Source organism: Anomaloglossus baeobatrachus, chromosome 2 (assembly GCF_048569485.1).
Source record: "Anomaloglossus baeobatrachus isolate aAnoBae1 chromosome 2, aAnoBae1.hap1, whole genome shotgun sequence".
Lineage (NCBI taxonomy): Eukaryota > Metazoa > Chordata > Amphibia > Anura > Aromobatidae > Anomaloglossus > Anomaloglossus baeobatrachus.
This window is the reverse complement of record NC_134354.1, coordinates 571437876-571509964: the sequence shown is the minus strand read 5'-3', so window position 1 is coordinate 571509964 and position 72089 is coordinate 571437876.

Here is a 72089-nt window from a genome sequence, read left to right as displayed (position 1 = left end):
GAGTGCAGCCAGACCAGGGCTGTAGGGCCGAACCTCTCCTGGAGGAGACACAGACCCGGTGGTCTGAAGAGGGCCCTGGGGCCGAGAAGGAACCTCAGCTAGAGGTGTCTGCTACCAGGTGCCAGAGAGTGGGGAAAGTGGTTAAACTTCCACTATGAACTTGTAATAGATTCTGCTCTGTAAGCTGCAGAGCAGGAAGCCTGGAAAAGCTCCAGGCCTGCGTGGAGCGATTATAAGTCTGTGGACCCTCCTGGAACAGCCGAGCGGGGCATCGTAAGACCGTCTCCTACGGCAAAGGGTGCCTGTGTGACGGGGACCCGTATGGACGGTGCATAATCCGGCTGTGTTCCGGGTGACTTTACCTGTACAGCGAGGACAATAAAGCTGTTTGGATCTGACTATTTGGGTCACTGCGTCTTTGTAGTTCTGGGGGACCCCCACCCCGCTACACATCTCTTCCAATTAATGCTCCTCCACTGATTCTGGATAACAGTTTTTGTTAATTTTCTATATCCCTCCATTCCAAAGTTATGCCTCTCTGAAATAAAGGCGCAAATTTTCCATCAACCAACTGGGTGTATACCACAGAACTTCTTTGTGAGCATTTGTTTTTTTCCCCACTGATGCCGGCCAATCAGAACTCGGCTGCACCAAGAGAGAATACTTGTGGTGTGCTCATAGTTGGTTGAAGGGAAAATTTGCACCACTACCTTGGGCCATTACTTTAGAACAGAGGGTTACAGAAAAATAAATACGATTCCAGAATCATTGAAATAGCACCAACTGAAGGAGGGACTCTGTTAAAATAAAAAAAAAAAAAATCCAGTGAAAGTTACTTTTTATAAGGCTGTCTGTAGTGATACGCGAGTGTGCTTGGCACTACTCATTACTTAAAGTGACATGTCAGGTGCAGTATGCACCCAGAATCACAAGCAGTTCTGGGTGTATATTGCTAATCCCTGCCTAACTATACACTAGCATAGATAAAGAGATCTTTAGAAAAAGTGTATCTAAAGATCTTTTATTTTATGCTAATGAGCAAGGGGACTTTTTTATATCCCCTGACTAGCCTGTCCTCTTAGCATGTTAGCTCACCCACAGGGGCGTACTAAGATGCTATTCAATGCAGCATCACCAGCGATGACGCACGTATCTGTGTCTGCTGTCCCCGCTGATCAGAAGTCCTGGCACTTCCAGTCATGCGTATTAGACCTCTCTGAAGCCGGGACATGTACACCTGGCTTCATACTGCGCATGACCGGAAGTGCCCGGCACAGGTACGCGTGTCACTGCTGGTGATGCTGAATTGAACAGCATACTGTGGTGGTAACAAGCTAAGAATGCGGACTAATTGAGGGACATAATGCCCTTGGGACTAGTCCCCTCGCTCATTAGCATAAGATTAAAGATCTTTAGAAATACTTTTTCTAAAGATCCATTTATCAATGCCACTGTAAAGAGGGACAGTTAGGCAAGGATTAGAAATAAGCACCCAGAACTGCTCATGGTTCTGGGTGTGTATTGCACCTGACAGGATCCCTTTAATCAAGCATCAGGGTGCTGGAGTATACAAGCAGTGCCAAGTATTGGATGGACTCCTCGCTCAGCTGGACTCTTTTAAAGCTGAAGAGCTGGAGAAATCTGGGTTAGTTCTCTCTCTTTTACACCTGGCTTCCTTTGCTACATTTGACTGTCTCAGCTCTGCTACATCTGAGTAAGACGGTCAGAAGTAGCAGAGCAAAGACGGATGTAACGTCTCTGACTATCTCTGATCTCCTACATCTGACCATCTCTGGTTTACTACATATGAGAGACTGTCAGATGTAGCAGAGCAGAGACAGATGTAGCCTCTCTGAGCGTCTCGGCTCTTCTACACCTGACCATCTCAGTTCTGCTACATCTGAATGAGCTGGTCAGATGTAGCAGAACAGAGACAGATGTTGTAACGCCAGCATTCTAGTTCCCTACTTATGCCGGCGTTCCAACGCCAGTCTCCATGCATTCTTCTCCCCCCTCCCCGACTTGGATACCATTGCCGTTTCCTTTTGGTTGCTTGCGCGGTTCCCTGCTCTGCTGCACTGACACTCACGTGTTGTTTGGTCCTCTGATATCCTGTACGACCATCCACGTGTGTTCGGTCCCTAGGCCTCAGGCCCTGAGCTTGTCCTGCTAGGTTCTTTGGTAATGCCTAGGGTGCGCGTGTGTAGCACCCACGTGGCAAGGAGTTAAATACTCGTCGCCGAGCCTGGTGATGTCGGGTCCGGGGATGTCACGGGTGGCCCTTTTGCCCGGTTTCGTGGCCCTGAGCTGTACAATAAAGAAGGGGGAAGGGTGATGATAGTTTTGTGACGCCACCTGCGGTACGCAGCCAGGGAATAGCCGCTGCTGCTGTCACTGTCCTCCGTGGCAGATGATAGTAGCAGCTAAGATGTTTCTGCTCCCCACATGTGGAGCAGGCCTCGGGGAGGATGATGAGTGGAGTAGTAATGGCGGACGCCAAAGCGCTGGGCACCAGCGACGGCAAGGATAGGCGGACACAGTCTCTGCGGGTTCAAAGGTTTTCTTTACTCACAGTCCTGGTGTACCCGGGAGATGCCGGTCACCGCTGTGATGGGCCCCAGTTGATCCTGAATCCGTTGGAGGTCCGAACCGGTACAGTGGACGGTGGGCCCTTCCTCCTTGCACTTCTTGATGTGGATCCCTGTGGCTTGAAGCTCTTGGGGACCCTGGTTCTTGAAAATTTTTTCACTCCCGTCCTGTATGCAGGTGCCGCGGGTCCATTGTGGGGCCTGCCTTTGAACACGACCTCCGTCCCTATGCAGCACTGTGCTCCGGGAACTGTGTGGGCCGGAGGGACATGCAATCCCTCTGGCCTGCAGATTTTGGGGTAGAACCTGAAGTATAATCCACCCTAGGATTCTGCACCCTGCACTGCGCCGGTCCCAAGGGAGCAGTGAAGCTCTCCTCTTGGCGACCGCAAAGACTCCTGCGTCCCACCACAGCCACTGATAAAACCCGACTGCTCTCTTCCTCTTCTGCTGGAGAACTCCTAACTGATGTGTTGCTCCTAACCCCCCCTGGTGGCTGTTCCTCCCCCGGTTCACTGTCACTAGTAAGTGTCAGCCCCCCATGTTTGGTGACTGCCTTAAGACCCAACCCTAGCCGATCCCCAGTGGGGAGGCTAACCTGGTTGTGGGTATGAGTTGGTGTGTTGTGGCACTGTACTGTGTGCCCGTGCCAGTCCTGTCTGATCCTGCCTGTCTCCCTGTCCTGCTGTTACTTAGCTCCAGCTCAGCTGCCACAATCCCTGGACACTGCCCTTCCCTTGCCTGAGTGGGTCCGGGTCCCCCCTGTGGTCCAGTCGATCCACCTCACCCTTGCGATGTGCTTTCCCCTGCGCTCACCGCCTCATTATCTGGTGGTCAGAGCATGACAGATGAGTCTATACAGTGTAATGTCATGTGATTACTATATAGCAGTATGGTGCTGTGTTTATACAATGCAATCTAATGTGTTTACTATATTTTGGTATGATGCTGTGTCTATACAACGCAATCTTGTTACTATATACTGTTTTATGCTGGGTCTATACAATGGAGAGAATAAAGTGGGGTTTCCCGGCAGCACAGAGCATTTCATGAGAGGAGTGTAGTGACTTTTGTATAGGTCACAGACTGAGAGTTTCATAGTTGAAGTAGAAGGGTCTTCCAGTAGCAGAGTAATTCAGCAGTGGAACTTCACAGTCTTATAGGAGGTGTAAACGTTGCTTACCGCAACCCGGGGGTTTCACTCGCTTGCAGCGGTGCTAGGTAGCTTAGACAACATAGGTATCACGTTCTCCTATAAAACCCAACAGTTTATTTATTAGACTCAACAGAAACTGCTAAACAAAATGTAACAAAGCCTCTCCTGGCTTAAAGGAAAATATAACATCCACATACCATGGGCTTCCAGTCCAATTAAATGTCCATAGTGGAGTCTACACACTCGGGCTCCAGCCAACGAACACCACTCACTGTGGTTGCAACCTGCAGCCTCCAGCCCTCTCCAGCCAGGCTGCAGTATTTTCCCCAGTCCTCACCTGGACTTATTTCCAGGAGTCTCTCTTCAGTCTTCACACAGACTGAGACCTCCAGCACACATCCTCCATGTGCAGTACACTCTCAGGCTTCTGTCTGTTTCTAAAACTAACAGTCTCTTAAACCCAACCGGATACACCCACAGGAGGAGGTATGTGATTCTCCAGCTCTATCCATCACACCAGTCACAGTTTAAAGGGAACCTAACCATTAATTACAACCCAAGTTCTGTGGAACTACAGGTCCCACAGTCACACCTTCAGTTCAATATCGCAGGGGATCCTTCTCCACCGCGACACACAGCGACCATCGACAACATTGGTGGTCTCTACCTCGCATATCCCCCCCCTCTGTTCAAACTTGTAGGGTTGAACATTTGATAACCTACAGGGGCCCTGAGACAGGGCATTAGTGTCACCTTGCCCTACAAGTCGAGAGGGCCCTCTCTGATAAATTTGAACTTTAGCTCCTGACATAAAGTCGGTCATTGTCACCAGACTCGTCTCAGTCAACCCCCTTCTCAAATACGCCCCCTGGTCAGACCTATCTCTCCATGACTGTCTTCAACGGTAGTGTAGTAGCGAAACTCTCTTCCAGTCGAAACTACTATCTGGTCTGACTCCGAGCTATCTAATCCACTAGAGGGGCTACTGTCTGGGCACCTCAGCACCGAGCTGATAGACGATCTGCTATATCTAGACAGTCTGCATTCTCTTTTTGAAGATTTACTATGGCTTGTTCTTCCATGGCGTCTTTGGTTGTCATCGCTCTGTTGGTGTGTTTTCTCAAGACCATCCTTCGCTGTAGATATATCACTCCCTTCATCCATTCCTTTGGAGTTTAGAGTAGAGGGCTTGGACCATTCAGAGTCTATGCTATAGCCCAAAGTGTAGTTAGGTCTTCCATGACCTTGGTTCCTTTCTTTATAGGACCTACCGTATTTTTCGCTTTATAAGACGCACCTGATTATAAGACGCACCCCCAAATTTGGTGAAGGAATAGAGAATTTTTTAATAAATGGGGTCCGTCTTATAATGCCAGTGTCCGTCTAACAAATAATATAGGGTATATGTCCCTCATAGCCCCCTCATCCTAAAATTAGCCCCCTTAATCTGGATATGGCCACCTTATATTGAACACGTCCCCCAGTGATGCCACATTTCCCCTATGCGCTGGCACACATCCTCTATGGCAGGCAGACAGGGCCACTGTGGCAGGCAGACAGGGCCACTGTGGCAGGCAGACAGGCCCACTGTGGCAGGCAGACAGGCCCACTGTGGCAGGCAGACAGGGCCACTGTGGCAGGCAGACAGGCCCACTGTGGCAGGCAGACAGGCCCACTGTGGCAGGCAGACAGGCCCACTGTGGCATGCAGACAGGGCCACTGTGGCAGGCAGACAGGGCCACTGTGGCAGGCAGACAGGGCCACTGTGGCAGGCAGGCACACATCACCCACTGTGGCAGGCAGGCACACATCACCCTCTGTGGCAGGCAGGCACACATCACCCTCTGTGGCAGGCAGGCACACATCACCCTCTGTGGCAGGCAGGCACACATCACCCTCTGTGGCAGGCAGGCACACATCACCCTCTGTGGCAGGCAGGCACACATCACCCTCTGTGGCAGGCAGGCACACATCACCCTCTGTGGCAGGCAGGCACACATCACCCTCTGTGGCAGGCAGGCACACATCACCCTCTGTGGCAGGCAGGCACACATCACCCTCTGTGGCAGGCAGGCACACATCACCCTCTGTGGCAGGCAGGCACACATCACCCTCTGTGGCAGGCAGGCAGGCACACGTCACCCTCTGTTACATATCGCCCCCATGTTGCTGCTTTTAGTAAAATAAACTCTTTCCTTACCTTCTGCAGCACAGTCCTGTCTCGTGTCTCCCTCCTCGGGGTTGAACTCCTCCTGTCTCCTGCACTTCCTACTTCCTAGTTCTAGTGGAGGTCATGTGATTGGCACGGCAGAGTGAAATCTCTGTGTACCTAATCACAGCCAGCAGGAGGGAGACCGCCAGATGCTGGAGGAGGTGAGTAAAGAGTTTATTATTTTACTATGGGCAGCAGCACGGGAGGCTATATCTAACACAGGGGGAGGGGAGATCCTGTGCAATCAAAGGTAAGCACAGGCAGATAATATGCACAGCTCCCTCAGCCCATCAGCGCGATGCAGTTTCAGCACCACGCTTCTGATGGACAGCGGCTGTGCATATTATATGAGCGGGAGAGCAGGAGATCAAACGCTGCCGCTCCCAGCCCCAAGCAGTCCCCAGCACCGCTCCAGAGCTGCCCGCACCTCCACTGGACTCTGTGTATATATATATATATACACCTCCCCCCCGTATATTCGGATTATAAGACGCACCCCCTACTTTCCCCCAAAATTTGGGGGAACAAAAGTGCGTCTTATAAAGCGAAAAATACGGTACTTTCTGTGCCAACTGAAGCAACACCTTTATCAGGTGGGCAACCCTTCTCCTGGCCCCAGCCTGAAAGCGGTCTCCACCTCATACCAACTTGATGGAGTTGTTCTGCAATATTCTGCCTTTTTAGGTTCAACTGCCTTAGTTCTTCCAGGTAACGCACGCGGTACTCTAGGAGGACTCGTACATTTTCAACACACTCCTTTGTTCCCACAATGACACATGGAACCATACCGACTTCACAGAGTATCTTGGCTTCATTATGAATATTAATTCTTACTCTCGTCACACCGGACATGTCAACCATCTCCTGCATGACTCTTCCATTTCTTCCAATCAGCTTCTTAACCAGTTCTCTGGGCACTTGTGTGACCTCTTCCACAAACTCCAACAACCTTCGAGCTGTCTTGACTGCTTCTGCAGTTTTCCCATAGATTTGGAATGTTCTACTGTTTTTTCCCACTTGAATAGCTGTAATACCTAAAACCTTCCTGGCTTGCTGAATGTTACTTCTCAGCGCTCTTATAGCAAGCCCAATTAATGGTTTCTTCACAACCACCACTTCCTGAAACGCTGTGGTGAGCTGCTTCATATGCTCCAATCGTCTGATGTCTTCTTCCATCTTTGTAGAGATGAGCCACTTCGTGAGAAGACACTGTAGGTGCATGCCACTCAGGATAGCCACCCGCTTCTTTGTGACATCACTTACAGAGCACACCACCAACCGACAAGACTCTGGGGCAAAGTACACTTTATAGGCTCCTATGGCCGTCTTGAATTTTTCATGTACCGCCTCACTGGCACAGGCTTTTCTCAAGTCTACAGGGACTCCTACCATGCACGTACAAACTGGCCGAATTTCTTTACCTGTAAGGCCATCGGACCGTTCCTTGGGTCTTCCACATCCATCCTCTTTTCTTATCACAGGCTCCACCTTTGGAGTTGCATTCTCCTCAGGTTTTTCCATAGCCTCAGAGCCTTTGAATTTTTCCTCATCTTTGACCTCAAGATTCTCAATCTTCTGAACCAAGTCCATCTTTATGGCCTCCATCTTGGTCTTACCAGTAAGTTCAGTTAAGCTCTCAGCTGCTGATGAGACTTCTGGGCTAGATTTGCCTACTTTAAGGGTTCTCTCAACTTCTGCAGCTTCATCCATCTCTTGGGACTCTGCAGCATCTCCCTCAATTTCCTCCTGATTCTCTGTAACTTCAGAGGCTTTCTTGCACTCCATACCTTCAACCTCAGATTCTCTGGAGTCTACAACAGCTTTTGTGCCGTTTGCACTATTATTCACCCCAGCACTGGGTGGATCACTGGTCTGCTCACCATGACCTTTGTGGATTTTTCCTCCACCAACAGCCTCCAGGATTTTTTCTCCTATAGTGTTCTCACTCAACAGACCATCAGCTTCACACCAGGAAATCATAGGGGACATCACCACTACTGTTTTGGTCAGCTCATTTTCTGCATTTTCACCCTGTTGATTTCTGTCGTTACAATGTGTCAGTTCCAGCTCACACTCATCTTTCTTTTGCATGATTTTGCTGTCCAACTCTACATTAGCGGTTGCTATTGGCAACGTGCCTTTCTCAACCTTCTCTGCACACTCAGATTCTGGAAGGGAATCCATCCTTTTGGCAGAAATACATGACACTGTCTCTACCTGGACCATATTTTCAGGGGTTGTAGCTTGCTCTGCCTCTCTACGCCTGTTGCGCCTTCGGCGACGGCAGGAGGTTTTCCCCTGTTCGCTCATCAGTACATCACTGTACTTATTTGTCACTTTAGTAGAGTCAGTGTATTTACTGGAATCATCGTCACTCGCTCTGGTGTCCTGCACTAACATGTTCCCACCTAACCAGGTGTTGGCTCCCTTTTCTGGAGCTCCCCCGTCACTAATGGTCATATTGTCATTTATTTTCTTACCCATCATGTCACTAAGTTGGGCATGTCCACCATTTTCTTTGCTCCCCACTAACTTAGGACAGTCAACTTTAGGGGGTGCTATCTTCACCTTACCACACATAACCACCCCACAAGGACTCTTTTTAACCTCCTGCTGTGGTGGAGCTTCCTTTGGACCGTTCCGGCTCTTACACAAGCACCCGGACACTTCCCCCTGCTTCCACAAGTCCACAAATAATTTAGAGTCCCAACCTATAATAATTGGGTGCTGTAAATCTGAAACTACACGAACATCATGAGAACCAATGTCCCTGTCTGTCTTAATGACCACGGTGGACATTGGGTATTCTTTATCATTATTGTGGGTGCAGTTGGCATGGAACTTCTTTCCAGGAATCAGGTAGACATCAGATGTGGCCCTCACCAGGGTCACAAAACTCCTTGAGTCTACGAGTCCAGACACAGATTCTCCATCCACTTCCACGGTACACAGACGTGGCTTCTCGTCAGATGGGTGGTCTACACTGCAGACAGGACACCTGCAGCATGAACACCCTTGTGCTTGATTACATCTGCGCCACTGCGCCCTTGTCTATGGGATGCTCCACCCCCTTTTAGGCAACCACCCCTTCATGGGATTCCACCCCCTTTTGGGCAACCCTTTCCACAGAGGGTACATTCCATGGCCTTTCCATGGAAAAAGCATGTCCCAAACCACACAGTACCTCGGTGCCCCAGGTATCCTTCTGGGCACCCTGTGTGTGCACTGGCCCCACAAGGGACTGTACCCACTTGTCCAGCGCCACCAAGTTCAGATGCTCTGCCAGCGACTCCTGTCGCCGCTGCAGCTCATGCTGCTTTACCTCTTGGCGGCCAGTCTCCTGCAGTCGCTGCTCACCGACCTGCACCAGGTACTTCAAAAGTATCTCATCCGCACAAGCTGCTCCAGTCATGGTGGCTCAGCTCCCACGGACCTTGGTGGACCTGCCGATCCACCACAAGCCGCTTGAATGCGCCGTCAACTTTCGTGGACCCGCCGATCCACTGCAAACCGCTTCAAAAATTGTTTTCGTGGACCCGCCGATCCACCGGCAACACTTCCTTGCAGTGTGTAGACAGCAGAGAAAAAAACCCCCTCATGGACCCGGCTGATCCACAGGAACAACACCTCTGCAGTTGCTAGACGTGCTGCCTGGATTGCTGCCCGCAGTCTTGCACCATATGTAAACGTTGCTTACTGCAACCTGGGAGTTTCACTCACTTGCAGCGGTGCTAGGTAGCTTAGACAACATAGGTATCACGTTCTCTTATAAAACCCAGCAGTTTATTTATTAGACTCAACATAAACTGCTAAACAAAATGTAACAAAGTCTCTCCTGGCTTAAAGGAAAATATAACATCCACATACCGTGGGCTTCCAGTCCAATTAAATGTCCATTGTGGAGTCTACACACTCGGGCTCCAGCCAACGAACACCACTCACTGTGGTTGCAACCTGCAGCCTCCAGCCCTCTCCAGCCAGGCTGCAGTATTTTCCCCAGTCCTCACCTGGACTTATTTCCAGGAGTCTCTCTTCAGTCTTCACACAGACTGAGACCTCCAGCACACATCCTCCATGTGCAGCTCACTCTCAAGCTTCTGTCTGTTTCTAAAACTAACAGTCTCTTAAACCCAACCGGATACACTCACAGGTGGAGGTATGTGATTCTCCAGCTCTATCCATCACACCAGTCACAGTTTAAAGGGAACCTAGCCATTAATTACAACCCAAGTTCTGTGGAACTACAGGTCTCACAGTCACACCTTCAGTTCAATATCGCAGGGGATCCTTCTCCGCTGCGACACACAGCGACCATCCACAACATTGGTGGTCTCTACCTCACAGAGGTCAGCAGCACTGAGTATTTCGGGAAAGCAGTAAGCTGATGTTTTTATAAGTCACAGATGGAGCGTTACACTGTGAATGATGCAAGGCCCACTGGTAACACAGAGGATTTCAGGATAGGAATGTTGTGATATTGTGGAAGGTCACAAGCTGGAAAGTGCAGGTTCCACCCATAGCACAGAGTATTTCATGGGTATAATAATCTTGTTGCTGGTCACAGAGTGGCTTACACAGTAGAGGAAGAATTGCTTTCTGGCAGCACCGAATATTTAAAGAAATGAATGTTGAGATATTGTAGTACGTCACAAGCTGAAATATGCAGGTTCCACCCACACCACATAGTATTTCAGGGGTGTGATAATATTGACTATTCACAGACTGAGAGTTACAAAGAGTTGTCTTCCAGCAGGACAGAGTATTTTAGTAAATAAATGTTGAGCTATTGTAGTCGGAGAAATATTTTCCACCAGGACACAGTATTTCAGGAACTGAATGTCAAAATATTGTAGTACGTCATAAGCTGGAAAGTGCAAGTTCCACCCGCAGCACAGAATACTTCAAGAATATGATGTGGCTGGTCAGAGACTGAGTGTTATACAGTGGAAGGAGACTTATCTAATTATTTCACAATAGCACATAGTATTTCAAGAAATTAATGTTGTGATTTTGTGGCAGGTCACAAGCTAGAAAGTGCAAGTTCCACTCGCAGTACAGAGTATTTCAAGAGTATAATCATCTCGTGGCTGGTCATAAACTGAGAGTTACATAGTGAAAGGAGAATTGTTTTCCACCAGCACACAGTATTTCAGAAAATGAAAGTTGAGATATTGTAGTAGGTCACAAGCTGGAACATAAAAACAAAACAAAAAACAAAAAAACAAAAAAGTGAGCCGGAGTATGAGATGGTATACATGGAGCTTGTGAGCTCATGTTCACACTGGCCATTAGACAAAGAGAAACCAAGGGAAAAATTGTGAAAACATACCCTGCTGTGACTAAATAAAAGCATAGTCATATAAACATAGCGTACTTAGTAAACACTGTTTTTGATCAAAAAAAGCATAAAGCTATGCCACCAACGCCAAGGTGTACCCAGTTGGGATAGTACCTACACTCTCTAATATTAAAACCTTACCATGGGTCTAAAATAGGCCTCAATGTGGCTAAGGGCTGAGAGCGACCGGGTCCCAACAGGACCCACACAGTCAGGGGGATTCACAGAATGAAATGTCCAGCTCACCAAGAGGGAGGGCCACACCCCATTTGTACTGAATACAAAAAAACTACATAAAAACAAAAAAGTGAGCTGGAGTATGAGATGGTATACATGGAGCTTGTGAGCTCATGTTCACACTGGCCATTAGACAAAGAGAAACCAAGGGAAACATTGTGAAAACATACCCTGCTGTAACTAAATAAAAGCATAGTCCATATAAACATAGGGTACTTAGTAAACACTGTTTTTGATCAAAAAAAGCATAAAGCTATCCCACCAACGCCAAGGTGTACCCAGTTGGGATAGTACCTACACTCTCTAATATTAAAACCTTACCATGGGTCTAAAATAGGCCTCAATGTGGCTAAGGGCTGAGAGCGACCGGGTCCCAACAGGACACACACAGTCAGAGGGATTCACAGAATGAAATGTCCAGCTCACCAAGAGGGAGGGCCACACCCCATTTGTACTGAATACAAAAAAACTACATAAAAACAAAAAAGTGAGCCGGAGTATGAGATGGTATACATGGAGCTTGTGAGCTCATGTTCACACTGGCCATTAGACAAAGAGAAACCAAGGGAAAAATTGTGAAAACATACCCTGCTGTAACTAAATAAAAGCATAGTGCATATAAACATAGGGTACTTAGTAAACACTGTTTTTGATCAAAAAAAGCATAAAGCTATCCCACCAACGCCAAGGTGTACCCAGTTGGGATAGTACCTACACTCTCTAATATTAAAACCTTACCATGGGTCTAAAATAGGCCTCAATGTGGCTAAGGGCTGAGAGCGGCTCACTTTTTTGTTTTTATGTAGTTTTTTTGTATTCAGTACAAATGGGGTGTGGCCCTCCCTCTTGGTGAGCTGGACATTTCATTCTGTGAATCCCCCTGACTGTGTGTGTCCTGTTGGGACCCGGTCGCTCTCAGCCCTTAGCCACATTGAGGCCTATTTTAGACCCATGGTAAGGTTTTAATATTAGAGAGTGTAGGTACTATCCCAACTGGGTACACCTTGGCGTTGGTGGGATAGCTTTATGCTTTTTTTGATCAAAAACAGTGTTTACTAAGTACCCTATGTTTATATGCACTATGCTTTTATTTAGTTACAGCAGGGTATGTTTTCACAATTTTTCCCTTGGTTTCTCTTTGTCTAATGGCCAGTGTGAACATGAGCTCACAAGCTCCATGTATACCATCTCATACTCCGGCTCACTTTTTTGTTTTTATGTAGTTTTTTTGTATTCAGTACAAATGGGGTGTGGCCCTCCCTCTTGGTGAGCTGGACATTTCATTCTGTGAATCCCCCTGACTGTGTGTGTCCTGTTGGGACCCGGTCACTCTCAGCCCTTAGCCACATTGAGGCCTATTTTAGACCCATGGTAAGGTTTTAATATTAGAGAGTGTAGGTACTATCCCAGCTGGGTACACCTTGGCGTTGGTGGGATAGCTTTATGCTTTTTTTGATCAAAAACAGTGTTTACTAAGTACCCTATGTTTATATGCACTATGCTTTTATTTAGTTACAGCAGGGTATGTTTTCACAATTTTTCCCTTGGTTTCACAAGCTGGAACATGCAGGTTCTACCCACTGCAGAGTATTTTAGGGATATGATAATCTTGGAGCTGGTCACAGACTGAGAGTTACACAGTGGAAGGAGAATTGTCTTCCACCAGCACAGAGTATTTCATGAAATGAATGTTGAGATATTGCAGTAGGTCACAAGCTGGAAAGGGCAGATTCCACCAAAGCACATAATATTTCAGGGGTATGATCAACTTGTGGCTGGTCATAGACTGAGAGTTACACAGTGGATAGAGATTTGTGTACCACCAGCACAGAGTATTTCAGGAAATTAATGTCAACATATTGTAGTACGTCAAAGCTGGAAAGTGCAGGTTCCACCCACAGCACATAGTATTTCAGGGGTGTGATAATATTGACTATTCACAGACTGAGAGTTACATAGTGGAAAAGAGTTATCTTCCAGCAGGGCAGAGTATTTTAGTAAATAAATGTTGAGCTATTGTAGCATGTCATAAGCTGGAAAGTGCAAGTTCCACCCGCAGCATAGAATACTTCAAGAATTTGATGTGGCTGGTCAGAGACTGAGTACTATACAGTGGAAGGAGAATTATCTAATTATCTCACAGTAGCACAGAGTATTTCAAGAAACTAATGTTGTGATATTGTGGTAGGTCACAAGCTAAAAAGTGCAGGTTCCACTTGCAGTACAGAGTATTTCAAGAGTATGATCATCTTGTGGCTGGTTATAAACTGAGAGTTACATAGTAGAAGGAGAAATATTTTCCACCAGCACACAGTATTTCAGGAACTGAATGTCAAAATATTGTAGTACGTCATAAGCTGGAAAGTGCAAGTTCCACCTGCAGCACAGAATATTTCAGGGATATGATAATCCTGTGGCTGGTCACAGACTGAGAGTTACAAAGTCAAAGGAGAATTCTCTTCTACCAGCACAGAGTATTTCAAGCAATTAATGTTTTGATATTGTAGTATTCTACCAGCACAGAGTATTTCAGGAAATTAATGTTGAGATATGTAGTAGGTCATAAGCTTGAAAGTGCCGGTTCCACCCACAGCACAAAGTATTTCAGGGGTATAATAATCTTATCACAAACTGAGAGTTAAAAGTCAAAGGAGAATTCTATTCTACCAGCACAGAGTATTTCAAGAAATTAATGTTGAGATATTGGAGTAGGTCACAAGCTGGAAAGTGCAGGTTCCACCCACAGCACAGAGTATTTTAGGAGTATAATAATCTTCTGGCTGGTCACAAACTGAGAATTACATAGTGGAAAGTGAGTTGTTTTCCAGCAGCACAAAGTATTTCAGGAAATAAATGTTGAGATATTGTAGTAGGTCACAAGCTGGAAAGTACAGGTTCCACCCATAGCACAGAGTATTTCAGGGGTATGATAATCTTGGCTGCTCCCAGACTGAGAGTTACATAGTAGAAATTGAAATGTCTTCCATCAGCACAAAGTATTTCAGGAAGTACAATTGTAGAAATTGGGTGTTCACCACTCCAAGTGCTTGAAGCAGTGAATCCTGGATGGGTGCCTTGGTCCCTGGAAGAGCGAATCCAGAATGTGAAGACAAAAGTAGAAGGAATGAACAGCACATTCAATCTGGATAATAGGATAAAAAAACATACTTTTTATTTATTACATGACAAAATGCCTTCTCGATTTTAATTCCGCCAGATCAATTTTACTACCCCGTCTGAGCTCCTGGGAGGGCGTGACGGAAAAATACTTGAGTTTCTTACATGACTTCCATTATGCTCCTTACTTCAGATGAGCACTGGAGCATTACAAATTGCTCAACTCGAGTACCGAGCACCAGTGCTTGCCCATCACTAGCTGTCTCTATTCTCAGTCCCCTTTATATACATTTCTGACTTAATCTTCCGCCACACCAAAAAAACCCTCCTTCTTTGGTCTCCTCTTGTTTGTACCTCACACCTCTACCACCAGGATTTCTCCTGCACCCTTAGCTACTATCTAGAGCCCCAATCTCTTGTAGATTGTAAACCTCCAGGGCAGTGTTTTTTTCTGAGGTTTACCATGCAAGAAAATTGTATAGAATATTACGATTATGGAAATGTATACAAGTATGGTTTATAGAGGGCATATTTTGCATTCTATTTTAGCCTTTTGTGGACTTGTTTTTGCTGGACGTATTCAAATTTTAGAAAAGTTTAACTTTACTAATAGACTTGTGTCAACATTCTCTTGATGACTTAATGCTTTAGACTACTTATTATCTAAGGGGTTAAATTGGCCAAAATCAGAGTTTTCTCCAATCCCACCCATTAGAGCAGGAGCCAGACTGTCATTAACTACAGTAGGAAGATCATCCACATGGTATATCTGTACAGCATAGTGCCTTTATGATTACTTATCACTTAAATACTTTGTAAAAATCACCGTGGTCTTCTAATTCTGATGCTTTTTTTTTCCATTTTGAGCAACTTTTCTCCATTACAGAGATATTTCCATTTTTAGATGTGAAATCTTTGGTTGTATTGTAAGAGTGGTAGATTATTGCTGTTGGTTTCCTGCCCTTAAAGACACCAATGACATTGTGAAGTGCAATGTGGATAATGTCTTACGTGTTTTGTGTAAAATACAGTATTTTAATGTATGCATTGTAAGGTGTTCTTATGTAATGTATAGTATAACCTATAATTGGCTAGACGGACACAAGGGGATGGCCACCAAGAGGACGGAGCCAGTTCAGGAGATTAGATAACCTGGTCGGAGGGGACAGCAGGCAGTGAACAGTAGTGAGTGAAAGAGAGGAGAGGTGCCTGAGAGCTGGGTTGTGTAATTGTGGCGCCCTGGACAAGCCAGGGGCCACAGAGAACAACACCAACACACCCCACACTCCCAGCAGGCACACCGAAGTCAAAACACAAAACCCTTGTTGCCTTCTTCCCGGGGCTGATGTCCACACCAGGGGGTGGGCCAGGCAGTTGGTCCCGCCCACCGAGGAGTTCACAGTCCTGGAGGCGGGAAAACAGAGAGATTAGTTCAGGAGTTACAGGAGTGAGGAAGTAAAGTAGCAGTCGAGCAATCTGAAGTGAGTCCGGGTGTGTGGCCCGGATGGAGCAGCAAGGTTGGCAGACGGTGGTGACCATCTGCAGGAGTGACCGATTGGAGTCTACCGTAAGGACCGTGGATGGGCGGTGGCCCGGCAGTACCGGACCGGTACACAAAGAGAAGTCAGCACCATCTGGCAGGGGCTTATGGACCCCGGCAAGGCTAGGAGTCGCCGTGAATTTGCCAAATTCGTTAGTGAAGGGAACCTCCTGGATTTCCCAACAGCCAAGTCCCGACAGAAGGCAACAGTCCAACCAAGTGACGGAGACACCGCCACCGCCAAGGCAACTGTTTCTCAGGGCCAGCGCCTGCGGGCAAAAAGGGGCTCCTCCGACCTATATCCAAGCCGGGGAGCGGGTTACCGGTGGGAACCCATTGGAACCATCTATCGTATCTAGGTGCAGGGAAAGGCAGTCACCATCAACCTGCCGGGAGAAAACAACACCGCAGCCGTCTGTGGGACCCGTCCATCCAGCCGTGTGTTTTACCGAGAACTGTGTCCTCATCATTGGCTGAGTGAATGCCACTGTGCCGTGCGGCACAGCGCTGCCCCTGCGACCCTGCACCTCACCAGGCCCTGTAACCTGCCTGCCATCCATCCCAACCCCATCACCGGGCCCCGGGACAACCAACCCCCTACCCACGGAGGGGAGAATTAACAACAAAGCTGCTCCCTGTCACCGCTCCCGGGATCCCCGTCTAGAGCAGCGGTGGTGTCACCAATATCACCACAACCGTGGGTGGCGTCATGGACAATAATCAAAACCCCCACGATCAAAATCCCCTTTTCACTCACGGGCGAGGAACGCCGCTCGAATCCCCGGGATCCGGCCCACCGTTCGAGCCACCACTGAGCAGCAGCAGCCGCAGCAGCAGCGGCAGCCGGACCCGAGCAGTGGGAGAGCGCAGCGTCCCCTCCTCCGCCTGCGACAACTTGGCATCACAAACAGGATCCTACCGTTCTACCGACTGGTGGAAGTGCACCTTGTGTGACCGCCGGAGGTGTCCAGCAGGAAAATTTGAAAAGCCGCCATCTTGGGCGCGAAGAGTTCCCGCTCGAGAGTCTCCTCGACTAGTGAAGGCGCGAAGGCCTAAACCCCGCCCCAATAGAGGAGAAGCCGGAAAGAGGCTAAGGGGGACGAAATGGTGACTGGTCGCATGTGAGCGCAGCTATAAAAGCAGGGACGCCAGGACCCTGCAGCCATCTTGTTCCTGGGAGAGTCCGCAAGCAAGATGTTTATGCCGTCCCGTAGCACCGTAGCCCCCGCGCCTGGAACCGCGGCGTGGGTGGAGATCCGGACCGCGCAGCCCCAACAACGGCTGCAGGTCAAAATGCAGCTCCTCTTGGAGGAGTGGGAGACCGACATGGCGGAGGTCATAGCGACCGTGCGGAGACGCGAGGAGGAAGTTGCGGAAGGGAGGGTGAGCGACCCACGCCCCGATACCCCTAGTGGGTCGGTCATCGCGGCTGCGGGACCCGGTCTGAACCCCCTCGCCCTACTGCCTCCCTCGCCACCCGTCCCAGCTGCCGTGACCCCGCCACTAGGCCCGCTATCCCCGCAACCGGTAGCGATACCCCACATGTCCGCCCAGGCGGACCGACCTGTAGCCGGAGCCCGTAGCCGACCGGAGGTGCTACTGTGGAAAGCCCCAAAGCCTGAACCGGAGGCACCCCCCGAGAGATTCCCCGAGCCGGAGCCGACAGACCGCTCCATGCCGAAGGCCCAGCGGAGGAAAGTCCCTGTGCCCATCCCCCACACCTCGGCTGAGGTTGCGCCGGGTTGCCGCTGCAAGGCGTCGTCCAAGGCCAAGTCACTGCGGGACCTTCCGCCCTGATCACCAGCAGTGGGCAGTGTCCAAAAGGTCTCGCGGGGCCCGACCCGTGCGCCGGAGCTCGCAGCAGCACCATACTGGGATAGGGAGCCGGTACCGTTGGGCCCAGAAATCGAGGAAAGGGAAAGGAAGAAGGCGGAGTTGGTGGCCCGTGCAATCCGGGAAAAGGAGAGCCTCCGCCAAGCGACCTTCCGTGTCCGGGGCCCCCGGTATGAAGGGCAGGTGAGGCAGTTTGATGTCCGCCGGGGCTCTGGCTTCATATACGAACCGGGCTTGGAGGCCGAGGTATTCATAGCCCGGCGGGATGTTAATGCCCACCTGCCGGAGGAGCACCCAGGCCGTAACCTGATGCCGGGCGACCTGGTGCAGTACATCCGGCACTGTGGGGAGAGGGGCTGGATGCCAAGCTGAGGGGCAGCCAAGAGGCCCAGGTGTCCACCGCGTCCCCTCCCCCAGCAGACACCGAAGAGTCGGAGTAAGGGCAGCGGAATGCCGTTGTCACCGTCCCCGTTGGGACCACCAGCGTTTGAAAGTTTGAAAATGATAAGAATAATCAACTGAGATGTCACCTGATTGAAGCCTTGATTTGCAACCTTGATTTGAACCGGTCGTTGCCGGCAACTGATCCCCGTTGGGACCCCCTTCACCAAGTTTTGCATAAGGGACTCCTTATGAACAAGCCCGAGAACTAGCAGGGCAACCACAAACTAGTGGCATGTAAATAAAATATGTTTGTTGTGGCTTCTACCGTTGCCGCCTTCGGAGAGGCAGATTGGAGGAAGGGCCCGCAGTGGAGCAGGCTGGGGCCCAGCCACCACCGGAACCGGTGGCGATCATCTAGGGGTTTCAGGGGTTCCCCATGGACGTGGGTCCCCTGAAAAGGACAGAACCTGCTCGGGCAACTTGTGCAGGACTGGGGTCAAGGGGTGCTGCCTGTTTGCTTAGGGGCAGCATCAGGGCCAGGTTGCTTGGGTGGGAGAGAGCGGAAGCCGTAACCATAACGTTTAAATAAGAGTACCTCCCTATGTGGGAAGAAGTTATTATAATTGTATGTGTGTTACCGTTTTTTATATTTTTCAGTTGGTGAAAATAAAACCGGTGATGGACGGGCAGCCCGCGGATGGTCTGCATTTAACTAAGGGGGAATGTGGCACCCTGGACAAGCCAGAGGCCACAGAGAACAACACCAACACACCCCACACTCCCAGCAGGCACACCGAAGTCAAAACACAAAACCCTTGTTGCCTTCCTCCCGGGGCTGATGTCCACACCAGGGGGTGGGACAGGCGGTTGGTCCTGCCCACCGAGGAGTTCACAGTCCTGGAGGCGGGAAAACAGAGAGATTAGTTCAGGAGTTACAGGAGTGAGGAAGTAAAGTAGCAGTCGAGCAATCTGAAGTGAGTCCGGGTGTGTGGCCCGGATGGAGCAGCAAGGTTGGCAAACGGTGGTGACCGTCTGCAGGAGTGACCGATTGGAGTCTACCGTAAGGACCGTGGACGGGCGGTGGCCCGGCGGTACCGGACTGGTACACAAAGAGAAGTCAGCACCATCTGGCAGGGGCTTACGGACCCCGGCAAGGCTAGGAGTCACCGTGAATTTGCCAAATTCGTTAGTGAAGGGAACCTCCTGGGTTTCCCAACAGCCAAGTCCCGACAGAAGGCAACAGTCCAACCAAGTGACGGAGACACCGCCACCGCCAAGGCAACCGTTTCTCAGGGCCAGCGCCTGCGGGCAAAAAGGGGCTCCTCCGGCCTATATCCAAGCCGGGGAGTGGGTAACCGGTGGGAACCCATTGGAACCATCTATCGTATCTAGGTGCAGGGAAAGGCAGTCACCATCAACCTGCCGGGAGAAAACAACACCGCAGCCGTCTGTGGGACCCGTCCATCCAGCCGTGTGTTTTACCGAGAACTGTGTCCTCATCATTGGCTGAGTGAGTACCACTGTGCCGTGCGGCACACGCTGCCCCTGCGACCCTGCACCTCACCAGGCCCTGTAACCTGCCTGCCATCCATCCCTACCCCATCACCGGGCCCCGGGACAACCGACCCCCTACCCACGGAAGGGAGAATTAACAACAAAGCTGCTCCCTGTCACCGCTCCCGGGATCCCCGTCTAGAGCAGTGGTGGTGTCACCAATATCACCACAACCGTGGGTGGCGTCACGGACAATAATCAAAACCCCCACGATCAAAATCCCCTTTTCACTCACGGGCGAGGAACGCCGCTCGAGTCCCCGGGATCCAGCCCACCGCTCGAGCCACCACCGAGCAGCAGCAGCCGAAGCAGCAGTGGCAGCCGGACCCGAGCAGTGGGAGAGTGCAGCGTTCCCTCCTCCGCCCGCGACATAATGGTGACCCGGGGGCACAGGAGAGTGGCTGCCAGGGCAGGTACACCCAAGTACAGCTGGGACCAGAGCACCGAAGAGGCACAGGGCCCTAGGTCAGACACCAGTTGATACGATCTGGCAAATACCTGCACAGTGAGGGGACCTTCACGGACCTCACTGACCCACACATCCGGGGGCACCAGCAGTAAAGCAAGGATCAGGGTTTGGGACACAGACCAGCCCTACAGGGTCCACACTGCCCGCCGTACAGACAAGGAGACTGCAACAAAAAGGGACAGTCGGGCCCCAAATGCTCCACACTACAGGGACCTGAACCAGGCGTCCGAGGGTCAAGAGTGAGTAGAGACTGTTAATTACAACCTACGGTGTGGCCTCCCTTATTAACAGCGAAAGACTCTGTCACACATCTTCCCGGGCTCAGCCCTGTCTGCGAAGGGCCTACCACCATAGCTGCCATTACCACCAGCCCTAGGAGTAACCAATCCAGCAGAGGCAGTTTCCCTATATTTACCAAAATCCGCAGGTGGCGTCACAACAATGACTTTAATCTCCCCTGTAAATACTCCCCATTAAAAAAAGCACCCAGGGCACGGGACCGGGCACCGGCCACCAAAGTGACATTCCCCAGTTATACACTGCCCATTCCCTGGGCGACACAGTTGCATACAGTGGGTGATATCTGTCAGTAAAGAGAACAATGCAGACTGGAGACGAGATAGTGTGAAACTTTAAAGTTGACTGAGAAAGGGAGTACAGTTGAACTACAAGTAGAAATTTAACATATTGAACAAAGCAACAAATGTAAATATCTCTACAATGGAACGATGCAGTGCAGTTTTACAAACTATTTAACTACTTTTATTGAGCAATTGACAGGATCTCTTTAAGGGGTTTATGTGCATGGGACACCTGTACTATGATTGACAGATCAGCTGTAATGAGTACATCGCAGTGCGTATATAAAGTAAAACAGGAAAAATGAAAACGCGAACAGAAATCTTTCCAAAAACATATATGCTTTTGTCGCGCCACGGGGCAACCGAGCTGTTCAGATCCAGACAGTGCGTGACTCAAGGGGTTCCAGATCCAGGGGCACCATCGACCAGTTTTAACTGAAAAGAAAAGAAAAATAAAATAATAAAAAGTCCGACTACGCCACTTGCGGTTTGCGGCCAGGGATGGTAGGGCCACCGCTGCGGGTTCCCGCTGGGGATGATGTATGGGGGCAGCGTGGATGATGGAGCCCTCCACAACCAGGGCTTTTCCCCAGGGGTAGGTGAAGGGTTAATGTGGAGGTGCGTAGCAATAAGTCAGTCCAGACAGGGAGTGCAGTTTGATTGTCTTTACATTCTGAATTCGTGCCCTGGGGACATGCTGGATCCCAGGTGCGCCCGTGTCCTTTATAGCTGTGCCAGCCAACTTGGTGCCATTCTCCCACCGATGCACTCTGGTGTACTTGTCAGTCCTCCCTGTCGTGGAGCACTTGGAGGTCTTTCTGGTGTCTGGGTCCTGCCGCAGGCAGCTTGGACTATTTAAGGGAATTTCTCCTGGTCCCCTCTTTGCTGCTGATGCCTCGAACGTTAGTGGTGGCAGATGAGTCCTGGAAACCCACCCGCCTGGCAGAGTTAACAGATGGCTTGAAGTCCTGGTCTGTTCTGGGATCTGCACCCCGTATGTGCAAAGTACTGTGAGCCCTGGATGTCCACCCCACAGGATCCCTCTGTCCTTGGAGCTTGCTCTCTCACTCTCCAGCTACTTTTCTCCTCTGAGTGGCTGATCTTTCTACTCAGGTCTTTGCAGATTCTTTGCTACTTTCACTGTGTCTCAAGAGTCTGTTGTCTGTCTTGACATTTTTCCTTTTACTACCGCACACTTGTCTCCTCAACTCCTTCCTCTCTCACTTCTTCCTACTAACTAACTAACTAACTAACTCCTCCCACTGTCTATCCACACATCCCAGGTCACTTTCTCCTCCCCCAGGTCTGGTCCCTCCCTTCCCAGTTGGCTGCCAGTTAGCTCACAGTGCCCAGCCCTGTCACCTGGTTCTAAGGGGGGGGGTCTCCCACCCTGGTTGTGAGTGTAAATGTCCTGGTATGCTAGTGTGTGTGTGATGACTGGCACAGTCATGTTGGACCCGAGCTGTTACCTTGTTGTTCCCTTAGTTTTGTGACACCTGGTTACCGCAGGGGCGTCACACTTTCCTTTCTGAGCGGGAAAAAAAAAATAATGAACTGTTCTATCATTTAATTTACTATCCATAAACATTTGCATAAATATGTTTATTGTCAATAATTCTATTAGTTTCTCTGTTTGAGTTTTATATCCTATCTAAAATATTAAATATGAAAAAATAAATAGCTGCATATAACTGGTCATTTCATGGTTTAATAAATGTGAAGAGTTAAATAGTATGCAGAAAGGAATGATTAAAATGTTCTAATAGCAATAAGTCTTAGTACAGTCTTGCCCTGGGGAATGGTAATATACATTAGATTTTAAGGCAGAAATTATTTATTTGATCATGGGAACTACTGTAACATAGTATTAGAAAGGATCATGTTTGAATTGAGTTCTGTATAATTTTCCACCACTTTTTCCATTTACCTTCTACTAATATATATTGTTACATTAATAGATATATTACCATAGTGAATTATGTAAATGCATTGAAATTAATTTGGTTTCTTCACTTTGTGCAATGGATAGCAGAATACGTTATTATGCATTTTCATAAATACAGGACTGTTTCCTTTCATCTGCCCCTACATCATCTCTCCAACGGAAATGTAATACATGGCACAGTAAGCCTAATCATATAATGACAAAGCGTTGAAAAAAGCTATTAGTTATACAAATATAGGACATTTATCACATAAAAAGTCTTAACTAGTTTTAGTTATTGCTTCATATGATGACAAAAGAGACATTCGTTATTGTTCTTGTACCCGTCACTCTACATTAGAAAAACTGACCGGCTGTCAATCTATTACTGACTGTTTCTTTCTCTTCTTGTGCATACAGAGTTATAATATTTCTGCATATGTGTAATACCATTATGTCCGTCTATGTATAGAAGGCCTGACATTTGAGAAAGGCTCTTATTGTAACAACGTTGAGGTGTCATGTAAATGATATTTTTACTGCGTGACCTACATATTAGCGTTGTATACAGTGATTGAGAATATCATTGTACTGTGTATTTAATCACGTCATGGATATCATATGTGACATCTTAATTTTTAAGCAGAATGCAGTTAAAATGATGACAAAGTAAAAAATCTATGTAAAAAATTGAATACAATCTATTCTCTGTGTTAGATTTGATATGACTGACAGATAGTCGTGCTTGTGCTTGTCTAATAATAAAATGACTAACCTGATATACGGCCTTGAACCAATATGTTTATTAATACATATGACATAATTACAAAATACATACATTGCCTTGTGAAAGTATTCTCCCTCTTGGCATTTTTCGTCTTTTGCTACCTCACAGTCTGGAATTTCAGTTTTTTTTTTGAGGGTTTGCATCAGTTCATGAAAAGAACATGTCTACAACTGTGAACATTCGGTTTTTTTTTTATTGTGAAGCAAATAAAATAACTGAAAACTTCAGTGTGCATAACTACAGTATTCACCCCCCTAAGTCCGTACTTTGTAGAGCCACCTTTTGCAGTAATTACAGCTGCAAGTCACTTTGGATAATTCTCAATGAGCTTTCCACATCTTGCCCCAGAGATTTTTGCTTTTCCTCAAAGCATAACTGCTTCAGCTCCTTCTGCTCCTTCAAGATAGATGGTTTCCTCTGGTGAACAGCAATCTTCAAGTCTGATCACAGATTCTCAATTGTACTAAGGTCTGGGTTTTGACTAGACTGCTTTCCCCATAAACTACTCGAGTGTTGCTTTAGCAGTTTGCTTTGAGCCATTGTCTTGTTGGAAGATGAAACTCCATCCTAGTCTCAAGTCACCGACAGAAACAGGTTTTGCTCAAGAATATCCCTGGATTTCTCCCCATCCATCTTCCCTTTTACATAGACCATTTTTCTAGTCCCTGGTGCTGAAAAACATGCCCACATCATGATTCTGCCACCACCACCTTTTATTGTGGGGATGGTGTTTTTGGGGTGATGAGCTGTGTAAGTTTGGTGCCAGACATAGCGTCTACCTTGGTAACCAAAGATTTTGATTTCGGTCTCATCTGACCATAGCACCTTTCTCCATACGTTTTGGGGGAGGGTGGGTCTCCCATATACCTCAAAACAAGCCTTCCAATTTTTGGCTGTAGTTAAAGGCTTTTTTTCTGGTCACTCTTTCATAAAGGCTAGCTCTATGGAGTGTATGGCTTATTGTTGTTGTATGGAGAGGTACTCCAGTCTCTGCTTGGGATCTCTGCAGTTTCTTCAGGATTACCTTTGATCTCTGTGCTTCTTCTCTGATTAATACCCTTCTTGCTGGGCTGAGAGTTTTTGGTTCAATTTTGAATACACTCTTAAGTCATGAGTCTCAAACTGGGAAAGGATCGGCAGTCAGTGCGAGATCTATCTAAAATAACCATATTATGTTATACGTGCTTGTGTAAGGTGGGGACGGCACACCTGGAGAAATAGTGATAGTTGAGACTAATGAGGGATGGCCGCCACCATCAGGTTGTGGAAAGAATCAGTGTCAACAAGCTTAAATGCCAACATTTGCAGGGCTAGCAGTCTGGAAGTGAGACCGTTTAGTGTTTGGGCCTGTGGACACTCATGGCAGCTTTGGGACCTGTGGAAACTTCAGATTCTTACACTCTGCCTGCAAACCTCCCTGATGGTTGTGATTAGCTCAGGGGGATTCAAGTTTTGACTCACAGATCTGTGGTTCATGGGCAGGCTAGAAATAATTAATCTCTGCTGCACTGCTTGTTAGTCTGCATGGTCAATTGGAGAGCCAGTTACGTTCACTCTTCTCCTATATATGCTGGCTGCAGTGTTCTTATGGTGTCAGCTATAGCTTGACTACACCTGGCCTGGAAAGGAGGTGTATTTATCCAGGCTTACTGGTGGTTGTGATTTTATAGTTGTGTGCATTTATGGTGTTAACCCTTATCCTTTTCTTGCTGCGTTACTTCTCTTGCTTTTCCCTTTAGTTTCTTACTGTTTATTCCTGAGAGTATCTAGTTGTGCCAAAAATGGCTGCCCGTTACTCGTGTTAGTTCACCACACCTATTTTGGATTACAAAAATATTTAAAATCATTTTGTAATTAGGAATGAGCGAACCTGTACCTTCTCAACGAAATCTGTGCTCAAGTTTGGAGTTTGGATGAATATCGGATGCTGCATAAAGTTTGTTGAAAAGCTGCAGTTAAGCCAATCAACAAGCTTTTTGGATGTGGACACTTTCACAGCCATCAAAACCATGCTGAGTATTGGCATGGCTGTGATTGGCCATGTGACCCAACCTGTATAACTGCTGGATCATGGGTGGCACCGCCATTGTGCTCTAACTAGCATAGAGATAGGATGCTTCTCGAGTGAGGAAGAGTATTGGGCTACTGCTCTTACTCCTCTCTCTGCATACTTATAAAACAGGCTCTGTGTGGGCACTCTGCACCAGGCTCCATTGGGGTACGCTTAAAAAAGGATCTTGTGATGGTACTCTTAAAAAGGCTTCTGTGTGACAAAAGTGCTGTCTACAGCCACCAGGGACAAAATTGTAGCTCTGCACAAGGCTTGGTTGGGCTACAGAACAATAAGCATGCAGTTTAGTGAGAAGACAAAAACTGTAGGCACAATTATTAGAAAGTAGAAGAAACTCAAGATGACTGTCAATCTTACTTAGTCTGGGGCTCCAGCAAGATCTCGCCTCATGGGATAAGAATGATTCTGAGAAAGGTCAGGAATCAGCCTAGGAACTACACAGGAGGATCTGGTTCATGATCTTAAAAGAGCAGGGACCACAGTCTCAAAAACTACCTTTAGTAACACACTACACCGTCATGGATTATAATCCTGCAGGGCAAGCAAGGACCTCATGCTTATTGCAGCACATGTCCTGGCCCATTTGAAGTTTGCCAATGACCATCTGGATGATCCAGAGGAGGCATGGGAGAAGGTCATGTGGTCAGAGGAGACCAAAATAGAACTTTTTGATATCAACCTCACTCACTCTGTTTGGAGGAAGAAAGATGAGTACAACCCCAAGAACACCATCCCAACCATGAAGTATGGGAGTGGAAACATTATACTTTCGAAGTGTTTTTCATACACATTAAGAGAGGGTATACACATTACTGGGGGGCATACATATTACTAGGGAGCATACACATTACTGGGGTTATACACATAGCTGGTAGAAATACATATTACTGGAAGGACATACACATTACTTGGGGGGCATACACATTACAGAGGGATACACAAATTACTGGGGGGAGCATGTTACTGTAAGGCATACACGTTATAGTGGGGGAAACAAGTTACTGGGGCCAGTGGGGGGCATACACATACTGGGGATGCTGGGGGGCATACACATTACTGGAGCCAGTAGGGGGCATACACTTACTGGGGCAAGTGGGGGACATAGACATTACTGGGTCTAGTGGGGGGCATACATATTACTGGGGCCAGTGGGGGACATATACATACAGAGAATTCTGGGGGGCATATACAGTACTGCGGACATTGGGGGCATACACATTACTGGGGCCAGTGGGGGACATACACATTACTAGGGCCAGTGGAGGCATATACATTACTAGGGCCAGTGGAGGGCATACACAAACTGGGAACTGTGGAAGCACATGCAGCCCTGAGGGACGCTGGGGGGCATACATATACTGGGGATGCTGGGAGCACATGCAGCACTGGGAGATGCTGGTGCTGCGGCTCCTCTTCATCTGTGAGACAGGAGCACATCGCACGCTAACTCTGCCCATGGATGAACCCCGTCCTGCAATTCATGTGCACACAGTGTTCAGCAGTGAATGCTGCAGCTGTGTGCTTTGTGCGTTTAAAGGCTTGGCAGGCAGAAAAGTGCATGGGGACCACAGGAAAGATTGTGACCTGCTCCTGCCAACAGCGAATGGCCCCCCCATCTGTCAAGGGCCTCTTTTGCTTGTCAGGGTATGGGAACCAGGATTACATATAGGGACCAGAATGGAGTACTTATTGGGACCAGAAGATGGAAAAAGGGAGGACTGTGTTCTACAAGCAATCAGCTATAGATGTCTGTGTGTTATTTTATGCATTGCTAAGTCCTGGCTGGAAGAGATGGTAGCAGTCGGTTCCAGATGAAGAAGAAAAACAAAGATGAATGACAACCTAAAGATGTCACTGGTAAGTCAGTTTATTATATGTATATACACACACACACACACACACACACACACACACATATACACACTATATAGTATATACAGACGTCCTGTGTATAATGACACTGATGATTACTGCATTGCTTGTACACTATATATAGAGCTCCTGTGTATAATGACACTAATGGTAATAATATTTTTATTAGTATTGTGGTTTTTATTAACAATCAATATTGTAGTATACGGTCACTATGGGGTGGTAATATGTGGTCTGGTCACAGGGAGGTGGTATTTCTCCCTTCTATGTGGTATTAATCAGTCACTATGTGGTGGTAGTATGTGGTCTAGTCATGGTGTGTTTGTATTTTCCCCTTGTATGTGGTATGATTCGGTCACTATGTGGTGGTAATATGTGGTCTGGTCACAGTGTGGAAGTATTTGTCCCTTGTATGTGGTATTATTCTTATTCTATCACTATGTGGTGGTTTTACGTGGTCTGGTCAGAGTGTGGGGTTATTTGTTCCTTATATGTGGTAGTATTTAATCCCTATGTTGTGCTAATATGTAGTCTGGTGTCAGTGTGGTGGTATTTCTGCATTGTATGTGGTATTATTCGATCACTATGTGGTGATATGTGGTCTGGTTCTTTCTTGGCAGTATATTGCACTTATTTGGCCTGAGGCTGTTGAGATCAATGACTGGTGCACCAGACAGCTGAGATGACAGATGGACAGGAGACATCCAATTTAAATAAGCTTCCTTTAGTACCAATGTTCAACACTTGTAGAAAACCCTTTAATATTATTCACCATAGTAAAAAGTGACTGACAGTGACTGGAACAACATGTACAGGATAGTAGGCAATAGACTATACATGAAGGTATAGGTAGGGTAAGAAGTGGAAAGCGCTTTTACTATATTACTTAGCATTACTTTTATTTTGTGGTTTAGGAAAGTGTGGACATGGCTAGTAAAATGGGTGTGGAACTCAAATGGCTGTGCCTTTTTAAATGAGCTTAGTTTGCTAACACAAACAGGGAACCTACTGTTAAAAAGTTGAATACGAACCCTGGTTTACCGGTTATAGCAGTGACTGCAGTTTTATGTATGGTTGCACTACAAATTATACAGCTAGTTTTATGAGGCTTGGTTTCCATATGGTCTGTCCATTCAACTTTTTTCACTCCAGCATTTCACTGCGATGCTGATGGGTAAAAAAAAGTTAGAAGTTCAGTTATCTGGAAGACCAGGCCTTAAAAACTGAAGTGAGAACAGATCCCAATTTGCTATGGAATCGCTCACAGTCATGTGGCATATCATTTCTTGAGCGGGCCAACTCAAAGAGCCAGATCAAAAAATTGTACTTTTATTTTATCTGGCACAGCAGTTGGAAGTAGGAACTAGTAAAAAAGTCTGATGAGATTTCATCAGTATAAGAATTTGAGACATCAAAAGAATAACACATATGGCCAGATATTAGTTAGATAGTTAGGAGAATGTATTTAAATGATAAATATATGTAGTAGGATGGTAATATTCATTAGTATGTGTAGCTACTGTAGGAATAGAAGCAGCCACTAGAAAACAAGTATCTCAGGAGAGGACTCTATTAAAAACATTTTTGCTTCTTACAGTGTTTCACAAAAATGAATACACCCCTCACAATTATATATTTTATTATATCTTTTCATGGAACAACACTGAAGATTTGACACTTCAATACAATGTAAAGTAGTCAGTGCACAGCTTGTAAGTGTAAATGTGGTGTGTCCTCTAAATAACTCAACACACAGTCAAGTGAAAATGGCCAAATTGTCCTCAAAGTGTCAATATTTTGTATGGCCACCATTATTTTCAAACACTACTTTATCTCTCTTGGACATGGAGGTCACTAGAGCTTCACAGAAGCCACTGGAATCCTTTTCCACTCCTTCATGACGACATTACGGAGCTGGTGGATGTTATGGACTTTGCGCTCCTCCACCTTCTGTTTCAGGATGTCCCACAGATGCTCAATAGAGTTTAGATCTAGCTGCTTAATCCTGTTTCCTTAGCAAGGTAGTGATCGTCTTGGAGGTGTGTTTGGGGTCGTTACTGTATTGTGGCCCAGTTTCCAAAGGGTGGGGATTATTCTCTGCTTCACTATGTCCCAGTACATGTTGTTTCATGGTTTCCTCAGTGAACTGTAACTCCCACTGCTAGCAACACTTATGGAGCCCCAACCAGGACACTCCCAACACCATCTGAACAGGAAAATGGTAGAACAAAAGGCCCTCACCGGAATGATCGTGTCAAAAAACCTTTTATTCCATCAACTGGTTACAAGTGAAGGCACGGGGGCGGGGGTACACAGGGCACGTCGGACGACGGCCGTTTCGCATGTTTATTCAACGCTTCTACGGGTCCACACTAAAATGCCATTCTGTTGTTTAAGTGTTCCCTTTATGTTTTTGAGCAGTATATATAAAACTGAAACATAAAGATTCCTTCCTCATGTGTCTTGTAAACAGTAATGCATGCCCGCACCTTTTTTCTGTAGTTTAGGTCCTAAACATGTAAAATGTGCCATTTAAGGGTGACCTAAATCAGTGATCATGCAGTCTAGTTTTACGCCTTTATGCTGTGCTGTGGTTTATATATATATATATATATATATATATATATATATATATATATATATATATACACAGTGTGCGGGGCAGTACATGCTTTCATCTTCTTGCATGCAAGTTGTCTTTGTTGCAAATTATCTGTAGATTACGAAAAAACCATATAGCCAGTGTCCATCACAAGCTAGAAGTATTTAAGCCATTAATGTGATACATAAAGGAAATATTTTTGACACTTGGAATTATATTTCTTTCATGGTTTTTGACACACAGATATCATTCCATTAATCCTCTTGAAGCACATACCCTTTTAATATATAGCCCTCTGGGTATTTGGTCTAAACTGTTGGTTTCTGGTTACTCCCTGATTCATTTCTTGTTCTTCTTTGCTTCTTGTACGTTTTTACCCTGTGGCTTTGATTTAAATGAAGTGTGGTTGATAGTCAGCTAGTTTCATGTGAACAGTCAAGGTACTTCATCACTCGGAAAAAAGTTTTAACTTCACTTATTAGGTATGAAATTATTACTCTACATGGAACCTAAGAAGTTGAAGAATGCAATTATTTAAAGGATACAAGGATCAATATAATTTGAGTACAGTATGTTCTATCTAATTGAGTTCTGGAAAGGAAAATGTGTTTCACTAATTTTCAATGTGTAGACATACAGTATAATTATATATTTCTAAAGCATGAATATATTTGGCATTTCTTTCCTGCTCAATATTTTTACAACTTACAGTTTTTGAAATATTTTTTTCTGCCACTTATTTAAAGGGGTATTCCCATCTCCAAGATCCTATCCCAATAGGTAGTACATGTTATAATAATATTATTATTAAATGCCTCCAATTAGAAATGTAGTATCATTCTCCTGATATAGCCATGTATCCTACCTCATGTGCAGCGTATTGCAGCTTAGGTAGCTATGGTTACGACTAGGGATGATCGAATACCTCAAATATTCGGCTTCGCAAATATTTTCCGAATACCTCTCCGTGATTCGATGCGCAATGTAAGTCTATGGGAAGCCCGAATAGTACCGAATAGTTGTTATTCGGGTTTCCCATAGACTTACATTGCGCATCGAATATTTGCGAATCATCGAATAGCGGCGAGGTATTCGGAAAATATTCGCGAAGCCGAATAATTGAAGTATTCGATCATCCCTAGTTATGACCACTCATATAGTGACAGTTAGTTAGTTTCTCATGGCAGTAACCATATATACCTAAGCTGCAATGCCCGGCAGATGAGGTAAGAGACATGGCTACATTACGAGAACTATACTACAATTCTAATTAGAGGTATTTGCTAATATTATTATTACACCTACTACACATCGGGATAGGATCTTGGAGATGGGAATACCCCTTTAAAAATGTCTTCTTCTATTAGTCAGGTGTTAAACTCTCATACTGTACACATTTTTCAACATGTTACTTTGTTTAGAGGGACGCTGACATCACTGCAATTATCATGCCTGCGTAATACTGTAAATGCTGGGGAAGGATCATCTATTATACCTGTAACAACTAGAAAACAATAATTTTTAGGTACTGTGACACAATTTTTGGTATAAAATGTAAGAATCACTGTAATAATTCCAAGGCTGTATTAACATGTCCTTGTATATAATTCTGTACAGTCCTGGACACAACTGGAGACAAAATACACACCTGCCTGGTATCCATAATGGATGTAATGTCTCTTTATATGGCTTAAAACGGATTCTGCTGGACACAAAACTAACTCCATAGTTATTTGTTTGATTTTTATATTTCACTGGAGAGAATCAGAAATGGAGGGCTAAGTATAGGTACACAGTACAGTATATACATGGGGCTTAATACACTATGTGCAGAATTATTAGGCAAATGAGTATTTTGATCACATGATAATTTTTATACATGTTGTCCTACTCCAAGCTGTATAGGCTTGAGAGCCAACTACCAATTAAGTAAATCAGGTGATGTGCATCTCTGTAATGAGGAGGGGTGTGGTGTAATGACATCAACAGCCTATATAAGGTGTGCTCAATTATTAGGCAACTTCCTTTCCATTGGCAAAATGGGTCAGAAGAGATTTGACGGGCACTGAAAAGTCCAAAATTGTGAGATGTCTTGCAGAGGGATGCAGCAGTCTTGAAATTGCCAAACATTTGAAGCGTGATCACTGCACAATCAAGCGTTTCATGGCAAAAAGCCAACAGGGTCGCAAGAAGCGTGTTGGGCAAAAAAGGCGCAAAATAACTGCCCATGAATTGAGGAAAATCAAGTGTGAAGCTGTCAAGATGCCATTTGCCACTAGTTTGGCCATATTTCAGAGCTGCAATGTTACTGGAGTATCAAAAAGCACAAGGTGTGCCATACTCAGGCACATGGCCAAGGTAAGGAAGGCTGAAAAACGACCACCTTTGAACAATAAACATAAAATAAAACGTCAAGAGTAGGCCAATAAATATCTTAAGACTGATTTTTGAAATGAGAGTGACTCTTGATGGGCCAGAGGCTGGATCAGTAAAGGGCACAGAGCTCCACCCCGGTGAAGGTGGGGTACTGGTAAGGGCTGGTATCATCAAAGATAAACTTGTCAGATCTTTTTGGGTTGAGGATGTAATGAAGCTCAACTCCCAGACCTACTGCCAGTTTCCGGAAGACAACTTCTTCAAGCAGTGGTACAGGAAGAAGTCGTTATCGTTCAAGAAAAACATGATTTTCATGCAGGACAATGCTCCATCACATGCATCCAACTACTCCACAGCGTGGCTGGCCAAAAGATGATAAAATAATGATATGGCCCCCTTGTTCAACTGATCTGAACCCCATAGATAACCTGTGGTCCCTCATAATATGTGAGATCTACAAGGAGGGAAAACAGTACACCTCTCGGAACAGTGTCTGGTAGGCTGTGGTGGCTGCTGCAAGAAATATTAATCGTAAACAGATCAAGCAACTGACAGAATCTATAGATGGTAGGCTGTTGAGTGTCATCATAAAGAAAGGTGGCTATATTGGTCACTAATTTTTTGGGGTTTTGTTTTTGCATGTCAGAAATATTTATTTCTAAATTTTGTGCAGTTATATTGGTGTACCTGGTTAAAATAAACAAGTGAGATGGGAGTATATTTGGTTTTTATTAAGTTGCCTAATAATTCTGCACAGTAATAGTTACCTGCACAAAAGATATCCTCCTAAGATAGCCAAATCTAAAATGAAACCCACTCCAACTTCCAAAAATATTAAGCTTTGATATTTATGAGTCTTTTGGGTTGATTGAGAACATAGTTGTTGATCAATGATAAAAAAAATCCCCTAAAATACAACTTGCCTAATAATTCTGCACACGGTGTATATGGATTGGAAAATAATTACTCAAATCCCTTAACAGCATGCTAAAAATATTAAACAATTTTTTACAGTACAAACACAGACTGGAAACCAGAAGTAACTGCACCAAATTATATGACCCGTTAGGCAAAAAAATGCATATTCTAATGAATTAATAAAATGGCATCGCAATTTTTGAGTTAGAGCTGAGAAATTCCAAGGATTTATAGCACATATGTCAAAATGCTGCTAATCATGAATATTGAAAAAGGTGCTGTCTGAGGCAAAGTTCTCACCTTGCATTATGGCGGGAGTATCAATGGTAAAAAAACAATTGTTATCAAACTTTTCATTTTTTTCTCCATTGGAATGGGCACAAATTTGTAAATATACATTAATGCCACCAGAAGCGAAAGAAAGGCACATAAATCAACCACAGATGTTAAGGTTCAATAATAAACTTAAATAATTCGTAATAAGTGCCAGAACCGAGGCAAAGTGTATAAAGACCAATCAGAATCATTAACCAAAATCACCAAAAAAGAAAAACCGACATGAAGTCTAGTAAAAAATAAAATCACTAATGTTTACAGATAAATGTAAAACCACATGAACACAATGTAATATATGTAGATGACTCACACAAATGAATAACTAATACAAGGTAATAATACACAATCAAGTATTTCATATAGTACAGTAGTGGTAATAATGGTAGGTACAAAAAGCCAGAGACACTGTGCAAATTTGCAAACAACATACAAGGAAGCCACTAATCAATGTAAGTGATGCTGCAACAATTTTAAATGTACATATGACACAAAAATATATCCTGAACAATACTACAACATATAAACAAAAAAGTGTATCATTGAATTAAAATATATACCAATAAATAAATAAATAAATAGTGCTGAAGAACAAAACCAGGATATAAGTAAAAATGAAACTACATAGCAGCAGATGGTAACAAACAATGGATCCTGATAAAGTTATGTATATATAGCAGCAAATGGTAGTATATAGTCACTTCTAATAATAAAGTGCTAGAGTGTTCAATGTCTATCCATGGCGACCGTGTACAATCCTAAATAGTGACAGAACAAAAGCAGCAAGATGGTATAACATGACAAAGTGATGTGTGCAATGTAAACAAGAATCCCTGGTTTACCCCACAATTGTCCATACAAATATAGATGATATGCATTAATAGTACAGATTACATGTAAGAGGTCCAATATACCTGTGTATCAGCCCCCCAGCGTACATTTCGGTGTACTTTCTTCCCCCACCTTCCCTCCCCAAAGTACACTGAAACGTACGTTGGGGAGGGTGACGCAGATGTATATTGGACCTCTTACAAGTGATCTGTGCTTTTAATGCATATCATCTTTATTTGTATTAGAAATTGTGGGGTCAACCAGGGATTCTTGATTACATTGCACACATCACTTTGTCATCTTATACTGTCTCAACAATACCACTTGCTGCTTTGGTTTGTCACAGTTTGGGATTGTACACAGTCGCCATGGTTAGACATTGAACACTCCAGCACTTTATTATTAATATTGACTATATACTACCATTTGCTGCTATACATAACTTATCAGGAGCCAATGTTTGTTACAATCTGCTGCTATGTAGTTCCATCTTACTTATATCCTGGCTTTGTTTTGAGCAGTATTTATTTATTAAATTTATTTATTTATTGGTATATATTTTAATACAATGATACACTTTTTTGTTTACATGTTGTAGTGTTGTCCAGGATATATTTTGGTGTCATACATATATACATTTACAATTGTTGCAGCATCACTTACATTGATTAGTGGCATGTTGTTTGCAAATTTGCAGTGTCTCTGGCTTTCTGTACCTACCATTATTACCACTATTATATGAAATACTTGATTGTGTATTATTACCTGGTATTATTTATTCATTTTCGTGCATCATCTATATACAGTATATTACTTTGTGTTCATGTGGTTTTTACCTTTATCTGGTTTTTCTTATATATATTAATAAACAGTTGTGATTTTATTCATACCAGACTACATGTCGTTTTTCTTTTTCGGTGATTTTGATTAATGCTACCAGGTCTAAAAGGTCAAAAGTGGTCAGTTTTGCTCTTTATACTTACTGCTCCCCTGATTATTTAGTTAAGACACATGTGCCTGTCCCCTCCGTTTCAGCTTCAGTTGTCGACTGACATAGGATGACTAGTTGGTGGTCATGTTGTACACCTGGGACTTTTGACCCACATCACCCTGGAAGCTTTACTGTAACCTCTGGGAGGCGGAAGAGGGCTGCTCGCACTTTAAACTCCTGGGAATCAGTTTCTACTTCCAGTTGTAGCCTAACTACCTCTTGCGTGTATACGTTAACGCATATCTTTGATTCTGACCAGCTTGTTTGCTGACTTTTCTTCTGCAGGACAAATTTTGTACTTACACATACCTCCTTGTTCTGACTTAACTATTTGACTCGTGACTATTTTTCTTGCAAGCTGCACCACCCACCTGTGTAATTTCAGATCCCTGTACAGCAGATAAAAGGTGAAGGTCAGTGCGACCCCTGGGATCTGATGAACAGAGTGGCTACCTCCAAGTCTGTTTGTGGTAGCTTTTTTTTTAGAGGTGACTACAAACAATACCCTAGTAATGACTGTGGAGACACGGGGGTCAGTGGGTGCTCTCGTCCGCTGGCCCGGCCGCCTTTAGAAATACAGCATGGCCCAGGGCTCATCCCAACTGAATACCCGACCTCTTTAACCATGGGAGGAACACTACTCAGACAACACAGGGTGAGGATATCACAATATTAAGACTTTATTGGATCCCCAAACAATTAACGGCACATAGCACATAACCAGCAAAACCACATAATGTAACCGGCAACAGTTTCTCACCCTTCTGCTGGATCACCAGGGATTAGAATGTCCGTGCCTCAAAACTTCCAGGGTTACTTACTCCAAACCAGCAGCACCCCGCTTTCGGCGGGCACCCACCGGAATAACGCCAGATTTAGGAAGCTGTCTGAGGACCGCAAAGCCTGTAGTCAGGTGACTGGATTGTCCCAAGCTGGATTCCTTCCTTGGGTAGTCCTTGATTTTTCAGCCGAATCCTTGCATTCGATGCTGAAGTCCATGTAGTATTAAAATCCAGGTTCAGTTATGGCTTGCCAATCAGATCCGCAGATCCTAGATTGGTATCATGTAGGAAGAGTCTACCCGGGCAATGGACAGTCCTCATTCTTAAACCCCTGAGCTCTCCATTTAGACCATTGTGGTCTTCACGAATGGTGGGTAAGACTGGGCTCTTATTGGCTAGATTTCAAGCCATATACAAAATATCCAGAGACGAGGGAGAGACAGCTAAGTTACATTACATCTAGGAATTCACATAGTAATACAATGGGAGGTTCACATAATTGATTTGTCCAGGCGTCTGACCTTCACTGGCCAAGGCAATTACATGAGTCAACAAGAACTGTAACACTAGACTCCTAGAGTCTTGTAGAAACAATGAGGGATTATCCCCCATCTATAAACAAACTAACTTCATGTCTGGCTGAATTTTAAGAACTTAACCCATGCTAGGCACTGACAGAGTCCGTGTTGTCACATTGACATCCAATTTTTTGTTGATAAAGTCCCCCTTAGTAATGAACAAAAACAATTGCACTGCATAAAAAGGTCCAATGTCCGTGGATCTGAATGTCGGTTGCCTCTATTTTGTCTCTAGGTGGGAAAGTGCTGTCTTTCATGTCCCATGCCTAATTCCCACCTCAAGATTTGCCCTGGCTCAGAGTGTACTACCACTCATAGTTCACAGTGGCCCTAAAAATGTGTCTTGCAGAGCCAGAAGCACAGTTTGCCATTAGAACTGGGTTCTCCATCTCCTCTTGCCTTATGTCATCCAGTACAAAGGCTGAAATTTCTTCCAATAAATTAATAGGAAGAATTTGTTTTTGGGTAGTACCTTCTTTAGCCTCCAGGGTGTTGTGGGATAGGGGCTAAGTGGCAGAACAGAAACAGGTATAATTAATAGAATAGAAATTTTGCTATGCACAACATTAAGTGTTATGATTGGTAGAGAAACTGGACAGAGCAGAACACTGACTCAAGCTGATCGTGTCTCTGTCAGAGGCTACATCATCCTGCTGTGACTCAGATTAATCATGTGACATTTTTTCCATTATACCATCTGCTCCCTCCCCACTGATACTCTTGCGAGAGGAAAAGGATGCCAACTGTGATCTACGTTTGGTACTACTATTGCTGGGATGATTGCTAGCAGCAGATCCATTGGTGGTGCTGCTGCTAGCAACTCCCACATTTTTTTCCATTGCATAGGATTTTTTTTTTCCTCAATGTACCATGTCTGTTGCCAGTGCCATGTTTTGGTACAACATACAGTTTGGACACAAGTATAATATTTACATAATTTACAAATCTTAACAAAGGATGAGCGAACCCGAACTGTAAAGTTTGGTGTCCAAACCAAATACTTTGGTTTGACTGTACATCTGGTCCTTGTTCAGGTTTGTCACCAGAATAAAACTTGTTGAAAGGTTGTAGAGCAGTCAATCAGCAAGCTTTTAGGCTGTGGGCACTTCTGAAGCCATTGCAGCCATGCCAAGTATTGGCATGACTGTGATTGGCCAGGGAAATCACTGTAAAAGAAAAAAAATGAAGCAAAATGGTTAAAGCAGGGCTTACTTACTAGTCTCAACAGTGTGGCAGTAACACTGCTTCTGAGTCCACTCATTACGTCTCATACATATTCACTGCATCCTCCGCCGACCGTCTGTGACAGTGTGACGCCCCTGCACTAGTCAGGGTGTCACAGGGAACTACACTCCTGTCCTTATAGTGCAGAACCCACCCTCCTTGGTTCCAGGTTCCACCCAGTGGTATTGCTATCAACCGCATTCAAACCCCCAATCCACACTCACACCAGTACAGGACAGACAAGCCAGTGGGTAAGTCTAGAGAGGAAAGGGCCGCCCACCGAAGGGTTATGCAGACTGGTGGGAGGTGACAAGTCAGTGAGCTCCAGGGGAGCAAAGGGTGAGGAAGTGTAGTAGAAACTCTCAAAGCGAGAGGGAACAGGGGGTTGGAGCCCCCAGGAAAAGTGAAATAGTGGCCCCATAGTGTGAGGGTCTGAGGAGTCAAAGCTCCCGAGAGGTCGTACTAAATTGGGACACAGCAAAAGCAATACTATTGGGAGCGGATACCTGGACGTGCTCTCCTTCCCAAGCAGCAGTGGTGCACTGGGACTTTTGGTTCACCTGCAGCATGTATGTGTAATGACTTTACAAAACATCATCCAGCACCATGATAACTGGCCTGAGTGAGTACACGGTCATCCCCTGCTACCACACTGGCCCTGCGCTCCCCTGCACACCACCATCCAGAGTCCCGGGGCCGTCCCTACCCGTGGAGGGTAACATCATCTGGCTGCCCCCATTCCATCAACCCAGGTACTCTCACGGGCAGCGGCGGTACTCTGTTACCGCACACCACGGGTGGCCTCACAAACTATATCTCCTCTGTAAATAGCCCCTTCTTCATTTGAGTGTGGCCCCTAGCCCCCGGGTCCGGAGACCCTCGAGCCACGAGTAATCACCCCGGGATCCGAGCGGTTCGACCGCTGCAGGGGTGGCACAACAGCATCTGTGATTGGCTGCAGTCAGACTGCTAGTGTATCAGCGTCTCTGATTGGTTGCTCTCACAGAGGCTGTCTGTCTGAGTAAAGTGTAAAAATAAATAAATAAATAAAATGAAGTAGAGTGCCCTGTATATAGATACCCAGGGCAGATAAAGCATTTGGATACAGTCTGCAGTCCCCAGCTGTGCGCAATATCTTGGCTGTTTATCAAAATAAGAGGGACCCAATGTGGCTTTTTAAAATTATTTAAATAAATTATTTAAAAAAGGCATACTGTCCCACAATTTTGACACCCAGCCAAGATAAAGCCAAAAGCCGGTGGCTGGTATTCTCAGCCTGGGGATGCTCATGAATATTGGGCACCCCAGCCTAAAAATATCAGCCCACGGCTGCCCATAATTGTCCACATCCATTAGATGTGAATATGCGGGCACTTTAACTAGCTCATCCAGATTGCTTTAGTCCAGAGGCCATGGGGTAATATAATGAATTAATAACAGCTGCAATTTGTCAAAAATCAGAGCTGTTATCAAGCCTTAGATTGGTAATGGGAGGGGTCTATGAGACACCCCCATTACAAATCCTGTTAGTGAAAAGAAATAAAACACAAACATCAAAAAAATCCATTATTTGAAATAAAATACACACACCCTCTTTCACCCCTTTATTAACCCCCAAAACACCCTTGAAGATCCGATGTAATCCGTACGATATCACACAATGTTCCCATCTTTGCTACATCTGGAGCCTGGGTAGCATGAAAACACGTCCGCTCTCTACAGGCACTGAGAAACACTGACAGCCAAGGAAGAGCCCAGTTTTGAGCAGTGACCACCGGTGACCTGACTGCCGGACTGATAGAGTGCGGGACGCGACTGTGACCTACAATACAACAGTCCAGCAACAGCTTCAGAGTAAAAGTGAAGGCGCTGCTGGATTGTCGGACTGCATGTCATAGCTGGGTACCACAATCCAACAGTGGCTTCAAAGTGAAAGAGCTGCCAGCCTGACAATACGGCAGCTCCTTCACTTTCAAGCTGCTGCCGGACTGTCTGATTTGACAGCACTTTCACTGTCACTTTGAAGCAGCTGCCAGACTGTCGGATTGCAGGTCATCTCCTGGCAGAAAACTGTGGGGGGGGGGGTTTACCAGGAGATGCAGACTTGATGCTGAAATGTATACACCAAATTCCTGCACCTATTTTGCATCTTCTGGCAAAATAGCACATCAATAACCGCAACCACATCGCTGTGACCCACAATTGAAAAGTCCGGCAGCAGCTTCAAAATGAAAGTGCTGCTGGATTGTCACATCAGCAGCACTCTCACTTTCATGGTGAAGCAGCTACAGTACTGTCGGATTGCAGGTCACGGCCATGTTCCGCACTCTGACACACCGGCAGTCAGGTCACCAGAAGTCATACCGTGGGAACCTGGTTATGTCCTCTGGTGAACTGAGTGATGTCACTGCTCACAGCTCTGGATGTAGCAGAGCTGATCATCGTCGTGGGACCTTGTATGGATTACGCTGCATCTTCAAGAGTGTTTTTAGGGTTAATAAAGGGGTGAAAGATGCTGTGCATTTTATTTCAAATAAAGGATTTTTTTTGGTGTTTGTGTTTTATTTCCTTTCACTTCCAGGATTAGTAATGGAGGGGGTCTCATAGATGCCTCCCATTACTAATCTAGGGCTTGATAAAAACTGACAAATCACAGCTGTCATTAACCTGTTATATTTCCCCCATTGCCAAGGCACCAGGGCAACCAGGATGAGCCAGGTAAAGCATTGACATTATCGCAAATAATGGATGCGACAATACTGGGAAGCTGTGGGCTGGTAATTTTAGGCAATATCCATGGTTCCTCCCATCCTGATAATACCAGTCCCCACGTGTCTGCCTAACCGTGGCTGCATATCAAAACTGGGGGGGACTCTACATCTTTTTTTCCTCTATTTTCATATCCAGCCATGGTAAAGCTCCCAGGTGGAGGCTATAGCCTGCAGATGTTGTTTTACCTCTGCAGGCTAATAAAATATAGCAGGAGCCTATGTCTTTTTTTTAATTATTATTTATTTATTTTTATACTACTATACAGCAAACTGACCTAGCACAGCTGCCGACACAGGCTGTTTTAAATAGGTGCAAGGTCCTGTTACTGCGCTTTTTTTCATCATCTGGTGAAGTGTAGAAGTCATTGGAAAAAAAGTGAGGAATGTGCTCTAGAAACGATCAGCTACATATGCCTGTATGTCACTTTCGGCAGAAACGAGTTGTGACAGAAAGAAATGATAGCGGTCTACATCAGCTAAAGAAGAAAAGGAAATATTAATTATTTTGCCTAGAGAAGACACTAGTAAGTCAGTGTATTACATGCACACTTACACTGACTAGCAAAAGGGTAACAATGTTTTGAAATTTTGAATTTCAGACTCAATATTCCACCAACCACTACAGCTTTGAGCAGTAGACTCTCATCATTTTATAAACAATCATCTTGGCTATCTCATACATAAATTTGACCTGCAGCTATGTAACATATAATAATTTATACAGATTCTTCTCATATCACTGCATTGTTACTGTTTTGCTCCTGGTGGTGGAAAAATCCTTTTCTTCCTGCATACTACAAATTACAACATGTTCTCACATTCCGTTATAGCTCGGTGTGTCGTTAGTTTGATTCCCTAGCAAAAGTCACTGGTTTGAATCGAGGAGCAGCCATGAAGAAGATTTCCCAAGAAAAGAGGAACAGCATCATGCAGCTCATTAATAGTGGTATTTTGGCCAAGAAAATTGCCAAAATGCAGCATGTGAGTGCCATGACAGTTGGAAGAATAGAAAATGAAGCCCATCCAACCATTCAAAAGCCAAGATGTGCACATGCAAGCAAAATAGAAGATTGGAAACGGGTGATTTGGACTGATGAGATGAAAGTCAATAGACAAGGCTCTGATGGGTTCAAACAGGTTAGGAAAAAATAAGGGAAAAATGGGCTAATGGATTGAGAAATTGAAGGAACCCTCAAGTTAGGTGGAGGAAACCTGATGATATGAGGTGGTTTCTCGGTGTTGGATGCTTTACCAGGATCAATGGTAGTCGCAATGCTGAGCTATATCAGTATCATACAAGATGACTTATTTTGTACAATTGAGTACTATGAGTAGGAAAAGGACAGTGTTCAAGTAGGACAACGATTTGAAGCATACTTTAAGATTGGTGAAGAAATGGTTCAATGAAAATGAAGTAGAGGTGCTGGATTGGCCCCCACAGTCCCCAGACCTGAACCCAATAGAACAGTTGTGAGTAGAGTTGAAGAAAAAGCTGTATACATACCCAGGTGAGTTGAAAATTATACACCGACATTGGGAATGTGTAGAAGAAACCTTGGATCAGATTTCAGTCAAGATATGTTTGACTTTGATTGAGAGTATTCCCAGAAGGATGTTGAAAGCCAAAGGTGGATTCAAAAAACACAGGAAAAATAATAAAAATAAAAATTTAGATTTATAGGAGCAAAACAGTATCAATACAATAAGATGACAAGAATCTGCATAACTACTCATATGCTAAATAGTTGCAGGTCAAATTTATGTATGAGATAGCCAAAATGATTGAAGCTAGTGTCATACTCAAACTTGTAGACGATGGTGAGGTATGGAGTCTGAAAGTCAAAAGTTCAAAACAATGTTACCCTTTTGCTTGTCAGTGTAAACTATACATTATATAGTATATACAGAGCTCTTGTGTATCATGTCACGGTGATCAGTGTATTACCTATACACTATACACTATATAAGGAGCTCTTGTGTATAATTTCACTGGTGATCTCTATATTACCTGTTCAATGAGATTATATACATATCTACTAGTATTGTACAAGAGAAAAAATTAGTACTATATGGCCATTCATTGTAATGGATATATATAGAAATGCACCTTGAAAATTTTTTTTCAAATGCAAACAAACTTTATTCACATGATCATTAATGAAAGAAGGGCACTGTTAGGACTAAAGTACAAAAAGGATATATAAAAGTCCTTATAAGAGTCAGATTCAAAAAAAGTCCTAACAATGCCCTTGTTTCATTAATGATCATGTGAATAAAGTTTGCATTTAAAAAAATATTTTCAAGGTGCATTTCTATATATATCCATTACAATGAATGGCCGTATAGTACTCATTTTTTCTCTTGTACGATACATGTTTCTTTTGCGTGTCCAAAAACAATTTAAATCTATAAGATATCCATCTGTTACCATAATTCGTTTCTTATTTATATCTACTAGGTATATTGTCATAGGTGATCTCACTGTATTACCTATACAATATACACTACATACAGCTCTTGTGTATAATAGCACTGATCGTAATATTAGTGTTATTAGTATTGTGGTTTCTAATAATGATCAGTATCGTAGTATTTAGTCACTGTGTGGTGTTAATATGTGGTCAGGTCATGATGTGGTGGTATTTTTCCCTTGTTTGTGGTATTATTTGGTCATTATATGATATAATATATGGTCTAGTCTAGTCATGATGTGGCAGTGTTTATGACTTGTATGTGGTATTATTTTATCATTATGTAGTGTATTATGTAATCTGATTATGGTGTGCGCTTATGTTTCCCCTCTATGTGGTATTATTCGGGCACTATGTAGTGGTTATATGTGGTCTGCTCATGGTGTGGTAGTATTTCTTTATTGTATATAATACTAATCAGTCACTATGTGGTGGCAAAATGTGGACTGGTCATTGTGTGGTGGTATTTCTCCCTTGTATGTGATTTTATTCAGTTAATATTGGTGGTAACAAGTGGTCTGCTCATGGTGTGGCGGAATATCGCACATAAGTTGCTTGTGGCTGCTGTGTCCTGAGATTAGGTGCAGCAGATAGTTGAGGTGACAGATGGACAGCTTGTCATCTTGTCTATCTTGTCTAAATTGAGCAGGGTTCCTTGAGTACTAATTTTTAAAACCTGTAAAAAATCCCTTTAATTCTATTCACCATACTAAGAAGTGACAGACAATGACTGTGATGTGGACCTGACAGAAGGCAATAAGATGATACATGAAGGTACAGGAATCAATGAGAGCATATGTGAAGCCCCACAGTTGTTGTGTCGGTGCATTACCTTCAGGGGCTCCACGTGGAGGAACAGTCTGATCACAGGTAGGGAACCTTCTCTTTAGGATTTTCGTGACACCACTCTCAGTATTGCGGTCAGGGTGACCGCCACTGCAGATTAAGGGGTGCCTGGGGCTGATGGCGGGTGCAGTCACTTGTAGTGGCCTCCCGAGAGTGAGGCAAGCCCCAGGGCCCTGTGTAAGTGTGTGGAACCACAAGGCGCAGAATGACTCAAACACAGTCCAGGCAGTCTTTCAGGGTTTTTACTCAAAGTTGATGGCAGGGTGAGTAACCCGGGCGTAGCTGGGATGAACCATGCTGGAACCAGGTATCCTTCCGGCTGGCTGATGAGGGTGACTACCAACTAGCCTTCCTAGCCCTGTGTGTTTTGGGGTGACCCCTACTTGAAGCCCTGCTGGGGTCGCCCAGGGAAGTTGCTGATGCCTCTCTCCCCTTCTTTTGGCCCATTTGCTTGTAGCCTGGACCAGGTCACTCCGGCTGCTTGCTTCCTGTGAACTATGGGACCTCTCTTTGCTACGTGGCTGCGGACTCTTTGGTGTTGTGGCGTGGGTCTGAAGTGCCCCCACCGGCAGGTTTGGCAGAGAAAATTGAATAAATCACTGCACTGGGACCTGTTACCTTTTCGGGCCTGGTACCTCCCTGGCAGTCCCCTTACTCTGCCACTCCTTTGCTCTCTCTAGCCTTGGGTGGATTTCAGGTGGTACTGCCAGGTGACCGATCTCCCCCGTTGGTAGTCACTGCGCAAACGTTGTCTGATTAGTGGCAGCCTCAGGTCTTCTCTTTGCGTCTGCTCTCCCTGAGCACCGCTTCAGACTCAGCTCCCTCCTTCCTACTCTGTCTGACTACGCAACCTAGCAACAAGGCTCTCTACCACACCCCTTGAGTGGACATAGAGGCCACGTCCCCTCTTGGATTCCCCAGGGGTCCCTATCAAAGGTAGATGTGTGAGACCTGATTATTATGCGCCTGTGTAGTCACACCTCGGTCAGCCTTCTGGATTACCAGGTAAGGTGTGCCACATTTCCCCTTAGTTATCACCAGCACGTCCTCGGGCTGCAAGACAACATTTTAAATGCATAAAAACAGTAAAACATATAAAACATTTTAAAACTAGCAGGTACCATACATCACCACCCTCCACCCACAAGTCCGTTAACCCACCCAAAACCCTCTCAGGAGGCAGGTCACCGGTCCTTTTGGTAACCAGATCTGGGCCATCCGCTTCCCCAGACCTTTCCTCCAATCTTCCTCTCCCGTTGAGCCGCGCCTTCAGCCACTTCTGGCAGGATGTAGAGGCGGCTTTCTTGGTCTGGTGGTTTTCAGGGTATACCTGGCCTGGTGGAGCCGCGCCTTCAGCCCCTTCTGGCAGGACGTAGAGGCGGCCTCCACAGTTGGTGCTGACCAGGTACCCTCTTTGTGGTGGAGAGCCAGGCCCCATAAACAGGCGTGCTCCCTGGTCACAGGCGAGCCAGGCCCCTAAACAGGCTGACTCTGGTGGTGGTACCCTTCAAGGTAACTATGTACACTGTGAGAGTTTGTGGCTATAGCCAGTTCATAGCCTATGGTCCGTATTTTCAAAGTGCAAAGAGTTTCTCACATAAGTTCATGTGGTTACATACTTGAACTTTTCAACGTTGCAAACTTTTCAAGCTGGTAACTTGCTGTACTTTACATAGATTCCTCCTCACCAGGGCTTGGGCCTGCAGGGCTGCGGCACCTGTCATTTTCTACATTTCTGTCGTCGTCATCATCTGTGGTTGTATCTTCTGTTGGTTCTTTGCCTTTATTGGTGTCTCTTTCTAGTTATTTATCTTCTTCCTCTGTTTCTTTTTATCTGTCTAGTTCTATTTTTTCCTTTGACTTTAGGGTTTGTGTAGAGGCAGCTGGGTCACAATCAGGATTTCTAGGACATAGCGTAACGTCTAGTGCATACCAACCACGCTCTCCTCGATGTTTTGTGAACTCCACTAAGTCTCCCATGTACAGATTTCTTCCTGGATGTCCTATTGGTAAATGTGCTCTCACATCTCTTCTGCTCAAAAATATGCCCTCCTTCATGCCAGGTGCAACGATAAAGCCGTACTCTGATTTTAAGCTGAAGTCTTCTACCACCCCACGGCAAAGCGATCCCCTTTCCTGGTAGTGAGCCTTCCTTAGGTGTTGCTTATCTTCAATATCTCTAGCTGTAACATCATACCGGTCTGGGGACTGCTGTGCTGCGGCCAGTTTTGCGCGGGCGCGGCGCTGGGCTCTGGTTGTGGGGCTCCTCGGCACCGCAGGCTCCCAGGTTACATACATGCTTGGGGCCAGTACTGTCAGCTCTTCATCAGCAGAGGGTGTTGGGCTCTCTTCATCCCAGCGGGAGTATGGCAGCTTCTCTGGCTCTGGGCCTCTCCTCCCCCTTAGTGCTCTTGAGCTCTCCTCTCGTTGTAGCGCTGGGGATGGGTCCTCATCAGCAGGCCAGGACAGTGGGCTTTTTATCGTGGATGTTACTGGAGCCTTCTTGTGGGAATGTGGAGGGAGCAGATACTGGGCCACCATCTCCTTTGGGAAATGGGCCTCCGGCTCTGCCTTAAACTTTAATGATACAGGGTCTTCTCCTTCTAGCGGGGACGTGGGACCCGGTTCCTTGGACTGGGGAGCGGTGTCTGCTCTCCGGGGTAGATGGCCTTGCGATTTTGTCTTGGCGGGCCGCACCTAGCATGGCGGCGGCCTGGACTTGGCAGGCTGCGCCTAGCATGGCGGCGGCCTGGTCTTGGCGTGCCGCGCCTAGCATGGCGGCGGCCTGGTCTTGGTGGGCCGAGCCTGGCATGGCTGCGGCCTGGTGTTGGCGGGCTGGGCCTGACATGGCGGCAGCCTGGGCTTGATAGGCTGGGCGTCGCTGCTTCTGGGGCCTCTGTGGGGACTGCGGGCTTCACAGTGGGGATTGGTGCACTCGTGCGGGCAGGGGCAATACAGGACTCACCCAGGCTTGGCATCATTGGAGTCCGAGTAGTTATCGCTCAGCGCGTAACTTGCCTCTCCATCCACTTCTTGTGATCCCAGGCGACTCTAGCCATCTCTCTGAGCTCTGCACGTCCTTCCCGGATCTGCTGCATCACCTTCGTCTCCAGCCTTTCACACCACTGGTCCAGCTCCCAGTCCCACCAGGCAGCAGAGCCCAGCTCTGGGTCGCTGTGTGTGAACGCCATTTTCTCTGCACGATCTTCTCTCAGCAGCAAGTTTGTCACTCCTTTTCCTTCCCACCGTCTCTGCATACCTCCGCTCTCATCACTCGCGAGGTCAGGACTCTGCAGGGGTTCTCTGGGTAGCCACAACTCTTTGTGGGCGGTAACTTATTCTAGCGCGGGCTCCTATTGTTCTTTGGCGCGCTTTTCATGGTGGCAATATGGCGGCGCTTCCAATTTTTCAAGTGGACCGCCCAGGCACATGGTCACCTGTCTTAACAGGTCTAGTCCTTATCCTGTTCGTGACACCAGTTATGAAGCCCCACAGGTGTTGTGTCTGTGCATTACCTTCAGGGACTCCACATGGAGGAACAGTCTGGTCACAGGTAGGGAACCTTCTCTTTAGGATTTTCGTGATGCCACTCTCGGTATTGCGGTTACGGTGACTGCCACTGCAGATTAAGGCGTGCCTGGGGCTGATTGCGGGGGCAGTCAGTTGTAGTGGCCTCCCGAGAGTGAGGCATGCCCCAGGGCCCTGTGTAAGTGTTTGGAACCACAAGGCGCAGAATGACTCAAACACAGTCCAGGCAGTCTTTCAGGGTTTTTACTCACAGTTGATGGCAGGGTGAGTAACCCGGGCGTAGCTGGGATGAACCAGGCTGGAACCAGGTATCTGTCCAGCTGGCTGATGAGGGTGACTACCAACTCGCCTTCCTAGCCCTGTGTGTTTTGGGGTGACCCCTCTTGAAGCCCTGCTGGGGTCGCCCAGGGAAGTTGCTGATGCCTCTCTCCCCTTCTTTTGGCCCGTTTGCTTGTAGCCTGGACCAGGTCACTCCGGCTGCTTGCTTCCTGTAAACTATGGGCCCTCTCTTTGCTACGTGGCTGCGGACTCTGTGGTGTTGTGGCGTGAGTCTGAAGTGCCCCCACCGGCAGGTTTGGCAGAGAAAATTGAATAAATCACTGCACTGGGACCTGTTACCCTTTCTGGCCTGGTACCTCCCTGGCAGTCCCCTTACTCTGCCACTCCTTTGCTCTCTCTAGCCTTGGGTGGATTTTGGGTGGCACTACCAGGTGACCGATCTCCCCCGTTGGTAGTCACTGTGTATGTTGTCTGATTAGTGGCAGCCTCAGGTCTCCTCTTTGCGTCTGCTCTCCCTGAGCACCACTTCAGACTCAGCTCCCTCCTTCCTACTCTGTCTGACTACGCAACATAGCAAACAGGCTCTCTACCACATCCCTTGAGTGGACATAGAGGCCACGCCCCCTCCTGGATTCCCCAGGAGTCCCTATCAAAGGTAGATGTGTGAGACCTGATTATTATGCGCCTGTGTAGTCACACTTCGGTCAGCCTTCTGGATTACCTGTATTGTACTGCCACCAGCACAGGTGCAGTACTCAGTGGTGCCTGACCAGGTCAGGGGCGCCACACATACATGAAGGTAAAGGAGTCAATTAGAGCATACATAAAAGTACAGGAGGCAATGAGATTTTGCATGAAAGTATAAGTAAGGAAATAAAGGTAAAGTGCCTTTACTTTTAGTAACTTGTATTTTGTGGTTAAGGAAAGTGCATGAAAATGGGCACGGCTAGCAAAATGGGTGCGGCATTTAAATGTGTGTAGTTTCCAAACACAATCAGGGAACCTGTTGTTAAAAATTTGAATCCCACCCGTGAACATTTGACAAGAGCATACTGTATGGTCATGGGGTATATGGTTAAACTAGCGCAATATAAGATGAGAAATAAACCGCCTGGAAAATAACTACAAATAATCAATTGTTTTGAAAACCTTCAAGAAATTATTTTGAGACAATCCAAGTGCGGTGAATTTGCAAAAAAAGTGCAATTACACAATAGTTTTTGGGGTTTTTTATTTACCATGTTCACTATACAGTAAAACTGACTGAGCATTATGACTCCCCAGATCAGTACGAGTTCGTAGATACCAAACATGTATAATTTTACTTTTATTTTATTGGTAATTGTTGAAAACAAATTTAGACGTTTGTAAAAAAGAAATTGTGCTTTTGTTGCTATTTTCTGAGACCCGTAGCATTCTTATTTTTTGGGATCTGTGGCTCATTGATGGCTTATTTGTTTTGCATCATGAGCTGACATTTTTAATTATACTATTTTTGCGTAGATACGATGTTTTCAATGCTGGTTATGGCATTTTAATGCCATGTTGTGGCGACCAAAAAAACATAATTTTGGCTTTTGGAATTTTATATTTTGATAGATTAGGAATTTCTGAATGTGGAGATACCAAATATGCACTTTTTTAATTGTTTTATTTTCAATGTGGCTAATGGGGGGTGATTGAACTTTTGTTTTTATATTTTTTAATATTTTTAAAACTCTTTTTTTACATTTTTTATTGATTTTACTAGTCCCCTTATGGAACTTTATTCCTGCAATATCCGGTCACTTTTGCTGATCAGAGGGATGTGTCAGTTCTTCAATTTTATAGACAACAATCTTAGCTAACGCATACATAGATTTAACTTGCAACTATTTAGCATATGATTAGTTATGTAGATTCTTTTCATGTCACATGTGTGACCTACAAAGCTGTGCATAATCTATCTCCTCCCTATATCTCTGAACTAATCTCCCACTACACTCCAACACGTCACCTCCGGTCCTCCCAAGATCTCCTTCTCTCCTCCTCTCTCATTCGCTCCTCACGCAACCGACTCCAAGACTTCTCCCGAGCATCCCCAGCCTCCTGGAACTCGCTGCCTCAACACGTCAGACTATCCCCTACCCTTGCAAACTTCAAACGGAACCTGAAAACCCATCTGTTCAGAAATGCCTAAAATCTACAATGAACTCACTGCCGCCTGACCACCGTGCGGAGCTGCCGCCTGACCACCGTGCGGAGCTGCTGCCCGACCACCGTGTGGAGCTGCCGCCCAATCTACACCCCACCTACTGTCTCCTCCCCATAATCCTATAGAATGTAAGCCCACAAGGGCAGGGCCCTCTTCCCTCTGTACTAGTCTGTCTATTGTAACTTGTATATGTATTCTTTATGTAACCCCCTTCTCATGTACAGCACCATGGAATTAATGGTGCTCTATAAATAAATAAATAAATAATAATAATAATAATAATAATAATGTCACTGCATTGTTACTGTTTTGCTCCTACAAATCAAAATTGTATTTTTTACTATTTTGTTAGTGTTTTGTAAATCTACCTTTGGCTTTTAACACTCCCTGAATTTGTCGGCATGTTCTAGATCAGATTCAAGCATGTCTCAACCAAAATCTGATCCAAGGTCTCTTCTACACATTCCCAATGTTGGTGCATACGGCTCGACTCAGGTATGTCTATAGTTTTTTCTTCAACTCTACCCAAAGTGTTTGGGGTGAGGTTTAGCACCTCTATTTCATTGTCAATGAACTATTATGTCGCCAATCTCAATGTATACTTTGGGTCATTCTCCTGCTGAAACACTATGACGCCCTTTTCATATCCATTGTACTTGAGTGTACTAAGTAACTCATCTTGTAAGATACGTATAGCTCAGCATTGTCATCACCATTAATCCTGGTTAAGTATCCAATGACATTGGTTATGAAACAACCCTATATTATCAGGCTTCCTCCACGAAACTTTACAGTTCCTTCAATTTCTTGACCCATTAGCCCATTTTTATCTTGTTTCTTCCAGACCCATTTGCACTCATCAGAGCCTAGCCTTTTGACTCTCTTCACTCCAAATCACCCATTTCCAATCTTCCACTTTTTTTTAAACTTGAGCCAACTCTTCTTATGATGATATTGAAGTCGAAGCTTCTTCACCTTTTTTTGGGCCACCATTTCAAGACTTTTGTAACATACATTGCATGGTGCATGAATGAATGTCTGTGATCTCACTATTACGAAGCATACAAGCCAACTCCACTTTCGTATTTGTTGTTCTAGAACTGATGGACCTTGTGATGAGCAGACTTGTTGACTCCAATTTTCTGCCTGGACATCCACCTCTTGGCTGTTGAATGGATGGATGAACTTCAATTCATATTCTTTTACCTGTCATGGCACTCACATGATACAGTTTTTCAATTTTCTTAGCTGAGAGATCGCCATCGATGAGCTGGATGATGCTGTTTCTCTTTTCTTGGGAAATCTTCAATGCTGCTGCTCGATTGGAACCAGTGATGTTTTACTTAGTATTTAACCTAATACCACATTTAGCTATTAGAAAAATGTGAAAACAGGTTGCAATTTGTAGTATAAAGGAAGAAAAAGATTGTTCTACCACCAGGAGCAAAACAGTAACAATGCAGTGACATGACAATAATCTGCATAATTAATCATATGCTAAATAGTTGCAAGTCAAATTAATGTATGAGATAGCAAAGATGATTATTTATAAAATGAAGGAAGTCTCCTGCTCAAAGCTGTAGTGGATGGTGAGATATTGAGCCTGAAAGTAAAAATTTCAAAACATTGTTACCCTTTTGCTCATCAGTGTAAGTGTACATGTAATACAGTGACTTACTAGTACCTTTTGTAGGTGAAATGAATAGGTAAAATCTTTGCATTTCTTCTTCATTGTCAATAAAATGATGGTAGTCTTACTTTTGAAGCTGTATTAGATGTTGAGATTTTGAGCCTGAAAGTCAAAAGTTCAAAAGATTGTTACCCTTTTGCTCATCAGTGTATACAGCATTTTAGCAAAAGATCAGGAAAAGGAATATGAGGAATCCGTAGCATAATAGGAGAACCACAACTGATACATGGAGTGGGACTTTATATCTATTGTGGTGAGTCTTTTTTCTTTGACTTTTTGACAGTTTTTGCTATACAGCATTCTGGTATGCTGTAACAGATGGCTTGCAGGCACTGGCTGTACTTTATACATGGAAAACCTGATGATAGGTTCCCTTTAAGTTTTAAGTTTTAAGCAAAAGGAGGATCTACAAAATATTAATGTCACTTTTATGTTGAGGTGCCCATACTTTTGCACCAGTCAAATTTTGTTTAAATGCGGATTGCACATTTTCTGTTAGTACAATAAACCTCATTTCAATCCAGAAATATTACTCAGTCCATCAGTTATTAGATATATGAAACTGAAATAGCTGTTGCAAAAAAACAAATTGTTATAAAGAAAAAAGGTTAACATTAATAGGGGTGCCCAAACTTTTTCATATGACTGTATTTTGCCTCCATGGTCTTCCAGCTCACACACCCTGGTAATTGATAGAATGTTGTCTGCCTGCAGCCTCCACTAGGGGGAGCATAGAAGCTTACTGTATACCGACTTATACATTGATTTCTGATTACAGAATTTTACTACTTAACTCTTCGTAAATCAGAAAAATGAAGCTGGTGACTACATTAACCTGACAAAGTTTTGAGTTTTACTTTGATATAAACAAAAGGATGGTGGCATAATAAATGGCTCCCTAGATAGCCCAGGTATATTCTATGAAATAGAACAATTGCATATTTTGTCCCTACTAATGTTAATGGACAATTAATGATCTGACAGTATTACAATAATAGAAACTGTTGAACATTTAATGTTATCAAATCTTTCAAAAGCTTTGTCGCAAAGAGTTACATCTCTTTATTTGAAAATCAGGTCACACAATTTCGTAATATTTCTCAGAACATAGTTCTATGCTTCTGTAGAACCTTTATGGGAGAAACAGTGGCATCTTTTGTCTTTCTCCCATGTTTGGATATGTGTTTTGTACCATGTGCTGAATAGAGTAATGCAATGGCTCTTATAGTCCTAGTATTCTCTTCATCGTCTATAATGTCTTATTCACAATTATCATTTGCAGACATTTTATTCTATCTCCAGTTTCTTTGTTATTTGATGTTCCTTTTTCAAAATCAAAACTATTTTTTTTCAAACATTGAACAATAACTCAAGGTCTTACACTAAAGCAGGGATGTGGCCATGTCTGAATGTTTTTGTGTTCATGAACCACTCAAACGGTACTTAAGTTATGAGTGATTCATTGTAAGCTTGCCGCACACTGGGATTCTGCATATTATTTTATCTGGTTGTCTTATTATACATTCTTGTGATATCTTAGAAACTGATTGAGAAAGATCTCCCTTTTATTCTTTACAGATGTGCCCATTGTTGAACATGCATACACAAAAATTATATTACATATTAGCATTCACATTATAATTGAAAATCAATTATTATTTCTTTATAATTCCACCAATTGAATATAAAAGGATATACAAACCATAAGAGTCATTTGTGTTGTATTGTTTGTATTGTATCAGCTGAAAGATTTTCACTAAATAGAGAAAACAAGGTGGTAGTATTAAATCACATACGCAAATATCAGTATGCATCAGTTCAGTGGTAATATATAGTCCATCTATATACAGTTGTGGGTGAAAGTGTTGGAACCTTGAAATTGTTCCAAAAAATGAAGTTTTACACCCACAAAATTATTGCAATCACACATGTTTTGTTATACACGTTTATTTTATTTGTGAGTATTGGAAGAACACAAAAATATAGAGAAAAATAGTTAAAGGGAACCAATCACCAGGTTTTCCTATATAAGCTAAAGCTAAAGGTTTTGAAATCCCAAAAAGTAAAGTTTATAAAATGAGCTGTTTGTTGAGTGACAGTTGCACTGGAGCAGATCATATATTCATAGTTATCCCCTCCCCCTGTTAGAATTAGCATAAGCATTATACAAACGACTCACTTTGTCTGTGGAAGGACCTGTGAGGTCATAGCCATGTGACCAAAAGGGGCGGTGCCTCAGCCACAAAAGCTGGATACCAGGTCACATGGGCATGACCTCACCACAGGTCCTGCTAGACAAAGTGAATCATTTGTATAATGCTTATGCTAATTCTAACAGGGGGAGGGGATCAATATGAATATATGATCTGCTCCAGTGCAACTGTCACTCAACAAGCAGCTCAGTTTATAAAGTTTACTTTTTTGGATTTCAAAACCTAAACATGCGAGCTGACCACTACAGGTATGTATAGAATCAGCCTGACAGGGCCAGTATAGCAATGGCTTTATGTTATCTACGAAAATCCTGGTGATTGGTTCCCTTTAAATTGGGCATCATTTCACACAAAACTCCCAAAACAGGCATGACAAAATTGTTGGAACCCTCAACTTAATATTTGGTTGCACACCCTTTGGAGTAAATAACTGCAATCAATCGCTTCCTATAACCATCAACAAGCCTCTTACATCTCTCAACTAGAATTTTGGACCACTCTTCTTTTGCAAACTGCTCCAGGTCTCTCATATATTTGAAGGATGCCTTCTCCCTACAGCAATTTTAAGATGTCTACACAGGTGTTCAATGAGATTTAGATCTGGGCTCATTGCTCGCCACTTCAGAACTGTCTAGCTCTTTGTTTCCATTCATTTCCGGGTGCTTCTTGAACTGTATTTGGGGTCATTGAACTAGGATGCAATTCCAGCTTTCTGACACTGGGCACTAGGTTGAGACCCAAGATTCTTTTGATAATCTTCATATCTTTATGATGTCTTAGCCCACAGTCAAGGTACCAAGTGCCAGAGGCCGCAAACACAACCCCAAAGCATCTTTAAACCTCCACCATATTTCACTGCAGGTAATGCGTTCTTTTCTTTGTAGGCCTCATTCCATTTTCTGCAGAATATAGAATGATGTGCTTTACCTAAAAGCTCTATCTTCATCTCAACTGTCAAGAAGAGAATTATACCAGAAGGTTTTTGGTTATTCTCGTACAATTTATAATCTAGCTTTTTTTCTATTTCTCTGTGTCAGCAGTGGGGTGCTCCTGGGTCTCCAACCATAGCATTTAATTTCATTGAAATGTTGACAGATAGTTTGTGCTGACACTGATGCACCCTGAGCCTGCAACACAGCTTGAATTTCTTTGGAATATGAATGGGGCTGTTTATACTTCATCCTGCGTTGCACTGTTTCATCAATATTTCTCTAACATACACGTCCAGGGAGATTAGATACAGTGTCATGGGTTGTAAACTTCTGGGTTATGTTGTGCACTCTGGATAAAGGAACATTAAGATCTTTGGCGATGGACTTGTAACCTTGAGATTATTGATATTTTTCAACAATTTTGTTTCTCAAGTCCTCAGACAGTTCTCTTCTCTTTCTGTTCTCCATGCATAGTGTGGCACATATACATATACATACACAATACAAATATTAAGTTAACATCTCCCTTTTTATCTTGTTTGAGTTGTGATTTTCATATTGTCCAACTCTGTTACTTGCCACAGGTAAGTTTGAATAAGCATCACATGCTTAAAACAAAGCTGTTTACCCACAAATTTGGAAAGGTGCCAACAATGTTTCTGGCCATTTTGGAGGTTTTGTGTGAAATTATTTCCATTTTCCTTTTTGTCTAAGTTTTTTTGTGTGTTGTTCCAATACACACAAAGGAAATAAACATGTGTATAATAAAACATGCGTAATTGCATCTGATGGCTGTCAAATTTATTTAATGGACCTATAGACTTGCATTTTTTATTTTGATCAGACATTCGGATCAAGACAAAAAAGGTGTCTGCAAGTTTTGTAGGGTTCACAAAAAAATCATAGACATATACACAGCCACATGGACTGTCAAAGATATGCTTGGCTAGTCAAGCACTTTTACCCTAAGGGTACCTTCAAACTTTAGTGATGCAGCAGCGATCCGACCAGCGATCTGACCTGGTCAGGATTGCTGCTGCATCGCTACATGGTCGCTGGTGAGCTGTCAAACAGGCAGATCTCACCAGCGACCAGTGACCAGCCCCCAGCCAGCAGCGACGTGCAAGTGACGCTGCGCTTGCACGGAGCCGGCGTCTGGAAGCTGCGGAGACTGGTAACTAAGGTAAACATCGGGTATGGTTACCCGATGTTTACCTTAGTTACCAGCTCACACCGCTTAACTTAGCGTGTGCAGGGAGCAGGAGCCGGCACTGGCAGCGTGAGAGCGGCGGAGGCTGGTAACGAAGGTAAATATCGGGTAACCACCTTGGTTACCCGATGTTTACCTTGGTTACAGCTTACCGCAGGCTGTCAGACGCCGGCTCCTGCTCCCTTCACATTCAGGATTGTTGCTCTCTCGCTGTCACACACAGCGATGTGTGCTTATCAGCGGGAGAGCAACAATAAAAAAACGAACCAGGGCTGTGTGTAACGAGCAGCGATCTCACAGCAGGGGCCAGATCGCTGCTCAGTGTCACACGCAGCGAGATCGCTAATGAGGTCACAAAAAACGTGACTCAGCAGCGATCTCAGTAGCGCTCTCGCTGTGTGTGAAGTACCCCTAAGTTTCTTTAGCAAGGGAGTTGTCATCTTGCAGGAGTGTCTTTATCTTTTTAGAATCCTGCCCAGCAGTCCAATTTCCGCAGGGAGGTTCCCTCAATGAACTATAGCTTCCCAAACCTGGCAGCACTCATGCAGCTCCAAACCAAGACACGTCCACCATCATGCTTGACTGTAGGCAAGACAGACTTGTGTTTGTACCCCTTGCTTGGTTGCCACCTCATCTCTTGATATCATCTGACTCAAGTAAGTTTATCTTTGTCTCATTAGACCACAGGACATGGTTCCATTAATCTATGTCCTTAAGCGGGCTTTACACACTGCGACATCGCCCGAGCGATCTCGTTGGAGTCACGGAATTTGTGACGCACATCCGGTCGCTTTAGCGATGTCTTTGCGTGTGACACCTATGAGCGATTTTGAATTGTCGCAAAAACTTTCAGAATCGCTCATCGGTGACATGGGGGTCCATTCTCAAATATCGCTGCTAATTGGTGTATGAAGTAGTTCGTCGCTCCTGCGGCAGCACATATTGCTATGTGTGACACCGCAGGAACAAGGAACCTCACCTTACCTGCGGCCGCCGGCAATGCGGAAGGAAGGTGGGCGGGATATTACGTCCCGCTCATCTCCGCCCCTCCGCTTCTATTGGGCGGCGGTTCAGTGACGCTGCTGTGACGTCGCTGTGACGCTGAACGAACCGTTCCCTTAGAAAGGAGGCGGTTCGCCGGTCACAGCGACGTCGGTAGGCAGGTAAGTAGTGTGATGGGTCAGCGCGATGTTGAGCGCCACGGGCAGCGATTTGCCCGTGTTGCACAACCGATGGGGGCGGGTACGCACGCTAGCGATATTGGTCACAATATCGCAGCGTGTAAAGCGGCCTTTAGTCTGCTTGCTTTCAGCAAACTGTTTGGCGGATTTCATCAATTAACTTTAGAAGATTTCTTTTAATTTTAAAATTAATTTTAATTAATTAATTAAAATTAATTTTAGAAGATTTCTTTGATGACAGTCATGCAGACCTATTTCATCCAGTTTATCTGAGCACTGATAGGCTGACTCCCACACCTTTAACCTCTGGAGCAATCCTGGCAGCACTCATACATCTACTTTGAAAAGACAACCTCTAGATCTGACGTTGAGCTTGTGCACTTAAGGTACCGTCACACTAAGCAACTTACCAGCGATCCCAACAACGATAGGGATCGCTGGTAAGTTGCTAGGAGGTTGCTGGTGAGATGTCACACTGCGACGCTCCAGCGATCCCACCAGCAACCTGACCTGGCAGGGATCGCTGGAGCGTGGCTACACGAGTTGCTGGTGAGCTCACCAGCAACCAGTGACAAGCCCCCAGCGCCGCGTGGAAGATGCTGTGCTTGGTAACTAAGGTAAATATCGGTAACCAACCCGATATTTACCTTGGTTACCACCGCACGGAGCTACACGTGCAGAGAGCAGGGAGCAGCGCACACTGAGCGCTGGCTCCTTGCTCTCCTAGCTACAGCACACATCGGGTTAATTACCCGATGTATGCTGCAGCTAAATGTGCACAGAGCAGGGAGCAGTGCACACCGCTTAGCGCTGGCTCCTTGCTCTCCTAGTTACAGCACACATCGGGTTAATTAACCCGATGTGTCCTGCAGCTAGCTACATGTGCACAGAGCAGGAGCCGGCACTGACAGTGAGAGCGGCGGAGGCTGGTATCGAAGGTAAATATCGGGTAACCAAGGACAGGGCTTCTTGGTTACCCGATGTTTACTGTGGATACCAGCCTCCGCAGAAGCCGGCTCCTGCTGCCTGTACATTTAGTTGTTGCTGTCTCGCTGTCACACACAGCGATCTGTGCTTCACAGCGGGACAGCAACAACTAAAAAATGGCCCATGACATTCAACAACAACCAACGACCTCACAGCAGGGGCCAGGTTGTTGCTGGATGTCACACACAGCAACATCGCTAGCAACGTCACAAAAGTTGTTCGTTAGCAGCGATGTTGCTAGCGATGTTGCTTAGTGTGACGGGGCCTTTAATGTGGTGTTGGAAATCTTCTTATAGCCTAGGCCATCTTCATGTAGACCAACAATTCTGTTTTTCAGATCCTCAGAGAATTCTTTGCCATGAGGGGCCATGTTCAGCTTCCAGTGACCAGTATGAGAGAGTGTGAGCGATAACACCAAATTTAACTCACCTGCTCCCCATTGACACCTGAGACCTTGCAACACTAATGAGTTACATCACACCCGTGAGGGAAACTAGCTAATTGGGGTGTACTCACTTCTGTTGCCAGTTGTTTAGACATTAATGGCTGTGTGTTGAGTTATTTAGAGGGCACACCAAATTTACGTTGTTACACAAGTTGTACAGTGACTACTTTACATTGTATCAAAGTGTCATATATTCAGTGTTGTTCCATAAAAAGATATAATAAAATATTTACAATAATGGGAGGGGTGTACTCACTTTTGTGATATGCTGTAAATGATCCCTAAGTTCAGGTTGATCGGTGGTTATTTAATGGCCTGTATAGACTGATCAATCGCACTTTCATGTACATAAAATAATCATTAACACAATCATTCTGTGTGCGTAAAATATTATTGTCATTAATACAATTGTTCTGTGCACATGAGACATCCTGTTCTCTGCAGCACATGTCCTCAAGTAGAGTCTAAGGCGGGCTTTGCACGTTGCGACATCGCAAGCCGATGCTGCGATGTCGCACGCGATAGTCCCCGCCCCCGTCGCAGGTACGATATCTTGTGATAGCTGGCGTAGCGAAAATTATCGCTATGCCAGCTTCACATGCACTCACCTGCCCTGCGACCGTCGCTCTGGCCGGCGACCCACCTCCTTCCTAAGGGGGCGGGTCGTGCGGCGTCATAGCGACGTCAGACGGCAGGCGGTCAATAGCGGCGGAGGGGCGGAGATGAGCAGGATGTAAACATCCCGCCCACCTCCTTCCTTACGTAGAGCCGCCGGCGGCAGGTAAGGTGATGTTCCTCGCTCCTGCGGCGTAACACACAGCGATGTGTCCTGCCGCAGGAACGAGGAACAGCATCGTACCTGTCGCGGCATCGTAATTATGGAAAAAGTCGGAGCCTGCACCGATGATACGATAACAACGCTTTTGCGCTCGTTAATCGTATCATCTAGAATTTACACACAACGATGTCGAAAGTGATGCCGGATGTGCGTCACTTTCGATTTGACCCCACCGACATCGCACGTGCGATGTTGCAACGTGCAAAGCCGCCCTAAGGGCTCGTGCGCACACTGCATCCTGACCAGTGCAGAGAAAAGCGCACCCGCTGGCAGACTTGACACTGCGTTTTGACAAATAGAATGCATCCAAAACGCATGTATTTTGGATGCATTTTGCATGCATTTTACATGCGTTTTGGATGCATCTTTGTCCCCTGGCAATTCAGCTCTGCAACATGCTCACTGACAGCAGACACAGACAGAACCGGGCGGTGAGAATGAACTCGGATGAACTTCACCCAACTTCATTGTCATCCCGTGGCTCTGTCTGAGTTTCGCGTTCTGATTAGCAGTCACCCGTGAAGGACTCACAGGTGATCGCAAATCCCCTGAGTGACTGAAGTGAGCAGCGTGATCAGCGGTGCCGTCACTGAAGTTACCCACGGCCACAGCTGGAGTTCTTCTCAGGGTAACCTGAGTGATGTCATCGCTGATCGCGCAGCTCACTTCAGTTGCTCTGTGGAGCTGACAGAGAGTGGTCATGGTCTGTGGCCGCTCGCTGTCAGCTTCCAATGTAGCAGAGCTGAAAGCGTCGTGGGACCTTATGTGGATTACGTCGGACCTGGAGGGGTATTTGGGGATTAATAAAGTGGTGAAAGAGGGTGTTTTTTGTCTTTTATTCCAAATAAAGGATTTTTTGGATGTGTGTGTTTATTTTCTTTAACTTACAGGTTAATCATGGAAGATATCTCGGGTAGACGCCTGCCATGATTAACCTAGGACTTAGTGGCAGCTATGGGCTGCTGCCATTAACTCCTTATTACCCCGATTGCCACTGCACCAGGGCAATTCGGGATGAGCCAGGTAGAGTCCCGGGACTGTCACATCTAATGGATGTGGCAATTCCGAGTGGCTGTTGGCTGATCTTGTTAGGCTGGGGGGGCTCCCCATCCTGAGAATACCAGCCTTCAGCTGTGTAGCTTTACCCTGGCTGGTATCAAAATTGGGGGGGACCTCACGCTTTGTTTTTTTTTAATTATTTATTTATTTATTTTACTGCACGATATAGACACGCCCACCAGCTGCTGTGGTTGCAGTGAGACAGCTGTCACTCAGCGCGGGGGCGTGTCTGACTGCAACCAATCATAGGTGCCGATGGGAGGAGGAAGTAGGGAATACGAGATGGAATAATGAGCGGCCGGCATTTTCAAAAGAGGAGAAGCTGCCACAGTGTGAACGCCGTGCAGCGCCGCACTGGTGATCGGGGATCGGTGAGTATGAGAGAGTGGGTGGGAGGGAGAGACCGACATCGACAGAGAGCGAGAGAGAGAGAGACCGAAAAACCTGCATTTGTTATGTCAAATAAACATGAGGATCGCAACAAAAATGCAGTGCAAATGCACTGCTTAGCATTTTGGTAGCGTTTTCAACAACTCATTGATTTCAATGGGTGTAAAATGCTGCCAAAATACTCAAAAGAATTGACATGCTGCGTTTTTAAACGCAGAGATTTTGTCAAATTTTTGACTTTCAAAACGCTGCGTTCAAAAAAGCATCATGCGCACGGATTTTGCATGATTCTCATAGACTTTGCTGGGGAAGCAGAATGCATGCATTTTGACAATGTGACGCTGCAGCTGAAAACGCTACGGAATCGCAAAAAAAAAAAAGCAACGTGCGCACGAGCCCTACCTAACAGGTGATCTGTCAGTGTAAAGCAATACACTACACCAGCGATCAGAGTAATAAAAGTTAAAGTCCCTTAGGAAGACTAAGTAAAATAGTAAAACAAAAAAAGTAATAAAAATTGTTAAAATATTTTAAAAAACTTATTGCTTATTGCAGAACAAAAAAAATGAAAATATTTTACCATTAAATACTTTTCTCAGCATAGGTAGAAGAAATAAAATGTAACTTTTATTCATAGATTATCATAAAATGGCATTGATACTCAACCAGGTGCAAAATAACACCTAAAACCTGGAAGGTAGCAATATTGCTCTAGCCCACAGGTAAAAGGGCACCCAAACAAAGTGCACATGTACTATAAACAATAAATACACAAATACATAAATACACAAATGGATGAAGTGCAAAACCTAAAGAGAAACCATCGCCTATAGGGATATAAACAGTGGAGCAATGTCACCAGATTCTGAATTGTCGTCCATTAGTGTTCAAAATATCATGGGTAAATTCAGGACAGCAGAGCGGGTTGTTTTTTTTTAAACCACACAGTGCCCCAAAAATCTTGTTCCATGACAGCTGCTCATAGGTGTTCCTTCCTGACGTGTTTCATCAAAGACTCATCAGGGGATCAGGTAGCAGACTGGGTCTTATATTATTTTTTGCTCCTAAAGATGTGAAGACATGTGTACCGCCCGGGCCTCGGCCGGCTGCCGAGCCGCTCGGATCCGTGCTTGTCGGTGGGTGGCTCGAGCTCCTCATGGACCCGGTGGTCACTTCGCTCTGAAAGGGAGTTGCTGGCGCTGCGTGACGGGTGGTGTTCGGTGGAGAGGTCCACGGCCGGGGCCGCGGTTGTTTGGGGGTTAAGTTCGTGACGCCACCCACGGGTTGTGGTGAGTGGATGGACACCACCGCTGCTGTTGACTAGGCTCCCGGGGACGGTGTTGTGCAGCTTGGTGTTGACCCCCTCCGTGGGTAGGGGGATGATGGTCCCGGGGGCTCGAGGAAGGTGCTGAGGCGGGGGAATGGATGATGCTGCTGGCGTGTCGGTGTGGTGCGGCACAGTGCGCGGCCTGAAGTCACTGTTGTACTCACTATTACAAACACGCTGGAGTCTCTGGTAAACCAAACAAGATGGTGAACGGTGCCCGCAGCCGGCTGCACTTTTCCCCTTTTCAGGTTGGTGGTTTCCGTCTTTCTCCTGCACCTCACTTGTGTAGAAAATGATGACTCCTATGCCTGAGCAATGGTAGTCTGCTCCCCAGCCTGACGTATGCCAGTAGAGCCCGTGTGCCCACAGACGCTGCCCCGTGGGGTCTCGATGCCTAGGCGGTGGCTTTCTACCCCTATCGTTGGGCTGTTGTCTTCAGTTGGGTCTTAGGTGGGAAAGGGCCTAAAGTCCAGTCCTCAATCAGTTGATTTGACTCGGTCCAGTTGTTTCTGGGCCTCGTACTGGGTCTGAGTACCCCTCCTGGTGCTCCAGGTTCCAATCGGTTCCCCGGTTCGGTACCGGTGGGCCACTACCCGGTCCCTTACGGTTCCACCGGCTGTAATCTCAGCTCCTGCAGGCGACCACCACCATCTGCCTCTTTGCCAGAGGTGACTGGGCTCCAACCCAGACACCTAGTGTTAGACTGTGGCAGAACTGGACACAGGTCTGCCCTTGAACTCCACTCCACTTCACTGTACAGACTAAACTAAAACTGTTTTCCTGCCTCAGGGCCTGTGAACTCCTCAGCAGGCGTGGCCAACTGCCTGGCTCCACCCCCTGGTGTGAACATCAAACCCTGAGGGAGGTGACAAGGTTTTTGTAGGTTGGCTGCTGTCACCTTATTAGGGGGGAGGTGTTTGTGTTAGGGCCTACCTGTGACTACCTGGCTACTCCAGAGCGTCACACTTATTTTCAGGGAATGTCTTATATGTTGATATGAACAACAATGCATATTTATTCTTCAACAAAAAAATCAAAATTTAGTCAAACATAATCAGTCATCACATTCTGAAACATCAACATTTTGTGTTAATCCTACTTACTGGTTCAGATGTACATTTTCTTATCTGATCTGCCATTGTCATGGTGCAGAACCAGTCCTACAGTGGTGCGTACATACCATATTTACCTGCTTAAATGTATTATTCTCTATGTATTGCTAAGTTTACCCCCACAAGAAAGCAGACACTCCCTAAAAGAATTGCTCTTACCAGACCTCAAACAACTAGGAATTGGCAAGTGAATGGGCGCTCACATAGAAATCTGCGTCACTGTCAGGTCTCCCACGTTGGCTCCCCTTGGTGACTCGAAGCAGTATCACTCGCGCGGAGTGATACTGGTACCTGATCTGCTTATGAGAGCTGCAGTACAAGGGACCTGACAGCGATGCGGATCTTTGTGAGAGCCCATCCACCATTGGTACTTGACAACTGTAATTGTTTGGGGTCTGTTGAGTTCATTTTTTTTTATTTGGGGAGTGGGTGTCTGCTTTTTGTGGAGGCTGTATGCTTTCTTTGATGAAGAGTCCTGCTTTATTCATTAACTTTTTTAGCTGCTTGTACACTTCCTTATTGAGCCGCAACAATGGCTTATTTATGGAATAGGGTTTATACTTTAAGCATTCTTGAAAAAGTACAAAAAATCCTACCAAGGCCTCTTTCACACATCTGTGAAAACTACGCACATTTTGCACGGACGTGTAAAAGGGGCGTATGGCCCTCCGTGTGCCGTGATTTTGGCACACGTGTGTTCTCCGTGTGCTATCTGTTATAACACACAGAGAACAGGAACTTTCTGCTCACCTGTCCCTGGCATTGCTGTCCGTGGTGCTGATCTATGGTCTCCGGCCCTGCTGACTCCCCGCTGCTGTTGCTTCCAGTCCTCTTTGCCATGCATATGCGATAAACATAATGAGTGGGGGTCAGAAGCAAGTGACAGCAGCGGCAGAGACATCAGCGCTGGAGAAGGTGAGTATAGAAATTCATTTCACAGACACGTGTGTTTTCTCCGGTACGTGTCACACTGATGTCACATGGATCACATCCGTGTGGTCCGTGTTTTTCTTGAGTGATACCTACTTCTTCCTGTACCACTGCTTGAAGAAGTTGTCTTCCAGAAACTGGCAGTAGGTCTGGGAGTTGAGCTTCTTCACTCCATCCTCAACCTGAAAAGGTCCCACAAGTTCATCTTTGATGATACCAGCCCATACCAGTACCCCACCTCCACCTTTTTGGCGTCTGAGTCAGAGTGAAGTTCTCTGCCCTTTACTGATGCAGCCTCTGGCCCATCCATCTGGCCCATCAAGAGTCACTCTCATTTCATCAGTCCATAAAACCTTTGAAAAATCAGTCTTAAGATATTTTTTGGCCCAGTCTTGACATTTTATCTTTTGTTTCTTGTTCAAAGATGGTCATCTTTCAGCCTTCCTTACCTTGGCCATGTCCCTGAGTATGGCACACCTTGTGCTTTTTGATACTCCAGTAACGTTGCAGCTCTGAAATTTGGTCAAACTGGTGGCAAATGGCATCTTGACGGCTTCACGCTTGATTTTCCTCAATTCATGGGCAGTTATTTTGCGTCTTTTTTGCCCAACACGCTTTTTGCAACCCTGTTGGCTACTTGATTGTTCAGTGATCACGCTTCAAAAGTTTGGCAATTTCAAGACTGCTGCATCCCTCTGCAAGACAGCTCACAATTTTGGACTTTTCAGAGCCCATCAAATGTCTCTTCTAACCCATTTTCCCAAAGAAAAGGAAGTTGCCTAATAATTAAGCACACCTTATATAGGGTGTTGATGTCATTACAGAGATGCACATTACCTGATTTACTTAATTGGTAGTTGGCTCTCAAGCCTATACAGCTTGGAGTAGGACAACATGTATAAAAAGTGTCATGTGATCAAAATATTAATTTGCCTAATAATTCTGCACACAGTGTAAGAATGCAAAAAATTTTTTTTTATATAAAACTGTTTTTCTTGTGTAAAAGCAGCAAAACATAAAACAGTTATATAAATGTGGTATCGCTGTAATCATACTGACCCAACCTGTATTATTACTTTTACCAAGTGTAAAAACCCCCCACAAAAAACAGTTCCTGAATAGCTGTTTCTGTTCATTCTGCCTCACAAAAATCAGAATAAAAAAAGATCCAAAAATGTAATGTGCCCAAAAATGGTACAAATAAAAACGGCAACTCATCCTGTAAAAAATAAACCCTTACATGTCTCTGTCGGCAGAAATCTAGAAGAATTATAGCTCTATAAATATGATGATGCAAAAACTTTTTTTTTTTTTTTTTTAAAAAAAAGAGCATTTTTGGTGTGTGATACTGTCATTCAGGAAAAGGAAAGGGGAGAGTCAGCTCACCTGTCTCTGGAACTCTTGGAGTAGGGTAATCCTTACAAAGAGAGGCCCCGTCAGGACTACAAAGGCCAATCGAAAAAGGCAACAATTGTAATCCAGAGTGCATCAATAAAGCTTCACTTTTATTGAGTGAATTTGAAATGTCATCAAAAGACACTCTAATGTTGCAGCAGATGTAGATATAAACCGTGATGTAATTGCTCAGCATAGCATACAGAATAAATGTGACCCAACACATACCTCCCAATATTTAAAGATGAGAAAGCGGGACAAAGTCTGTGGCGTGCGTAGCGCGCCGCGGCAATTTTAGGCCATGCCCCCTAACCACACCCATTTTGCAATCTGTCACGCCCACATCCAATCCTTTTCAGCACTGCTGATCACATTGTTTAAGGTTGCGTGCCCACGATCAGTGTTTGCAATATTTTGGATGTAGCGTATTTTGCTGCGTTCAAAACGCTGCGTTGTACAGTACAAGCACAGTGGAGGGATTTCTAGAAACCCCGTGCCCACTGTGCTTGTTTTTTCTGCAGCAAACACTGACCTGCGGAGCGTCTCTCCAGACCGCAGCATATCAATTGTTTGCTGCAGTTGCATGCGTCTTCCATAGGAAGAACACAGTAGGAGACCGCAGCGCACTGAACCCTGATCGTGGGCACAGGCAGCTGTGGTCTCCTGCGGAAGAGATGTGCAGCCCCACAGGTCAGGACCCGCTGCCTCCAGGACACAGTGAGTCCTGATCGTGGGTACAGGCATACGCACATATACAGTACATATTTGAAGACAAATTCCCTAAAATACATATAAACAGACAAATCTATACACAGTCATCTACACTGACATACATAGATATATACATCATACATATACACACATTGGAGATAATAATATGGGGAAGCCGGCAGCAGCTGCACACACCTACCCCGCTTGTCTCTGCCCAGCTCCTCCTCGGCATGTGATCACTTGGCATCACTTTAACAGACCTAGCCACGCATAGTGCATACTGACACAACTGTGTATGTATCACAAGGGAGGATGGGGTTTTTATCTATATATATAATTGCCTTATTCTGTCTGTCTGTCTGTCTGTCTGTCTGTCTGTCATGCTTCAAAATTGTGTCCTTCCGGTGACATTGTGTCCTTACGGTGACACAAAGCTGATTGGCCGCTGGGCTCGCCATGGCCCCGCCCCCCACACGGATTGGCCTCTCGCCCCGACTCTCTGCAGGCCCCGCCCCCCTCACGCAATGCACGCTCGCTCTGGCCCAACTGACACGGAGCTCCGATTCCCAGGTGAGTACACACACACATCACACTCACTCTCACACACACCTCACACACACCTCACACACACCTCACACATCACAACATCCTGGGATATCGCTTGCTTCTACACCGGCTCCGTCAGGATCCCAGCAGCGCCAGACATAACCTTGCGATGCTGGGATCTTGACGGAGGCCGTGAAAGCTGGTAACCATTATACACATCGGGTAACTAAGGTCCCTTAGTTACCCGATGTGTATCATAGTTACCAGTGTACACCGGCTCCCACTCACTCTCACACACACCTCACACACACATCACATCGCATCCACACATCAAGGTCCTGCAGCGGCGGAAAATACAGACACATAACAGCACACACACACACATACACACATCAGATCACACTCACCCTCACACACACATCACATCGCATCCACATACTCACAACATCCTGGGATATTGCTTGCTTCTCGGCCTCGATACTGTGCTGTGAGCTTCCAGGACCTGACGGAGGATCACATGGCCAGAAGCATGTGATATCTCCGGATGTTGTGAGTATCAGCGCGTATGTGCGATTTCGTCAGTGTCTGTGTGTGTGAGTGTATGCGATCGGGTGTGTGTGAGTGTATGCGATCGGGTGTGTGTGAGTGTATGCGATCGGGTGTCTGTGAGTGTATGCGATCGGTTGTGTGTGTGAGTGTATGCGATCGGGTGTGTGTGAGTGTATGCGATCGGGTGTGTGTGAGTGTATGCGATCGGGTGTGTGTGAGTGTATGCGATCGGGTGTGGGTGAGTGTATGCGATCGGTTGTGTGTGTGAGTGTATGCGATCGGGTGTGGGTGAGTGTCGGCAGAGGAGCACGGCGTGCTGGAGGAGGCTGGGAGCAGAGAGGCTGATCTTGGGGAAGGCTGGGAGGGGGAGGCTGATGCTGGGGGAGACTGGGAGGGGAAGGCTAATGCTGAAGGAGGCTGGGAGGAGAGAGGCTGATCCTGGGGAAGGCTGGGAAGGGGAGGCTGATGCTGAGGGAGGCTGGAAGGAGAGAGGCTGAGGCTGGGAGGAGAGAGGCTGATGCTGGGGAAGGCTGGAAGGAGAGAGGCTGAGGCTGGGAGGAGAGAGGCTGATGCTGGGGAAGGCTGATGCTGAGGGAGGCTAGGAGGGGAAAGCTGATGCTGGGGAAGGCTGGGAGGACGGAGGCTGGGAGGAGAGAGGCTGATCCTGGGGAAAGCTGGGAGAGGGAGGCTGATGCTGGGGGAGGCTGGAAGGAGAGAGGGTGATGCTGGGAGAGGCTGGAAGGAGAGAGGCTGATGCTGGGGGAGGCTGATGCTGGGGAAGGCTGGGAGGACGGAGGCTGGGAGGAGAGAGGCTGATCCTGGGGAAGGCTGGGAGAGGGAGGCTGATGCTGGAGGAGGCTGGAAGGAGAGAGGCTGATGCTGGGGGAGGCTAGAAGGAGAGAGGCTGATGCTGGGGGAGGCTAGAAGGAGAGAGGCTGATGCTGCGGGCAGAGAGGCTGATGCTGCGGGCAGAGAGGCTGATGCTGGTGCAGCATGGGGAATGGAGCACGATGGGGGGTGCGCAGCATGAGGGATGGAGCACGATGGGGAGTGCGCAGCATGGGGGATGGAGCACGTTTGGGAGTGCGCAGCATGGCGGATGGACCACGTTTGGGAGTGCGCAGCATGGAGGATGGAGCACGTTTGGCAGTGCGCAGCATGGCGGATGGACCACGTTTGGGAGTGAGCAGCATGGCGGATGGAGCACGTTTGGGAGTGCGCAGCATGGCGGATGGAGCACGTTTGGGAGTGCGCAGCATGGCGGATGGAGCACGTTTGGGAGTGCGCAGCATGGCGGATGGACCACGTTTGGGAGTGCGCAGCATAGCGGATGGACCACGTTTGGGAGTGCGCAGCATAGCGGATGGACCACGTTTGGGAGTGCGCAGCATGGCGGATGGACCACGTTTGGGAGTGCGCAGCATGGCGGATGGAGCACGTTTGGGAATGCGCAGCATGCCGGATGGTGCACGATGGGGAGTGCGCAGTATGGCGGATGGAGCACGTTTAGGAGTGCGCAGTATGGCAGATGGAGCACGTTTGGGAGTGCGCAGCATGGCGGATGGAGCACGTTTGGGAGTGTGCAGCATGACGGATGGACCACGTTTGGGAGTGCGCAGCATGGCGGATGGAGCACGTTTGTGAGTGCGCAGCATGGCGGAAGGAGCACGTTTGGGAGTGCGCAGCATGGCGGGTGGAGCACGTTTGGGAGTGCGCAGCATGGCGGATGGAGCATGATGGGGGGTGCGCAACATGGCGGATGGAGCACGTTTGGGAGTGCGCAGCATGGCGGATGGAGCACGTTTGGGAGTGTGCAGCATGGCGGATAGAGCATGATGGGGAGTGCGCAGCATAGCGGATGGAGCACGTTTGGGAGTGCGCAGCATGGGGGATGCAGCACGATGGGGAGTGCGCAGTATGGCGGATGGAGCACGTTTGGGAGTGCGCAGCATGGCGGATGGACCACGTTTGGGAGTGCGCAGCATGGCGGATGCAGCACGTTTGGGAATGCGCAGCATGGGGGATGCAGCACGATGGGGAGTGCGCTGCATGGGGGATGGAGCACGATGGGGGGTGCGCAGCATGGGGGATGGAGCACGTTTGGGAGTGCGCAGCATGGCGGATAGAGCACGATGGGGAGTGCGCAGCATGGGGGATGCAGCACGATGGGGAGTGCGCAGTATGGCGGATGGAGCACGTTTGGGAGTGCGCAGCATGGCGGATGGACCACGTTTGGGAGTGCGCAGCATGGCGGATGGAGCACGTTTGGGAGTGCGCAGCATGGGGGATGCAGCACGATGGGGAGTGCGCTGCATGGGGGATGCAGCACGATGGGGAGTGCGCAGTATGGTGGATGGAGCACGTTTGGGAGTGCGCAGCATGGCGGATGGACCACGTTTGGGAGTGCGCAGCATGGCGGATGGAGCACGTTTGGGAGTGCGCAGCATGGGGGATGCAGCACGATGGGGAGTGCGCTGCATGGGGGATGGAGCACGATGGGGGGTGCGCAGCATGGGGGATGGAGCACGATGGAAGGTGCACACCTCCCCCCAACACACACACACACGCGCACTGCACAACACACACACACTGGGAACCACAAACAACGCCCTACACAGACACCCACACACACAGACAACGCTGCACACACAAATATACGCACATACCGCACAACACACACATTGCTCAAAACATACCTCCCCCCAAAACACACCACACACACACAAACCGCACAACACACACACACACACACAACGCTACAGACACACAGCGCTCCACAAACAACGCAACACACGCAACACACATACAACACCGCTCTCACCCCCCGCCACACCCAGAACATGTACAGCGCCCTACACAAACACTTGGTAACTACACACAACAACATCTATATATATATATAACAATAATCATACATGAACTACACAATACGTAAATTCTAGAATACCCGATGCGTAGAATCGGGCCACCTTCTAGTATATATATATATGTATATATATATATATATATATCTATATGTATGTATATATTTTTCCAGGTCCCCTCCGGTCCCGCGGTGTTGCCAAAGTGCCCCCTCGATCCCAACCCCCCTACATAATCCAAGATGGCGACGCGCACACCGGCGCGCTGCCCGCATTCAGCCTCTTCCTCTGATTTCTGTCACATCTGCCATGACACATGTGACAGAAAACTCATCTCCAGGCCCTGCCAGGTCACCCCCTATAGCCCCTGGTGTTCCCCGTTGTTCCCCGATACCTTAGCCTGTGATCCCCATGATCCCTCCTCTTCCTCTGTAGCGCTGGTCGCATGTGCAGAGCCGCTGTCAGCCAGCTTCCTGCTTTCAGAAACGCTGAGCTGGCTGCTCGCACATTGCTGCTGTGGACCCGGGGAGTGTGGGTGCAGTGTCATTGCACCCACACTCCTCAAATGGAGGGTCTGCACTCCTAGAAAATGGGGGATACGTTCCCTGAACGTGCCCCAATGTTCTAGAAGGTCCAGAATCGTCGTGGGACCTCCAAAATGGATTACAGCGGACCCGATTTTTTTTTTCTTTTCTGTTCAATAAATTGATGAAAGAGGGAATGTTTTGGGGAGTGTTTTTTCAAATATTTTTTTTTTTGTTGTCATTTTTTTTATTACTGTCAATTAGTTTTGTCAGGTATCAAATAGACGCCGTGACATCACTAACTGTTTGGCTTGATGCCAGGAGACATTACAGCTAGTATCAACCCCATTTATTACTCCGTTTGCCACCGCACCAGGGCAACGGGATGAGTTGGGGCGAAGCGCCAGGATTGGCGCATCTAATAGATGCGCCACTTGTGGGGCGGCTGCGGCCAGCTTTTTTTAGGCTGGGAAGAGTCCAATAACCATGGCTCTTCCCACCCTGAGAATACCAGACCCCAGCTGTCAGCTTCACCTTGGCTGGTGATCTAATTTGAGGGGGACCCCACGTTTGTTTTTTTTAATTATTTATTTATAAATAATAAAACAAACAGCCTGGGGAGCCCTCCAAATTGATCACCACCCAAGGTGAAGCTGTCAGCTGTGGTTTGCAGGCTACAGCTGTCTACTTTACCCTAGCTGGCTATCAAAAATAGGGGGGACCTTACGTTGTTTATTTTAATTATTGTTTTTGGTAGCTAAATACAAGCCTAGGCACCCTTTAGTGCATTTGAAAGGCACTA